This window comes from Sciurus carolinensis, chromosome 11, assembly GCF_902686445.1.
Source record: "Sciurus carolinensis chromosome 11, mSciCar1.2, whole genome shotgun sequence".
NCBI lineage: Eukaryota > Metazoa > Chordata > Mammalia > Rodentia > Sciuridae > Sciurus > Sciurus carolinensis.
Window position 1 is genome coordinate 68,140,842 of NC_062223.1, and position 71,172 is coordinate 68,212,013.

Here is a 71,172-nt window from a genome sequence, read left to right on the forward strand (position 1 = left end):
CTATTGAGTAAGAGTCTGTCTCAAAATAAAAAACAAAAGGGTTGGGGAAGGGGCTCAGTAGTAAAGTGCCTACCCCTGGGTTCAAACCCCAGTACAAACAACAAAACAAAAACAAAAACAAATCCTTTCTGTACTTGAGATTTTTAATTGGCTCTCCATTCCTCTGACCTATTTATCTTTTCCTGCTTTTGTACCATTCTGTTAGATTATGGTGGGTTTATAGTTTGTTTTATAATCTGATAATGCAAGTTCTCTTCTTTACATATGTTTTATTTATAAATTATTTCTTAACCAGTCTCATATACTTATTTTTTAAATGTGCTACAAATTATTTTTTTTTAAGTTTTAGAGTTTTTTTAAACTCAGAATTCTAATAAAATTGCATTAGATCTATATTTGAATTTTGAAAGGATTGGCTTCAAAAGACTTTTTCTGAAACATGATTGTCTTTCTATGTGTTCAAATCTTGTTATGTGATCTGATGGCTTTCTTCAAAGATCTTTCCACTTGTGATGGTTGCTGTTGTTGTTAAATTAATCCTGGGGTATTTTATAGTTTTATCACTGTTAAAAACTATTTCTTCATTTCCATTTTTCATATATAGTTGCATTTAGAAAAAGCACTACAGATTTCTATTAATCTTGTATTTAGTTACCTTCTGAAAATGGGACTGGGAATATAACACAGTGGCAGAGTACTTGCCTAGCAAGCGTGAGGCCCTGGGTGTGTTCATCAGCACCTCGGGGGGAAAAATAACACTGATAATGGGAATAGCTTCAGCATGTCATTATTTAGATATCTACAATCAGGCTTTGTTAAATAGTCAACAAATTTAAGTAGTTTTCTTCTATTTCTTGTTTGTTTAATATTTTACTAGCAATATATGCTGAATTTTACCAAATTATTTTCAACATGTTACTATAATCATATTTTGTTCCCTTTATTTGTTGATTCAGTGGTTAGTATAGATAGATTTCCTGGTGCTGAGTCATGTTCATAGTGTTGAAATAAACTCGCCTTTGTCATAGTGCATTATTATTTTGATCCCTTTTCCCATAACCAGTTAGTTAATATCTCTTTTATTTTGTTCCACATTATTGGTACATTATAGTTATACATAATGATGAAATCTGTTGTTACATATTCATACATGCACACAATAAAACAACATAATTTGGCCAACATCACTCCCCAGCAGTCAGTTCATATCTTACTTCAGATTTTGCACTCATAGTCAAACTGTTCAGAATTTTTTTCTTTCAAACTTCATTCTTTCTAAGTTTTGAGAAATAACTTTAAAATAAACCAGGGAATTTTTCAACTTTATCTCTGGTCTGGAATAGTTTAAGTAACATTAAAATTATGTTTTTAAAGTTTATATAAACCTTATTTTAATATAATCCATATCTTGATTTTTTTAAAAATTTAATTGTAATAAAATACTTATTGTAAAATTTCCATCTCAACCATTTTCAAGTGTACAGCTCAGTAGTATAAATAGATTCACATTGTTATGTACCCCTTTTCACCTACAAACTCTGATAGCCTATATCCATTGAACAACTCCAATTCCTCTCTCCTCCCAGTCTCTGGCAGCTGCCATTCTACTGTCTACGGATCTGAATACTCTAGGTACCCTACAGGTAGAGTCATACAATATTTGTCTCTCAGTGACTGGCTCATTTGTGAAAGGCTTATTTCACTTAACATCATGTCCACAAAGTCATCCATGCTGGGCATGTATCAGAAGTTCCTTCCTTTTTAAGTTTGAATAATATTCCATCATATAGATATACCACATTTTGTTTATGTGTTCAGCTCTCTATGGACACTTGGGTCACTTTCACCTTTTGCCTATTACAAATAACATAACTGAGAATGTGGGCATGTAAATATCTCTTTGAGAACTTTCTTTCAGTTCTTTTGGCTACATATCCAGAAGTGGAATTGCCAGAGCATATGGTACCTCATGATATGTTAATGGTGGAGTTTTAATTTCTTTTCAAATCTCTTACATTTATTGTCCTGTTCAGGATTTTGACTTCTATGCTCAGTTCTGGTAATTTTCTGTGTAGTTTGAAGTTATCCATTCCCTCTAGTTTTTCACATTTATTTTTATAAGTTTATACATATTAGTGTTAAAATTCTTTAACTTTTGCTGTATCTTGATATGCCTCTCTCTTTTAAACCTAATATTGTGGGGGTTTTGTGTTTGTTTGTTTGTTTGTTTTGGTACCAGGGATTGAACCCAGGGGTGCTTAACTAATACCAAGCTACATCCCAGCCTGTTTCTTATTTTCTTTTTTTATTTATTTTGAGACAGGGCCTCATCAAATTGCTTAGGGCCTCTCTGAGTTGCTGAGGATTTTCCTGCCTCAGCCTCTCTAGCCACTGGGATTCGAGGCGTGTGCCACTGCACCTGGCTTGCATTTTTGCTTTCTTTATTTTCTTAACCAGGTTTGCCTGGAAGGATTTTTCTATTTTGTTGGTCTGTTCAAAGAACCAGGTTTTGGTTATGTTTTTTTCCTTTTAATTATGATTTTTTTCTAACATTGTTTATTTTCTATTTTGTTATTTTCTAAATTTAACTTGGTTAATTTCCTTCTACTTTTTTGTGACTGTTGATTCTTTTTCTAATTTCTAAGATTGTATATCTTCAATCCTTTTTTTTTTTTTTTTTTAACAACCTTAAAGGCATTTTTTTCCTCTGAGTATGGCTGTGTCCCTTAAGTTCTGTGAGTATGCTGAATTCTCTTTTTCATTACTGGATGACCTGTAATTTCAGGTTTGATCTTATTTTTGATTCAGTAGTAATTTAAGAGTATATTTCTTAGTTTCCAAGCAGTTTATGCTTTTAGCCTTGAAATTAACTTTGTTTGACATTAATATTGCTGTTCCTACTCCCTCTCTGCTTGCATTTGCTTGGTATATTTTTGCCCATCCAATGCTTTATTTTCAGTCTTTTTTGTCACCTTGTTTTGGGAGTATTTCTTGTAAACAGCATTTGGCTGTATTTTATTTTTTAACTTAACTCAGACAATCTGTTTTGCGATAGCAAAATTCGCTCTCTTCACATTTAATGTAACATACTGATATATCAAGATCCATTGCAGCCAGGGAAGACTGGTGGTCCCAGTGGGTGCTGCTTCCTGTTATTGTCCTGGTCCATTCTTGCTCACACAGCCTTGCCCATCATGCTCATCAAGCAGCTAAGACAGGTTGGAACATGAGGATCATACAAGTGCCAAGTACCAGATCTCACACATTTATGATAATTAACCCCGAATTCTAATGCTCCACTTCTCCTTTCTAGGATCCTACTCTCCAAAAAGTTGTGAGACCTTTCTAGGAATGCTCACCTGTATAACTGAAGTACCTTCTGGACACCACTAAATTTTGCATTTTAGAGAGTAATTTTATAACAATCCCAGGGCTGAGGAGTAGGGTTGGGGGAATAGGTGCCTCCTATTTAATTTATTTAGAGCTGCTGCCTGATACTCCTGCCATCTTGCTTAAGCTGCTGCCAGTGCCACCAGGTTGCTAACCTAAGCTGCTCTTTTCCTTCCTGCCCCAGCAAGGTGACCACTTTAGCTTCTAGTGACCAGTTCTTTCAGAGAGATGGAGGGCTTCCAATGACCCAGTTTCTCATGTGCACAGCCTCCTCTTCTTAGAGTAGTGGTCAGGAGTAGGTCAGGCCCAACTTTGCTCCCTCCAAATTTCATGCCATGCTACACAGTCCAATCCACCCAGAAGATCTCCTTGCACCTATTGCCTCCCCCCTATCACAGATCCCTGTGGGAAACTCAGTAATTATGACAGGTCTATCCATGTCTCAGTCCCAGCTATGAACTCAGTTCAGTCTTTCACGAGGAGTTGAGGCCCCATATAAATGCACAGATGGGGTTGGGCATCTGTTGCAACACCTTACTGCTCCATGATGGTTAAGCTTTTTGAACTTTCTTTCTCTGTATCTCTTTAGGAAAACCAGGGAGCTGGTCTTTTAAGAGCCTCATAAAGTCTTTACCACAAGTGAGGGTGAGGGCAGGGAGACTGGGTGCTTACCCTTCGGGCTGGCTTCTCCAAGTGTGAACTGTGGCCAAGCAGAGATATCCAGTTGTGGTGCTATGCTACTCCATAAAGACACTTTGTACAAATTAGCAAAAGGTGCCTTCTCAGAGTGAGTACAGCTCGACAGGCTCATGACTTTGAGAGAGTACAGAGAGGACCAAATTTTAGACCTCACTTGCTCCAGGCCCTGGTACAAGTAACAGCTAACACCAATATGGGAAGTGGCCTTGCCTGGCTACCCAGAGAACTGAACAGAGTGAGCATGCAATTCCAAATATTGCTCCTCCAGAGGAAGTATGCTCCTGAGCTCTGCTCTCATAACACCTATGTGACATCCTGTGGGGGGAGGGGGTGTTTAGGAGTCTCTCTGAACCTCCAATTCTTAAATCGAAAGCCTAGGAAATCAGAGTTCCTTCCCCTACTCCTCAGATCCCATTTTCTCCAGGGAAACAGATCAGACTCTTGATACCCCATGTGTCCACCCGCTCCAGGGGAGAGCTGAATCCTGTCCCAGGGGCCCAGGCCTCAACAGACTAATCCATACACCACTCAGCAAACCTAACCTTCACATAAAGACACCCCACTTGGAGTATCACAGGGGAGCTGTTTCCTCAGAGGACTTTGAAAGGTAAGGGGGGCCCTCTATACAGAGTGAGGTAGAAACCTGCAGGTACATTCACTTACAGTACAGTAGCCCACAGTAGCAGGATTGTAAGAGAATGGAACTCTGTAGACATCAACTGAACTGGGTGAGAGTAGTGGTTGTAGCCAAGGCATCCCCAGATTACAGGAGACTGAATAGGATAAGTACTTATGACTTTTTGATTTTTTGAGCAGGGAAGGAACAAGATCAGATCTTGGTACCAGAGGGAATGACTCTAGGAGCTGTGTAGGATGTCGAGGAGGAGGATTTGCAAAACCTAGGCATGGCATATTTACTCTCAGTGCTTCCCAGCTAGTGGGAAACTAAGAGTAACCAATTTGGGAGATCATTCTGAAGAATTCTGAACATTCCCCTTTACTTCATTAAATCAAATATAATTCATGCAATCATTTTACAAACTTTTCCAGATAACTCTCTGGGTCCACGTGCAAGGGTGGAGAAGGACAGGAGGAGAGCTCTCTTCCCCCTGCCTTTTCTCCGCCCCTCAATCAGAATGTGTTTTGATAAGTGGGGGCTTGGGGACAGCAGAAGGGTGACTAACAGCGCCTCCCCCACCAATTAAATTTTTTAAAAAAGCTGCTATGGAAGGAGCGAATATTAGTTTCCTGATTTATAAAGCCAAATGGATTAAGCTCATTCATTGCCTGAGGAAACAAAAAGGAAATCTTCAATACCTCTATGCACATTGAGAACAGGAACAATACCAGTCTTTAGAAAGCAGAAACCTAATTTGGGGGAATCAATTACCCTCTGTGTCCCTGCCTCTGTGGGCTCTCTCACTAGCTCTCTCAATAGAGATTTTCTGGGAGGTAAAATGTGGAGAAATTGGTCAGGCATAAGCACACACTCTGTATAGCCTTGAGACAGGAAGTTGAGAATTGGGTGTAGAGTGGGTGGGGTTGGGAGGAATGTGCCTGGGTGTCAAGAATATGTGGAAATGAGGTGTAGGGGGCTTAGAGATAAAAGTAGAGAGTGGGAGCAGAATTGGGAGGGGCAGTTAGAGGGCAAGGAAAGCAGGGAGAGGAACCAGGGGTTTAGAACTGGACAGTGAGGTAAGGTGGTAATGGGGGAGGGGAGCAAAGTTCAATCAGTGCAGGAGCAGGTGATTGGAGAGCGGGTTGGATACTGTGGCTCCCGTGTCACCTATCTTCTCTTGAACTTACCTGGTTTCTCTTCTGTGGTCTGTACTTTCCACCCTTGGATCTGAGTATGCAGTGGACAATAGCTAGGCAGTAATGAGAAAAGGGAGGGGATGGAGTGCCTGTCACCGCAGCTGGCATCGCGTTCACAAAGTCTACACTCTTCGCAATCTCACATACATTCCTGTGCTGGGTCTCCAGCCTTGGTCCACAGTCCAGCCCAGAGCCACACCCAGCCAGGCGCACTCATACAATGCCTCACAATCACACACAGGGAGTCCCACACTCTGCACTGTCGCAGGCTGAAAACTGCACACTCTCGCCCGGAATCACACATGCCACCCTCCCCTCTCACACAGTGGCCCACCACCCCAAACAGTCCTCACTCTGGCATGTGGACATGCACACACTCACACACACACACACACACACACACACACACACAGTCCTTCACTCGCACACACTCTGGCTGTGCTTTTGTGTTTTGTCAGAATTAATGAGAAAAGTTCCCGTGCCCTGCGGGTAATTAGTGTCCTTGGAGTTAAATAAGCTAATGGCGGGCACCTCTGGCCCAAGCAATTATGTTTGTGTATTGAATAATTGATTCAAAGGGGGGAAGGGCCGCTAATCAGATCTGAGCATAATGAATTGATTTAATTAACAGGGGAATCTGAGGGGCCCTGGGAAACGCAGGTTGCACTCTGCTGAGGCGAGCGCAGCCGGCTCGGAGAAAACCCGCGCGCTGCAGCCGCCGCGGCTCCGCCTCTGCTCCGGCCGGGTCCGGGCAGCCGCTGCTCCCGCGGCTCCAGCGTCCGGGCCCTGTCGCCGCGCCCCCGCCCCCGCCCCCGCGCCGCGCCGCGCCGCGCCCTGGTTCCCTCCTCCCGAGCTCTTTGCCCGCGGGGCTGCGCTCCGAGCGCGGGTCGGTCCGCGCGGGTCGGGCGGCCGCGGCTGACGGGACGCGGAGCCGGCGCTGGGCCGGCAAGAGCCCCGCAAGGGGGCGGCGCGGGAGCCTGAGCCGAGCGCCCCTCTGCGTTTTCGGCGTGTGCCCGGCTGGAGCCGCCGGGGGACCATGGTGTTGGACCCTGAGGACGGTAGGTGCCCGACGCGTGGTGCCGGTGCTTGGGTCGCGTGGACACGCCGTGAGGGCGGCTGGCGGGCTCTGCCGTGACACCCCGCTCTGGGCGACAGCGTCTCCAGACCCTCCCGGGCCGCTTCAGGCGGGTTGGCTGCTCCCCGGAAGCTCAGCGACTGGATGTGTGCGCGGGTGTGCGTGTCCGGGGTGCCAGGCTCAGTCCCCGGTGTTCCTCACCAGGATTAGGAAGTCTCATCCGCCACCTGGAGCCCGCCAACCCCTCACACTCAGGCTGGTAACTTTCTCACCCACTCTTGCCGCCTTGCAGGCATCCTGAGCGCCTCTGCGACCCCAGCCGCGGGCTTCCCTACGGTGACTGCTGCCCGCCTATCTCTGGGCCTGAGTGTCTGCAAGTCCTCCTACTGCGGAAGTGTTCCCCGGGGGGATTCCCAGAGAACTCGAGGTTGAGGGGGGCAAACCATTATGATCCTGGGGTGCCTCAGGTCTGGGACTTAGTAGCTGCAGGAGTGTTAATATTGCCTCCGCCCCTGCAGGGCCGGGGAGGAAGCATGCCATCAGTTCACCCAGCCGGTGTTGGGAGGTGCCCTGCTGGCTTAGAGTAGGTGGATGAACCATATAGCTCACAATAGCAGGTTCATTCTGAGGCAGATCTGTCTTGAAGCTAATGAAGTTTGGGGTCCTCAAGGTCTTTCAGCTTCCAGATCCCTGGTGGTAATTTTGTATTAATAATCTTGTATTCCTTTTCTTAAAGAACCTCCACCCTGAACTGCAATCAACTTTGGGCCTCACAAAAATGATCAATCCCTGTATTAAACTGAAACTTTCCACTGCCAGTCTTTTGGTAGAACTCAAGGATCTGGCTGGCGGGTGGACCAGCCTCAGAAGCTGGCACAGTCCAATAATGCCTGAAAGAGAAAGTGGTGGCTCAGGAAGCTAGAAAATTTGCATTCCGGAGACAGCTGCTGGTCTGCAGGGAAAGGATCTGGCTGCCTGGATTTCCTTTCTGGCCCCATTAGCCCCTTGTCCCACCCTACCATATTCCCTATGGCTATCAACTGTTCTGGTTTGCCCAAGACTATCTCCTTTTGCAGCACTGGATATCCCCCAGTCCTAGGGCAAACCTGGACAGTGCGTCAGCCTACCCCTACAACTTTTTCAGGACTGATGTGCAGGGGTAAGACTTCTTTAAGAGGTAAGCTAGACTTCTTTTCTGAGATTTGGCTTAGGCCTCCACAAGGCCTAACAATTTATGACTACAGCTTCTCAGAAGGTCTGTCTGTGTCTGTAGAAACCAAATGAGGGAAAGTTTGCAGACTGTGCACTTCTTCAGGGTAGCTGGTTGCAAATTCCTGTCTATGGGCTGCTATTGTGTGATTCAGGGATAGAGCAGGGCATCTGAACTTGGCCAGCAGTTATCCTGATTACACTGCAAAGACTGTAGGTTCACTCTATTCTGTGAACTGTAGTGGCCACAGGGAAGGAACCCTTGTCACCCAGAATACCTCTCTAAGTGTTACTTGTAAGGTCAGGCTATAACCCCATCTTGGAGACAACGGCACTGTGTTGAGAGCAGGGCCCTCCAATTTAAACATCTGACAGCCTCCACTGTAGAGCTCTGGAGTATCTAGTATGCCTGGGCCCTCAGGCACCACGTCCTACTAGCCCCCACCCCCAAGGCAGGAACCTTTCCTCAGGACTTTTCAACCAGGCCATGGACAAACTGCTGGGACCTGCCCAGAAATTTGTATGCCAGCCAGTAGCACCCCCTTTCTCCTCAAAGTAACCTTGGGGACTTATCAATTGGCCTCCCCCTGCTGTCCCCAGAGGCATTTCAAAGGCATTTTGGAACACTCTTGGCATGTAGAAGTGAGAGTACATGCTCATCACCTGTGGAATGTGTTGGGTGAAAACTGCCTTTTCCAGCCCCAGGGGATGGAGGATTCCACTCCATTGTGGGTGTGTCCTTGGACCTGGAGGTTGCTAGGGTGGGGGTGTACATGGGGATGGGAGTTACCTGTGAGCTGAGGAGGAGGTTGCCCAATAAGTGAAGCTTCTATCTGACTCTCTTAACCCAGCAGGCCCTTTCCTAGCTGGGAGCTTAAGCCACCCAGACCTTTTGAGACTTTTTGGGCAGTTTTGTAACCCAGCTATGAAGGCCCCTCTCTGGGTCAGCTTGAAAGTGCCATGCTCACAGCTGGGGTGCAGAGAGAGCTGCTGTGGGCATAAGTAGCCCTCATACACAGCATCAATCTCCTGCTGACATGCCCTATCTCCTTCTGCAGCCCATTGCTCAGTACATGGAGACATGTGGTCCTGATTCCCCTAAGCGAGGCCAGCCATGTTGCTATTAACTGGGTACCTCTTTGGGTATTCTCCCAAAAGGCCCAGGCACAATTTGTGGACAGGAGAGTAGAAATGTGGCCCTAGTTGGTTGAGTCCTGGTTTGTGGGTCATGGCCAGACCCTAAAAGTGAGGAGAAGCATCCCTGGAGGTCAGGAGGAAGGCTGCAGTGTTTATGGAGTGAATGCCTTCAAGCAGCACAGGGGTTTCTGCAGCAAGAAGCTGCCTTTGCCAGGCCCTGCATTTGCTACAGTGTCTGGCCCCCAGCACAGGTCAGGGTTGGGGACTGACACCAAATGTGACAATGGCGAGTGGTGGTGAAGTCTCCCTCAGACCTTGTGGGCACAGCTTTGGTTGAAGTGGCAGGGGAGAGATCAAGCTTGTAGTCCTGGGGGACGGTGAGTCTGAGCAAAATGATATATTTAACATCAAATATACTCAAGGACTATTAGGATTAAGTATTCAAGATGAAGGGAGAAGTGAAACCCTCTGAGCCGTGGATGAGGCATCTCATTAGAAGCAGCCGCTCTTCTATTTCGTCAAAGCCTCACTTCCCTTCCTAGGAGAGAAGATGGACCGCAGCATCTCTACCAATTTGCCACCCTGTCAAGCACTGGGGTCTCTCAGGGTGGAAGGGGCAAGACCTAGCATCCAGGTCTCCTTTATACAAGATAATCCTCCCCATTGTTCAGAGTGCCACAGTTTACAAAGCACATTCACATGCATTATCTCATCTGATCCCCACAGTCTCCTTAGAGACAGGAAGAGTAAGTGTCCTACTTCATACACAGGGAAACTGAGGCCCAAGGGGAGAAACCAACTTACTATGGTCCATCATCATTAATTGGCAGAGATGAGATAGAATCCCATCTGGTGACCCTTTGGTACTCCAGAGACTTCAGCTTCCTTCTCTTTGCCTGGGTCTAGTCCTAAGAAGTGGCTGCCGAAACCAAATCCCCAGCACATATATATCTGGAGCCTTTTATTGCCCTGGAGGAAAAGCATTATTTTCACCTTCTCTGGAGCTCTGTACTGTTTGGGGGGTGAGGAAGCTCTTGGAATTTAAAAATAGGTGGCCTTCCAGGAGTATGCAGCCTGGGCACCAGCCCCAGGGCTCTGAGGAGAAGCAGGGTCCCGGAAAAGAGATGGACACTGTCTCCTTTTCTGCCTTATGAGTTACAGAGTAAAAATTGTCGCTTCCATAACAGCAGCAGGAGTCTTTATGTTGTTCACTGCTGTATCCTTAGTGCCTTAGACTAGTGCTTGGCACAAAGTACATGCTCAATAAATATTTGTGGAAGGAGAAAATATTCAGGGCCACACCATGCTTGATCAGAGAAGAGATGAGATAGGCTTCCCCACTCCATGGAATCAAGGTGTTCTTAGGAGCTGCTAGGGTCAAGGGTAGGCCATTAGACTCAGTGGGAGGTTTTGTGTCCCGCAGAGGGTGACTTTGCCAGACAATCCTGGAATCAGCCAGAACCCCCAGGCAGGGCTTGTAGAAAGGGAGGGGACGGGATCAGAGAAATATCCCTCCAGTGAAGAGAGAGAAATCGAGGCCCAGTGACTAGAAGTAACAGACCCAGGTCGTCCGCCAGTCTGACATCGGAGAACCGGACCCTGGGACCAGAGCGGAGCCACGCGCCGAGCTGGGGTCGAGAGGCCTCCAGGTGGCGCTGCGGAGCCGGGCAGCCGCGCGTCTCCACTCCCCATTAACCCGAGAGGGAGGGGGACCTCGCGAAATGTGTGCATTTATTCAGTAGCAGGAGTGCAAACCTCATACATTGAGGGAGAAAGGCAGCGGGAGACGGCCGCCGAGATTCCCCCATCTCTTTGAATATAATTTTAGATTGAGATTCAGATTAAATCCGAGGGGAAAACACTTTATGAGGCTGAAAGCTGTGTCGTTGCCAGAGCCAGGGTTATGAGCTATCAAATGCAATTACATTAAGACAGATTATACTGGGCAAATTGAGCCATTTAGAAGGTGAGAATCAAAGAAACGGCTCTGATCCTCTCTTCCCCCTTCTCTCTCCCTCTCCCTCTCTCTCTCTCTTTCTAAATTGCAGTTCGTAGTTCCTTGCAATTCTGAGGCACAAAAGTAGGTGAGACTGCTTTTGTATCTGCGAAGTGCTTCACTCCTGAATGTAATTCTAGCTGAGTGCAATCTAGGTTAAGAGCCGGACAAGCGGGTAATTAGAGCCCGCTCGCTACCCGAGGACCGGCCGCCCCGCCAAGCGCTACCCGAGTCGGCGCCCTTCTCCCGGCCGAGCCGAGCTGCGGCTGGACACGGAGCGCCCGAGATGATGGTGCTGGACAAGGAGGACGGTAGGTGGCGGGCGGGGGTCCCGACGCCCCCAACCCCCTCCCCCTCCCCCGCCGCGGCGCGCGGGAACATATGCAGGGGCATAGGCGCTCACTTGCTGAGCTCAGCCAAGATCGCGGAGCCGCAGCGTGCAACCGGCTTGGGCCGGGGTGGGACAGGGTGGGGTGAGCGAGCCCCGGGCCGCGCGCACCCCCACCCCCACCCCGGGATTCCGGCTGAGAGCTGCCGAGCTGTGCGCTGGCCGCGTGATGCGCGGTGGGGCCGCGTGGAGGCTCCGGCTGCCCTCGGATCTCCGCGCCGTGGCGGTTCGCGTTGAGCATTTGGTCTCTGCGGCTGCTCCTCTCACCGCAGCCATCACCCTTGCGCTGCCCGCGTAACCCGAGAGGCGCTGGGCGCAAAACAAATCAACGGCTTCGGGGAGAATCGGACTCCAGAGCGTGGGGCAAGCGGGAGGACGGCGCGAAAAGCCGGGTGCTTAGTACTCGAGGAGAAAACCGGTTGGGCCCTCCGGGGCACAGCTACGACGAGTGTGAGTCGGTGAGAAGGACACCTCCCGTGCTGGCCCACTATCTCTGCCCCAGAACGCGGAGGCGGGAGTTTGGCCCAGAGGAAGAATGTCCCGCCCAGGCCAGTAGCTTGCCTTTTGAGAGTGACATAGACCTTACTTGGTCAAGGGCCTCGGAGCATCTCCCAAGATCTCAGGGTCAAGAGGTCGAAACACAGGTGCCCTGTGGTTGCTGGAAGCCACCAGCAAGCAGGTTGCTTCATAAACCCGAAAGACTTACTGACTGGAGTGCCTTGCAGAAGGGTCATACATGGTTAGGGACCCCAATCCCCTTGAGGGTAAAACACAGTGTATGTCCTCTGACCTAACATAGGCCCCCAGGGTCTGGAGAGTGACCATATTCTGGTATCCTAGGCCCTTGTACCCTGTAGGTGAGGCTCATGTGGTTTTGTAGGGAGAAATGGACATGATTGTTGGCACCTGCACTGCTGCTGGCATCTGTCTTTGGTGCGAACCTGAAAAGGTGAGCTTGCTGGGAGTCGGCAGGCATCCCCTAGAGTGTTGTGACTGTCCTTCATTGGGCTATGCCCTCTGTTCACCCAGGCAGTGGTGTTATTGACATGATCTTTGTAAAGACTGGAAGTGACTTGTTCAAGGTCACACAGGATGTTCACTTTGACAGTACCACACTCTGATGCCTCAGTCTATCTATGCCTTGGGAAACATCTGAATTTGAGGTAGCATGTAGGGGAACCCTGGGGCTGGTAAGCCCATGAAGTCTGGTTCTTGGCATGCATGTAGAAAGAGGAAAGCAGGTGGGGGAACTAAATCCTTTTAGACTGATCGAAGCTTCATATCATCTCCACTCTTCTGAATTCACAGACTGCCTCCCCGTCACCGGCCCTAAACCTGGTGTGAACCATTAGAGGACTAGACTGGTGCCATTTTACGTAGAATGGAAAGGAGAAGGGGTCTGAGGTCAGGCCTGACAGGCAGGGGGAAGGCCTTGATTTGGCTCCTTTTGACACTAACCCTGTGTTACCTTGGATCAGTCATGTCCATCCCTAGACTTGTCTCTCTTGGTGAAAATGAAGGACTTGTAGAAGTCAGCACAGATGGTCCTTCCTCTTAGGGGGAGCATGTGGAAATCGGGATGCATCTTTAGCTGTGCTTGGCTCCACAGGTCTAAGCTAGGAATCCAGAAGACCAGACTTCTGTACCAGGGAGGCTTCAGGCCAGAGAGATTGGTCTCATGCCAACAAGATGGCACCCTCACCTCCACCCAGGGACTGGAGCTGAATGTCTGATCAGGTCCTTTAGAGTGCCTTGGGCTCTGATAATACTAAGAGTTTCAAATGAGCGCTGAGTGGGAATGGATCTCTAGAGCCTTCTGACTGCAGTGCACCTCAGAGTATGTATTTCCCCTAGTTCCTGCCAGAGCTGCAGAGGAGAGTTCAAGATGCCCCTCCACCTTCCACCTGTCCATTCTGAACAATATGGTGCCTGCTATTGTTCACTCTCTTGGACTGTGGGGTCTATTACAGCACAAGGAAGACAAGTGATTGGGGTCCTGAGCAACCACCAAATTCTTGTCCTTCCCAGCCTAAAACTGTCCTTATGAGCCTTTCTGCTCATAAAACTGTATTCCATTCCCCATTAGAGTCTGACCTTCCCCATTTCCAGGAAACCTTGAAGGTATACCTTCATTCCGGGAGGGAGAAAGTCTCTGGATTCACTCACTTGCCCCTCCACACCCACAGTCTAACTTCTTGTATACTTAAGCACTCCCAGCAGGTGGCCATCTGAGCTGGGTGGCTGCTTGGCTCTGTTGGTCCTAAGGAGTACGTTCCTTAGGGCTGTACCCAGCACCCTTTGTCTGGCTGCAGCAGGGACTCCAGGCTCCTATTAGCCACCCCCAAAGCCTTTTCTCCACCTGACAGCATCTTGTCAGGAGAGGCTGGGGCTCCACTGGTTGAAGTCAGGTCTGCCAGCTGCTGAGGACCAAAGCTTTTGCTCTGCTGGGCTGCAGGGCTTTCATGTTGTACTTCTGAAAGATAATAAAATATCAATCGTTTTGCCGTAGCAACGGGTTTAAGAGACTTTCTGAAGTATTGAATCGTCAGAAAAAAATTTTTTTTTTTTTGCTTTTAAGCACAGTGCATTATTAATAAAGTAATCCATTAGGTCGAGCAGTGAAGGGTCACCACAGAGACAGAAAGATCTGTTTTGCAAACGGTTAAACTTCGGGTTTTAAGATTAATTGCTTTCATTTGCGCTTGCTCTTGGCCTAGCTATCTCCACTTTACTGGAACTCAGGGTCCGGGCTTTCTAAACGTTGCTGGGTCTGACTGTCAGCGAAAGGGAGCTTGAGCTCCAACTTCCCAGGAGAAACAGCCTGTCTTCTCCTGGAACCTGCAGTTTGGGCTGGCACCAGAATGTGGGCCTTTACCAGGAGATTTGAAGTCCCAGGGGAGAAAAGGGAGGTACTGCACTGAACCCTGAGAATCAAATTAGGCCTCAGCTATTGAAGAAGAGGCCCTTGAGTAGGGACGGACAGAACAGTGACATCTTGAGCCATGGGGGCCTAGGGAAGAGAGGATGCTGAGGGCATCCAGCTGGGAATGCTGGCATGTTCCCAGGTGCATGCGGGAGAAGGGTAAGACTGGGTATAAATGGCCTCTGTAAAGGCTCAGCAGGATGGCTGGGTTGACCACAGGAAGCAGCAGGCAGATTGTGGAACTAAACACCAGACATGATTCCTGAAGCATTTTTAATAAGTAAAAATTGCTTAAGGAGAACGGAGCTGGGTTGAGGAGGACCAGACAGTGGAGTTGTCAATTGTTAATGACCTCTAGGAGCACAGCCACCACAGCTGACTTGGTTCGTCTAAGAGACAGGTGCTTGGCCACTGACCAACCCCTGTTCAGCCACCAGCAGGACCTCTGTGGGTATCCCATCACAGCCTGGACTATGGAGGGCCTCTCCTGACAGTGTGGCCTGGACCTCCCGGGCCCTAGAGATAGAGGTAGGGAATAGGCCCTGATGCTGTTCCATGCCAGACACCCCAGCCTGCTGGTAGGACAGAAAGGCAGAGCCCATCAGGCACTGCTGCCTGATGAGGGCTAGTAAAGGCCTAGTGAGGCTGGCAGAGTGAGGACTAGACCTGGTATTCGCTGGGTACCTAGAAGGAGGGAGTTGTCTCCATGTCTCCATTTGCAACTGCCACAACCAGTGCCAGCAGCAGCATCTCCTCACTGGTGGGAATGAGGTGTCAGAAATCTTGAGTGGCATATGCAGCTGCTGCTTCTTCCTGCCCAGACTCAGCCAGGCAGAGTCTGTAAAGATGGGTCTCCCCTACCCTCTTCTGAAGCTTTGGGTAAAGAGGTGCCTCTGTTCCCTGCACTTCCATTCATTTGCCCACACAGAGCACTAAAGGAGGGGGAGGACAGGGAAACAACATAAATTGGTCTGTCGTCCAGAATCCATGTCTCGCTAATGTACCCAGATTAACTCAACTGTAAATTGTCTCCTTGGATGGCAGTGTCTTGCTAAAAGTTTCCCATATGATTCATGATTTGGATTGCTTTTAACGGCTATTGGCTAAGCAAGCCGGTGACTGTACAAGGTGATGCAATTGGCATTAGCGAGGGGAGGCACGGGAGCGTGTAATGCAGTCAATACTGCATTAACTACTGATGCCCAATTACAGGGAGCAGGAGAGAGCCTTTCAGGAGCATTAGGACTGGGGAAGCTGAGATCACTGGCCGCTGCTTGCCTAAAAGCTTCACCCTTTGCATGCCAGGGCTCAGCACTGCCATGGCCACTCGCTTGGCCTCTGTGACTGTTGGAGCTGCTTTTCTCTCTTGCTATCTCTCTGAACATGTCCCACAAAGATGCTTTTAGCACATGGAAATGTGTAATTGCCTAGAGCTGGGGGCCTGCCTCTCATCCCTCCTGAGAATTGATTCCCTACCCTATCCTGTGTCCCAGAGTTAGACCAGGTGACTGTCATACCCTCTTCATTTAAGGTTCCTCTCATCAGTCCCATTAGTGAGCAGGATCTAGAGGAGCCTAGTTTGGTCTCTTGCCCTTGGAACAGACAGATGATTGCCAGTGAGCACTGGCACCTGACCCTCTGTGGTCATGGGCAGAGGAGACACAAGGTTCAGCCTCAGCTCAGCTAGGCTGCCAGCTCAAGGCTGCCCAAATTGGGAAATGACTGTAGTTGGATAGGCTGTGATGGAGCGACCTGAGGAAGCTGAGCAGGCAGTGACCTGAGCTTCACTGGGGTCCTGAGCAGATGTGGGTGCATAGAGTTAGGGGCCTCTTCCAGAGCTGCACCTCACAGGAGGCAGTGCTACTATTTTTACTTTACAGGAGGCCAGGGATATTTGGACTTACCTCTAGAGGCCATAAGCCTCCTGGAAAGCCCTGATATAAGGTCATTGAGAAGATTGGAAGGAATTGGGACAAAAGGTGGAGAAAGGGGTATAGGTGCCTCTGTGTGTCTTTAGACCTGCTGCTACCTCTACCTGCATGCTAAACTGTGCAGGTGCTGTGTCCACTGGCTTTGTGTTTCATGCTCACTCAACACTGAGTTTGCTTTCCCTCCATACTTCCTCACCTTTACCACAAGAACAGCCATATCTAACAAGTTTGTTATAAGGATTAAGTGAGATACTGTTCATGTACACCCTTGATCCACAGGAAGCCTCATAGCTGTGTGAAGCAATGTTGTTCCCTGATCAATTTCAGTATAATATGAAACAGTCCTGGGCCCAGTCCAGTGCCTTGTTCACTGATGAGCATTGGTTCCTCACTCTCCTTCCTCCAGTTCATCCATTATGGCAGACTGGCCTCATTTCTCAACACCCAAATCCTCGAGGCAGGTAGCATCAACAGAAAAGGCCTCCAAGATTACTCTTCACAAGTCCCTCCACTTATAGGGGGAAGATTGAGGCTAAAAGAGGGTAAGAGAGTTGCCCCAGGTTATGTGGCAGAGCCTAAGCATCTTCCTGAGTTCCATTCTCAGCTGTTATGCCTTCTGTCCTTGCCCCAAGGCATGATGAGACTGGGCGCTAGAAAACCTGATGACAGAGAACATCAGCTAGACTAGGATGGCATGCCTGGGTGTCTCATTCATAGCCTTAGCTAGCCTACTATCAACCCAGGGGATATAGTTGTGTCCTCAGATGTAAGTACTGATGGACACTTGTCTGCTTCAGGTCTTTCAGACTGGAGAAGTCCTAGAGGTGCATTTAGTGTGTAGACCATCCTGCCTGACTTCTAACCTTCCTGCCCCACCTTCAGGGAGTGAAGGATATTGAAGTAAGCTGAATATCCTCCTATCCCCAGACTTAGCTCTTCACAATGAGCTCAAATGAGATTTCCCAGCAGGTCCATATTCAGCACAGGACTACACCATGGAGTCAACTTGCATTGGCTTGCAGGAGATGCTTTTGTGAATCTCTTCCCATTTCTGAGTTCAATGATATCACATCATTAGCTTGAAATCAACCATGGTGGGACTATCTACACCATGGAAACAAATCAGGGCTTTTTCATGGAGAGCTGGTGGTTAAGCATTTCTCAGCACATCATTGGATTACATTCACCTGGGCTCTTTACCTACCAGTTATTGTTCCACTATCTCCATCCTTCCACCCTGCCCCCACCATCTCTCTCCTGGTGCTCATTACAGACTGAGCCAGCCTCTGCTACCCTGGCATTTTGCCTGAGACTGACTGCCACCTCTACCATCACCCTAAACTTTGCATGTCTAATATGTCCACAGTGTTGGTGATCCATGGAGACCCAACATTTGCCACTGCACCTTCGCTCCTGACATGTCCTGGATCCTTTAGTTGACCATACTCAGAGACACATCTACCTAGCAATAAGCTTATCTCTCATTGGTTGATGTGTGTTATTTTTGTATTCTAGCATGGGTACCCACAGTGGCTGATACAACTGGGGAATTAAAAACAAGTAGTGTGAGGTGTGGGCAGGTTGGACCAGATTACAGGAGTAAATGCCCAATGTGGAGGCCTTCTGGGTCAGTCATTAGCTCCTAGCTGCTGCCCTGTCCCCTGGAGATCACCAAGACTTTCCTGAGTGCCCTGATATCTTCAGGTGCAGTCTGCTAGCATGATTCAGAAGACCTGGGTTCTAATCCCAACTGAGTGTTATGTGACTTCAGACAACTTACTGGACCTCAGTGTTCTGATCTCTGTAATAGGAGCAATACCTAAGTGGCACCTACTGTCCATATACACACACTGTCCATGATACACCAAGAAACCTCTTGCCTGTGTGAATTGACATAAGCACAGTGTAATCTCTTTGGCTTCAACCTCTCTGTCTTCAGAGGTAATAAAAACAAAGTAGCTTTCATCTTATTGAACACTTACTTTTAAAATGAGGCATTGTGCTATGTATATGTATCAGTTATCTGTATCACCAATTACCCCAAATTCAGAGGTTCAAAATAATAAGGATTTATTTAGCTCAAAAACTATAGGTCAGTGATTTAGGCTAGGCTGGCCGAGTAGTTTTTCTGTTCTCAGCTTGGCTCACTCACACCTGAAGGGTGGAGGATGGCTGCTCAGTGGGATGCTGCATATCCCTCATCATTCAGCAGACTCATCTGGCCTGTTCTTGTGGCAGAGAGGGGTCCAGGAAGAGTGAAAGCACACAGGCTTCTTGAGGTCAAGATTTGGTGTGGGGAGGTTGTCACTTCTGCTGCATTCCATCAGCCCAAATAAATCACAAATCCAGCCTGAGGTCAAGCACTAGGGAAACAGATTCTACTCTTGAAGGCAGGAGGTGAGAAGTCATATTACAAAGGGCATGGATACTGGAAGTGATGGCGGTTGGGGCCATTTTTGTAGTCAATCTGCCATGCATCTTCCTTGTATGATCTCATTTAATACCCATGATGACCTTAGGAAGAAGCTACTATTATTGTTCTCATTTTATAGATGAGAAAACTATAGTACAAAGAGCTTGAGTAATTGGTACCAAACCCCATAGCCCTCCAGTGCTAGGCTGTCTAAGAACCCAGGGGGTGTGACTACAGAATTGTGTGCTCATTCTGTGTTCTTTGGTGGCTTTCTTTTCCCACAGTCAGACTTGGAATTGGCGAGAGGAGCACTGAGCGAGTAGAGGGAGTCTTCCAGAGGATGACCTGGGTGGGAGGGAACCTGTTGTGGGGGCAGATTGTCAGGGGACTACCTTTGGAGTCCTGCCCCATTTCTCTTAGGGCAAGCTGTGAGGGGACCAGATGACCAGCCTCTTCCAGCTTTTCCTCTCTGTCCTGCAAAGCCACTGGACAGACAGTTTGAAAGGGGGTGAAGCTTTGTGGTCAGCAGAGGTAACTTGAACCAAGCATATATGCAGATTTGACCTGGCAAGAATCAATTCATTGGTTCACCCCTTGCCTCAAAACGGGGTGGTAAGTGGGCTGGTGAGAGGCCTGTGTACATTCATAAACCAGCTGATTGAAAAGCAATATTTCAGATAAATACAAGCCAGCGATCTATCAGTGGTTGTAATAAAACCCAGGCTTCAGGCTGTGATTTTATTTTGAAATAATAAGAATTGCTTGATTCTTTTTACTTGAGTTACCATGGTAATTCCGGCGTGGAGCAGTGTTATATTGATTTAGAAAGTGGACAGTAATATTTCTTTTGTGTTATTCTGTTTCTAGGCCTTGATTTCTAATTTCCACTTGGAGATTACTTTTATAAATTTCTTAAGTCCTTCCACTTTTTTTTCCCCCTCTCACAGTATAATTTTCCTCTCATACGCCGCTATGTTCTGAGCTTATTGGTTTGCTCTTATTTTAAATTAAACTTGCTGGTTTCAAATATTGAAATGACATCTTTGTCTGTGTCTGTACTTTGGTTTAGCAAAATATTACAGTCTGACGCTTTCTGCTTAATAATTTAAGGGAGGCATTCTGTTGGCCCTCACTGGGTGCTGATAACTTATGACTCAACCAACGCAGACCTTAAACTCCTGACATTTTAATATTGTGTGGCGGGAGCGGCTGCCCCTCTGCTCTGAGTCTCAGTGGAGAGAAATCCATGTGGTACCCCAGAAGGGAGTTTTAATAATTCAATTTTGCTGGTTGGCACAATGACTTGATAGCGGGTGGGAGACCCACCCTCCCCAGATGAGTGGGAGCAATGCTGTCCTGGGCTCCTGTGGCCCACAGCTGCTGCCCTGTTCCATCCTACCCTCCCTCTCTCCTAGGTCTTTAAGAACCCCCATCCCTGATAACAGATTTTCTGGGAACAATTGGGTAGGGTTGCCTGTGGGTACCACAAGAGTATGTGAACTCTCTGCTTCTTGGTTTTCCTATTTGTTAAACGAGTGGGGCTAGCTGGGGTCTAATCCTTTCTCTGCTTAGTAATTCTAGTGAGTAGATTTTAATAGTCATTCTAGCTATAAAATTGGTATGATTGCAGCCACTGTTAAGGTCTGTTGAGACGATCAGGCAAAGGTCTGACAGTCTTGTGGATGGTTGGTACCATTCCCCTAACCTTCTAGGGTTTTGGTGAGAGACAAAGAGAAAGTAGAAGTGGATGTGCTTTGACAAGCTTGCTCTGCTCCCAGCCAGCCTGAGTTTCTGAGCTCTTAAGAAGGGACCCAGGGCTACCACCCCCTGAGGAGGTAGGTCATATACACCCTCTTCCCTAGTCTGCCCACTCAAAGTAGAAATCTGGGGTTTGGAGACAGGGTTGTGTCCTCTGGGTCCCTCTCCTCACAGCACTCCATAGCAAGGCCTGTGCTCTCCAAGGAAGCTCACAGCAATGCAGGTTGTGGGGCAGAGATCTGTCTGCAGGACCCCTCACCCCTGAAAGGCAAGAGGAAAGGTCTCTCCTATCCTAAGTGTGCAGGCTAATGTGGTGGTTTGTTAGCGATTAGTTATTGCTCTGAAACAGATTACTTCAAAACTTAGCAGCTTAATGCAACACACATTTATTCTCTCATTTCTGTGGGACAGGAACCTGGGGCAGCTTAACTGGGTCCTCAGAGTTTCTCACAGACTGTAATCAAGGTGTTGGACAGGGGCCACATTCTTGTCTCAAGATCCATGGGGAAGGAGCCACCTTCAAACTTACTTATCTGGCTGCTATCAGGATTTACTTCCTCATGGGCCGGGGGACTGAGGGCCTCAATTCCTTGTTGACTTCTGGCTGCCTTTTTCTCCATGCCATGTGTGACACTCCAGCATAGCAGCATGCTTCCTTAACACCATCAAGAGAGAGTGTCTGCTTACAAGAAGGAAGTCAGGCAGTCTTATAACCTCATCACAGAGGTGACATTCCATTATTTTTGGTGTTTTCTTCCTTGGGAGCAAGTCACTAGGTCTAGCCCACACTTAAGGAAGCTGGGTGCATTATACAAGGGCATGAATGCCAAAGATGGGGTTTTTGGGAACTGTCTTAACAACTGGCCCTCCATGAGAGGTCAGCCTCTGCAGTAACACCTCTGCTACAGGTGTTCAACAGGTCAGCTTCCCCTGGAGTCATCAGCTCTGACTAGGGAAGGCCACGTCACCAGTCAGCTCCAACCAAGGAGGCCACAGATGTCTCGTGATCTTTCATTTCATCTTCATAGCACCTTAGGAGCCTGGAAAGACAAATATTAGCTAGGCCCATTTTGCAGAGGAGTAGGCTGTACCCATGACACCTGCCTGGGTTGCCCCAGTAAGTTGGCATGTGACAGAGTTCAGAGGAACAAGGCCCCTGCCTGCTATGAACCTGGAAAGATGGTGAGAAGAACACTCCCAGGCGTTTCCTGGCCCTAGTGGTGAGAGGGGATAGTACTGATTGTGTGTGGACACACACACACACACACACACACACACACACACACACACAGGGGCACGCACACCTTCAGGTTGGAACTGGAGACTGCTGGGTTCCCTTTTTTAATATATGGTAAGTGTGCCAAGGCTAGTAGGGTCCTGTGGACCATCCATTCAGGGCCTCTCTTCTCCTTTAGTGGTTGATCACCAGACCCTTGGAGGAGGTGGGGGTGATCCTGGTGGGGGTGATCCTTTGTGACCCAGCCTACCACAATTGTTGACAGAGGGCCTCCCTTCCCCCTGCATATTTCTAGGAGAGGTGGAGTCAGGTCTGTGAGGAAACTGGGCAGAGGTGGCTTCCCCAGCTCCTCATGAGGGAGCGGGGTTTTTGTGGGCTGAAGCACTTTGTCAGCTGCCCAGGGAGCATGGGGCTGGAAGCAGAACCCTTGCAACCATGTCCTGGCACTATCACCACCTTGTAGTGTGTTCCTTCCCCTTGCTGCTGTTGGACAAGGAACCATGACTATAGGGCAAGAGGCCAGCAGGAAAGGGACCCTATGGAAGCTTCTTTTTCTTCCTTTGGTCTCCTGGGGTCAGGAGTCTCAGGTGAGAACATTTGTGCCTCCTCCCTGTCCCCAGCCTTCTACACTTGGTCTTGCCACATTTGAGTCCAGGTCAAAGGCCAATAGCCCCTGCTGTTTCCTGGTAGAGTAGAGTCTCAACTAGGAGACAGAGGCCAAGGAGTGGAAGTCACAACCCTGGGCTGAGAGCCCAAAGATCACTTCCATCCTTTCTTTTTTTTTTTTTTTTGTTCTTCCTGTGGTGCTGGGGATTGAACCCAGGGCCTTGTGCATGTGAGGCAAGCACTTCACTAACTGAGCTATATCCCTAGCCCAATACTTCCCTCCTTTTATGGCCAAGAAAACTGAGGCACCCAGAAGCTTCTGATTCCTGCTCAGCTCCCTGTGTCTGAGATACTTTCCGAGTAGAAAAGCCTGGGGCCCAACAGAAGCTGTGTGAAGCCCAGCCTGAGGCCCCATCTCTGCCTGTCAGTCAGAGGTTGACTGTTCCAGGCAGCTGTGTTCCCCTGTCAGAAGCCATTTCACATCTGTGAGGCATCATTCACATTCAGGAGCCTGGGAAGCAGTGGGCAGTGGGCAGGGCTCCCTGGGGCACTGGGTTCCAGCCTGGCATGCCACCCAAGCACAGAATGCAATGTTTTTACCTGCCTTTTGGCCCCAAGGATGTTTTCACACTTCTCTTTGATCTTCAGACTGCTTTATCAGATCAGTGCAAAAATGTGCCTTATACAATGAGAATAATATCTCATTAGTATTAGTAAGAATGCAAAAAAAAAAATCGAGGAAAAAATTAAAATCAGTTGAAATAATTAACACAAAGAAAACTGGCAACAGCTAAGACTGCACCTGGTAAAATATGCTATTGACTAAAAATTGACAGAAGAATCAAAGCTTCCCGACAAAATTTAGATCTGCAGAAGTTGGCTCCAGAAACATTTTCTGGTAGAAATAATTGCCACAAAAGAAATCTCAACAGCAGCAAAAGCCTAATTTATAAGATTTGACATGAGCCCAAACTGCTCATGAACCAAACAGTCACATAAAATTTTTAAAATCATTGATTCCAAAGAAAAGAGTCCTAATAAGTTAAAAACAGGGGTGGAGGTAGAAATGACTCAACACTATTGAAGAGGAAATTGATTAAGGAAATAAGTTGATTTAGTGAAGTTTATTAAGAACTATTTCTTATTTTAATTTTTTAATAGTTTTAGATAGACAGTATGCCTTTATTTTATTTGTTTATTTTTAATGCGGTGCTAAGGATGGAACCCAGTGCCTCACACATGCTAGGCAAGTGCTCTGCCCCTGAGCTATATAGTCCCAGCCCCAAGAACTATTTCTTGATGAAAAAACAGGGTTGGCATAATTGTAACCAAAATACGAGTGTCAGGGACCACCCTAGGTTCCTTCCTGACCTCCTTCATTTCCTTCTGCACTTGTATTCTAGACCTGAGTGGAGGGGGCCAGAAGGGGTCTGGATTGGTCTGGGTTCATCAGAGAGGAGGTAGTTGAAGAACTCCCAAGAGCACCAGCCAATAGTAGATGCTTAATAAATATTTGTTGAATTGTGAATAAATGAGTGAGTTAACAGGTAAAGGAGGTCAAAGGGGAAAAAAGAAAATAATAAGGATTCCTTTGTCCCAGAGAGAGAGAGAACAAGGAACCCTGAGTTGGTAGCCAGAGAGGTCAGTGGGGCTGGAGCTCAGAGTGTCCTCGAGATGGCTACAGTTATGGTCAGTGTTGGCAGGGTCACTCTGTGCACAGCTGTGCAGGCCATGGTTAGGAGTTGGAATTTTGTGGCTAAGGTCAATGGGAAGTCTTGGAAGGGTTTTAGGCAGAATCAAGACTCATGAACAGATTGGCATTTTATTAAGATCATTTGGGCTACTCTTTGGAAAATAAATTGGAAGTGATAAAACTAGAAGCCGGAAAAGTACACTATGTGTGGTGGGTCTTTCCTTTTCAGCTTTATGGGTGACTCCCCAGCTTTATGGGTGACCTCCTCCAGTTGACTGCCCCAGGCTCCTCCTGACCTTCCTTCAGTTTTCCTTCTGTACTCGCACTCGCTTATGGGTAAAGGGGAGAAATGCAGATTTGAAATCTTTAGAATTCTTTAAAAGAAACAACAGCTTCATGAGGGCATGACTAATTACTGCAGAGGTAGCCCGCTTTGGGCTTGGAAGGTAACAAGCACAGCTCTTTATCCTAGTCCTGCTCTGCTGTTCCTTGACTGTGAGATCTCAGGCAAGTGTTGATCTATCACCTACTACTGCATGATCCTGGTCAAATCACCTAACCTCTCTGAACCTCAGTTTCCTTATATATAAATTAGGGCCCAGCACATCCTCCCCGTCTCCTACCCTGAACTCAAATAAGAAGCAATGCTTTCATATGTCTTCTCAGCTGGACAGCATTGTGCTCACCTGAAGAATTGTTGGTGAGAACAGTGACTGTAGGAAGCAAGGGGTACTTGTGACATTTGTTCCTGCCTTCTCACCCCTGAGACATCCTAGGCTCCCCAGAACTTTGGAAATAAAATTGGAGAAGTTAGAAGTTAGTTCCTAAGATAATACTCCATGATGAATCTACGGAGACTCAAGAACCAACCTCATGCCTAGAAAATGGGCATGTGTCCCTTTACCTCAAGGTCCAGTTATCCCTCTCAAGTGATCAGAGTTGTCCTGTTCCATCTTGGGCTCTTTCCACATGCAAGAGACTTGGAGACTGACCTGATGGCCATGCTTCTCTCAGCATGACCCTGGTTATTCCCTAGATTTGGCGGATGAAGGTGTGGTGGGGTGTGCTCCCCCTGATGGCCTAGATACTCCATGTTTCTGAGAGTTACCCTCTGAGACTAGTCACAAAAGGGCACTGTCCCCAGCCTAGACACAGTGCTCTCTTCTTCCAAAAGTATCCTTAGCGCCTTCCTTGCAGGCCCCATGCCCTGGATCTGAGCTTGTACATGGTACAGGCTGGACCCACAGGTCCCTCTCCCAGCCTCCACTGTGACCCTGTTCACTGTGCACATGACATTGTGCACATGTCACTTGTGGTGCCCTACATAAGACAGGCTCACAGTCCTGAAAGAAGGACCTCTCTCCTGTGGGCAAGCCCATTCTACAGACAGGCCATAGTCCTTGAAGGATGCAGAAATTTCAACAAATTTGGAAAGATAACACAGTGGAAAGATGAATACAGTGGTAGAAGCAAAGGGATTGGAGAAGAGCACGGGATCCAGTAAGGTCTGAGTTCCCTGGGAAGCAGACCTGGAAAAGTGGGTGGAGTCAGATTTCTGCATGCAGAGGGAAGACTGGGAACAGGAAAGGAGAGAGGTACTCTGGAATCCTTGTCTCCCTATGGTTGACCAGAGCTTGGCCTTCCTGTGAGACCAGGACTCAATATTTTATGAATCAGTCTCTCCTGTTCTTAAGGAAATATTTATTTTATCATTGTTACATGACAACTTTATTGAGATGTAAATTGCATACCACAAAATTAACTTTTTAAAAACTGGGAAATCTAGTGGCTTTTAGTATATTTGTAGGGTTGTACAATCATCACCATTATCTAATTTGAGAACATTCTCATCACTTCAAAAAGAAACCCTGTACCCATTAGCAGTCACTTCCCAATCCTCCCTCCCTGGCAACCACTAATCTACTTTCTGTCTCTATGGATTCGCCTATTCTGGACATTTCATATAAATGGAATCACAATATGTGGTTTTTGTATCTGGCATCTTTACTAGCATAATATTTTCAGGGTTCATCCATGTTGCAACATATGCCAGTACTTTGTTACTTTTTATGGTCAAATAATATTCCTCTGTGTGTGTGTGTGTGTATGTGTATGTGTGTGTGTAATATTTTATCCATTTGTCAATCGATGGACATTTTAGTTGTTTCTGCGTTTTGGCAATCATGAATAATGCTGCTATGAACATTCATAAATGTAAAAGTTTTTGTGTAGGACTGTTTTTTCACTTCTCTTGGGCATATTCTTAGGAGTAGAATTGCTGGATCATATGAAAACTCTATGTTTAGGGATATTTGTTTTTAAATTTAAATGAACAGTGCAAGAGAATTTAGGAGAGAAACCATCCTTGGATGTCTGAGCTTCCAGAAGGGAAGTTACCTGGCAGCCTGGGCTTCTGAGGTTTGGTGGAAGCTGGGGTGAGTCCTTTCCTCTCTTGGCTTCAGTTTCCAGTCTGAGAAATGGGATTGATCCTGCTCTCTTCTCATCTCAAGGACTTTTAAAGTAAGTACTACTACCACAGCCTGTCAAGGATCACAAAGCATTCTGCTTTACCAGTTCCACTTCTGATCAGGAAGCCAAAGAGAAGCTAAAAGACTTGACCGAGTTTACCTTGTTCGTCAGTAGTGCAGCCTGAACTCAATCCCACACATATCAGCGTCCAAGTCCCTGCCTGAGATGTGTCTCAGGGAAAGACAAGGGCCTGCCTGAGCAGCTGCCATGTTCTGTGCTCCAACCTGAGGCCTGGGAAGTCAGGCCTCAGAAACGGCCAGGTGTGAGCTCTAAGGCAGGGTTCACTGTAGCAGGAGGAACAAGGACTTTGTAAAAGTCTTCTTTTTAGCTGTGAGACTTCAAATAAGTTGTTCTATCTCTCTGAGCCTCAGTTTCCCCATCCATATAATCAAAGCAATAATTATAATTAATAGCACTGGAACACGCATTTGATAAAAAATTGACATGAAATGACAGGCACACAGAAGACAAGAGGTAGAAGTTTCTAGACACACAAGAAGGGTTGAAGAGGGTTGTAGGGTTTTGTGTGACTATCAAGGAGAAGTGACTGGCTTCTGGGCTTGTCAGAGCAAGCTTTAAGGAGATCTCACTCGGAATGGCCAGGAAGGTGAGCAGGTGGAAGGTCCCCTGGGTGGTCCTAGAGTTTTCCAGCCTGGGGCTGTCAGAAAACAGGAGGGATTTGCAGGGAGCTAGAGTGACCTCTGTCTTAAGGAGCGCTTGTGGCTAGTCCTGCTGGTACCCCAATCTTTGCCCCCACCCTGCCTGCAGATGCCTGAGTGGGGGCTTGCATGACTGCCTCAGTTAGCCCAAGTGGTAATAAAACACTTTAAATTTATTGTGACATTTGGATTTAATTAAAAAGTACACACTTAGGGAAGTAGAACATAATGGGGAGAGAGGCAGGGTGGCTTTTCCCCTCCTTTCTTCCCCAAACTAATTAGCGTTGTATTTTAAATTGTTTATGTGCCGCTAATCATCGTAATAAATCATTTATACTGAAAAAGACACACTCGGCTGTGCCCGCCGCGCGGGTTCCGCTCGCCGGGCTCTATCGCGAACAAATTGATCTGGAAGTGAATTTATTAACCACTGGGGAAGAAATCATTAGTGCTTTCTCTAAACATTCCCCAGGTACGCTTTATTGCCGCAGTTTATGCTGTAACTAAAAGGAGCATTACCCAGGCCCACGTTGTAATTTCCTTGCAAAGCCAGCAGCCCTCTCCTGAGCTAGGGGGTGGGAGGGGTTGGGGAGTCCCAGCCTCCTCTCCCCTATGTTCTGAGGGCCCTAGCCTTCTTTCCCACTGCTCATTCCCTGTGAAGGCTTTGCAGGAACCAGGCCTTGGTGCCTGTCCTGTTGTCTGTCTCTCACCTGCAGAATGATTCTCATCATGTGGGTTTATGTTTCAGGACTGTGGCTGAGAGGTGGCCTGGGGTTTGGAGGTTTACTGGGGTCAAAGAAGCTTGTTATATATAGACTAGCTTCCCCACCAAGAGACTGGGAAGGCACCAGCTGTGGGCCAATCATAGGCTGTGAGGAACAAATGTGGCTTCCCAGGGACCCAAGCAGGATAGAGGTCTACAGCTTGAGCTGCCTGGAGCATCCTCTGTCAACCCAAGATTCAGAGACCTTCCTCTTTCAGACCCTGACGCCTTCTCCAGGGGTTGACTAGAGCATTCTATTCTGTCCATGTTCCCAGTGAGACCCTCTGCCCTGTGCCTCCCTGTGACCTCACAGGTCAGTGTCCAGGCATGGCTTGACAGATGACAGACAGTGCAGATGTCAGCTCCCTGACTACAGACACCACAAAGTGGCTAATACAGCCTGCGGCCATACCAGTAGCCACACTGGCCCTCTGACTCCCATGTGGGGGTTTCAGGCCCTTCTCTCTTCCCAGGGGCTGTGGGTTTTCTCTTGCCAGTTTTCTAAAAGAGAAACTCTCATGTGAATAAGGACCTTCTCCTGGAAACCCATTGCTGGTCTAGAATACAAATCTCTAATTGTCAGACTCCAAAACCCAGATTGTAAATGACTTAATTCATTGGTGCCCCAAGAACCTTCTCAAGCCAGGTTGTAGTCCATAGGGGACTTGTCTTTAGTTCTTCTCTTCAGGACTGCAACAGCCCCCAGGGTCTGCACAGGAAGCCCCAGGGCAGTGGGATCTCAGCAGAAAACCAAGGGGTTCCTACCCCTGCTGTCCTGGGGGCAGGGCAGATTCCCTACACCCCATGCCTCCCTCCTCTCACCCAGCCCAGTGACTAGCAGATGGCTCTGGCTGCACTGAGAAGGAAGCAGGACCCAGCAGTTGGCTAGGCCAAGCCTGCCTGGAGGGTCCCCTCTATGCGCCTGGAGAGCACATTTAAAAGTTTGAATTCAAAATTGATTTTGAAGGGCCCTAATCTCCGATCCCCGGGCGCTCACCGTGTGTCTGCAGCTCCTGCCAGACTCTCGTTTTCTGGTTCAGCGCGTTGGTGCTCACATCCCCGATGCTGTGAAATTGAGACTCGTCTGAGAGTCTGTGTCCTCCTCCTCCTCTGTGGAGATTGCAGGCCCCTTGGGAGCCCTGTTTCATTAGATGGGTGACGCGGGCTTCAAGGGTGCCCAGGGAGCACCTGAATTGCTGTCTGGAGATGCTTTCAGAAGCTTTCCCTCTGGTCCCCACAGCTGTGTAGCTCCAGGCAGCATCCTGCCAAGGAACTTGGGCCCTGGCTCCTGCAGTCCAGGATGGTGTGGGGGACAGGAGATCCAGACAGAAAAAAGCTTGGACCTGAGGTTTTTTAGTCACAAACTCCAGGACCCATTTCCTCCCACTGGCTCCCAGAGGCTCAAAACAGGACTTACAGGGAGTGAAGGAGGCTAGGTCTGTGTCTGGGAGGAGAGGAGCCCAGGTCAGAACTGCAGAGGAAAAGACTGACCGCTGGCCTTACATAAGACCTGCACTCAGTAGCTCTGCCTCTCCCTGAGGGCTGGATGGAGTATTCACAGGTGAAGTAGGCGTAGAGCAGAGGCCTCCTTCCCCATGGGTCTGCAGGGGCTGAAGGGCAGAAGTTTGCTATTCCTTTATGGAAGGGATAAAGAGTTTGCCTTTGTATGAGTGTTGTCATTTTGTAGCTGAAACCCCGGATGTGCCTCTTATAAGCCGTGGTTGACATTGCAGTAGGACCTAGGTGCTGAGGCAGTTGGATCTGCATATTTTGTTATAGCCCCAGGTGTCTTGGGATATGTGGCACAGGGACAACAACAAACCTGATCTAGGCCCCACTCTCTGGGGGAACCTGCCAATCTGAATCAGCCCACTCTGGCCAGCAAAACTCTCACCAATAATATCTAGATAGCTTCCACCCAGTCTCTTCATTCACTAATCAAACTGATATTTTAAAAGCAACTGCTGTGGGGTTCAACGCTGTGGACACAATGGTAGACAAGACAGACAAGGCCCTAGGAACAGGCCTTCACGGGACTTCTGTTTGTTGGAAAAGAAACTGATCACTTTTTCAGGAAGCACACTGAAGAAAAAAATAAAATAATTTTAATTTGTGATTAAAAACTCTGAAGGAAATGACCAGGGGTGGAGGGGATGAGGTGGGAGGAGCAGGTCATTTGAGGAAAAGAGGTAAAAAAGGCCTCTCTTGAGGAGACATTTAGGCCGAAGCTCCAGGAGGAGGAGTTGCCGACCCCTGGAGAAGTGGGGAAGATGTGTGCATGTTTGAAGACTCTGAGGCGGGAAGGAGATCCAGAGCATGGCTGGAGTTCAGTGTGACGGCGGAGGCAGGGCTTTGTAGGCTAGATGAAGAGGAGGGGTGTTATGCTCAAGCCCTGGAAGCTGTGGAAGGGTTCCATGCTGAGCAGTGACCTTCCCTGATTGTTTGGAGGGACTTCTCCCACTGATGAGTGAAGACTGGCTTGGGGACACTGATGAAGAAGGAGTTGTGGGCACTGGACTCCAGGAGGCTGCGGGGGGCTCTGCTGATAGTGTGGTGAAAGGTGACGGTGGCTCTGGAAATGGAAAGAAGGTGAGATGGGTGCAGAAGGTGGCAGGGGGAGAGGGTGAGGATGACGCTGAGTTTCTGCAGGAGCCTCTGGGTGGACGATGGTGTGGATACCAAGAAGGGAGGCCAGGGGTAAGGGCACAGAGGCCAGGGTTAAGGGAGGAAGTCAGGAATCCTCTTTTGGAAGTGTTGCTTTTGAGCTGAGGCTGTAGGCACACCCAAAGAACTGGAAGAGGACGTCTGCTTCCCTGCCGCTGATGACTATGCAGTGAACTTGAGCCTCATTCCAAGGGAGCACGTGCAGCCTCCCGTGTGATCCCAGGTGAACCTGCTCCAGACCCTCGCTCAGCCTGTCCTCTGGGCCTTCCTGCAAGTTCTCAGCTGGGTCCCCACTACAGTCTGAATGTTTATATCCCCCCAAATCCATATGTTAAAGCCTAATCTCCATGGTGATATCAGGAGGTAGAGCCCTGGGGAGGTGATTAGGTCAGAGGATGGATTCTCATGAATGGAATCAGTGTCCTTATAAGTGGGACCCCCGAGAGCTCCCTCATCCCTCCGTCATGTGAGACGACAGCTGCCTGTGAACCAGGAAGCAGGCCCTCAGCACTCAGTCTGTCAGTGCCTTGATTATGGGATTCCTGACCCCTGGAAAGTAAGATCTAAGTTTCTGTTGCTTGTAAGTCCCCCCATCTATAGTACTCTGTTATAGCAGCCCAAGAGGAATGTTTTAGTCAGCTCTTTTGCTGCTGCAACTCAAAGATCTGACCAGAACAATTTTAGGGGAGAAATAGTTTATTTGGGGGTCATGGTTTCAGAGGTCTCAGTCCATAGACTACAGACTTCCTTCGTTGGGGCTCGAGGTGAGGCAAGACATCATGGTAGAAGAGTGTGTCAGAGGGAAGCAGCTCACATGATGATCAGAAAGCAGAGAGAGATCTCCACTTGCCAGATACAAATGTATACCCCCAAAAGCCACACCCCCAATGCCCCACCTCCTCCAGCCACACCCCACCTGCCTTAAGTTACCACTGGACTAATCTCATCAGGTGATCAATTCACTGATTGGGTTAAAGCTCTCGTAACCCAATCATTTCTTCTCTGAGCCTTCTTGCATTGTCTCGCATGTGAGCTTTTGGGGGACACCTCACAAACGAACCATAACAAGGCTAAGACAGTCCACACTGGGTTATGCTGGGCTCAGCTTCCTTCCACGACAAGGCCTGTAAGTCATGAGTAGGAATACCTCAGCCCCTTCATCTCAGTATACTCCAAGGTCATGGCAGGTCCAGGCTTTAGGTGCAACATCGCTAAGGACAGGTTTGCCTCCACCAAAACACACTGCAAAAATACCTCCTGTTTCCTGTTCCTTCACAGGAAATGGCCCCTCCAGGGGTTCCCATCTGTTCAACCTGAGGCCTGTCCAGCCTCTGGGACCAGGCAACCTACCAGGCCATGAGGTATCCCTGTAAGGGGTGTTTCAGAGCCTTCTTTTGGCAGAGTCCAAATTGGGTCCAAGTGTAAATTCATTTTCCCATTGCTTAGGAAAAAGATGACAGTGCTGCCTCTGGTTGTAGGATGGAGCAGGAAGGGCACAGGGCACCTCCTGGCCAGCAGCATGTACTTCTGGCCCTGCTTAGACACTCCCAGGCCCCCCTGGGCAAGCTGCATCATTTCTCCAACCTCGGGGTCATGAAGAGCTGCGTTAACAAGTGTAAAGCTCCTGGCACATAGTAGCACTCAGCAAGGGGTGATGCAGTTTATTATCATCCAGTCAAATGTGAGGACGGTGGCTGCAGATGCCGGGGATGGGACTGGGCAGACCTCCCCTTAGGCCGCCCCCCCTGCAGTGGACTGGGGAGAGCAGGAGAAACTTTGCACTTTGGAGAAGGTGAGAATTTCTGTACTTCTTTAACCGTCTTCCTCTGTGCCAGGCCCCCTCCAGGACCCTCTGGGCTCCCTGTCTCCCCTCATTCATACACAAGGTCGTGGCTGTTGGTTAAGGCTCCCTCCCCTATTGCAGCTCTGGGTCTGGTAGCTCCCCGCCCCTCTGATAGCTGGGTCTCCTCCCAAGCATCGTGTGTCATCTCAAGGCTCCTCTGTCCCTCTCAAGACTGCAGTGCAAACATCTTGGCTCTGCTTTCTACATGACCTTCCTGCTGCCTTTCCAGCCCCAAGTCCTCTTAGTTTCCATCTCTTTGTCACCTTGCTGGCCACACCCAGAAACCCTTTAAGGGTCTCACAGCAGCCACAACTTTTTGAAGGACCAGCAGGTGAGCAGAGACAACCTGTGGCCCTCCTGCTCGCAGAACAGGGAGACGGTGCTCTGCAAGGACAGCCATCCCGCCTGATCGCAGCTCAGCGCTGCTCTAAGCACGCTCTACCCCCACCCTCAGCATCTTGCAGCATCCAGGCTGCACTGGAGAACCAGACTCTGCCTCCCCTTCACACTCACTGTGCAAGGAGGCAGGGGGCATACTTGAATGAGAACTGCAGCGTGAGGCCCAAGATTCCACTCTCACCCTGCAGCCTTTGAGCTGCGTGACCTTGGATGAGGGCCCCAACCTTTCTAGGCCTCTGTTTTCTCCTCTGTAAAATGGAGGTAATCACTTAGTGCCTCAGAGTTCATATGAGGATTCACAGAAAATAACTGAGCCCAGAAGCTGACCTAGGAACTTCTGAGTAGATAGTGGGTTTTATGACTAGGTATCCAAAGTTCTGTCTGAGAGGGTCTTCATCTAAGTACTATTTATAATTGAAGTATTACATGCATTAAAAAAACAAGTCTCAAATGTTCGGTTTAATGAGTTTTTGCACATGAGTACACCCACTTAAACAGTGGGTTTCGTCATGCCTCCTCTCAGCTGATAAATGCATTCCCCTTCCCTTCAAGTAAGCATTATTCTGATATCAGATCAGTCCTGCCTGTTTGACAGGTACATATAAATGGAACTATATAGTATGTACCTCTTGTGTCTGGTTTCTTTCATTCAACTCTATGCTGCCTGATTCATTCGGGAAGTGTGGGTTAATAATCTATTCTTTTTCATTGCCACATAGTATTCTATTTCATTAATATACCATAATTTATTATCTGTTTTGCTATGACAGGACATTCATATTGTCTTCATTTTGGAGCTATCATGACAAAAAACTATGAATATTCTTGTGCATCTGTTTTAGTGAACATAAGCTTCTCTCATTTCTGTTGGGCATATACCTAGGAATAGGACTCTTGGGCCATTATATATATATATATGGTTAGCTAATTGTTTTAAGCTACTGTGTCAAACACTATTATAACTATTCTGCGCTTATTTAATCTTCAAAATAACCTTTCGAAGTAGGTTGTTCTCATTTGTAGTTGAGTAAATTGAGGCAAAGTTAGGAAGTGACAGGCCAGAATTCAAGCTGAGGTCGTGTGTCTGCAGGGCCCGTGGTTCTTAAGTGTACACTACCTGCCTTTTCTGACTCCCCTGAAGGGCAGCACCAGAGTCAAAGGTGCCAGTCCCTCCACTGAGCAGACCACCATCCTGTGAGCCAAGTCCAGCCTCCCAGACTTTCCCCACCCCAGTGGTGAGCTGAAGGCCGTGGGACCCCCCACTTCCCTCCCTCATCTGACCTAGTAAACGCCGGCCTGTGAATGGGTGTGCAGAGGAGGCAGTAATAAGCGTGTGTGAGGTGGCTGTGGCCACGCGTTTCAACAGTTGTTCTCGTTGGCTTTTGATTCCAAATGAGTAGGAAATGCTATTAGTTCAGGCCTCGCCTGCCGCATGGCAAGACCCTGGGATAGGAGTGCAGCGAGACGAGAAATTGTGGAGATAAAACTGGTGTGAAATGGAGGCCTTCTCACAAGGCTGGATGTGTCCGTGCGAAATGAAGTTACTTCTGAGAAAACGAGATTTAAAGAGATTCTGCAGAATTAGATTACACTTTCAAATTTCCTTATTAAAGGGGATTGATGCCTGGGAGGGGCTGCTGGCAGGCCCTGTTGGTAGCCTGCTCTGCAGTTGCAGGTCTAGGTGTGACCCTGGGCAGGCAGAGGACCTTGCAGGTGGCAGGCACCCAAACCTCTCAAGCCTATTATCTCCACCCCTTGCAGCTGATTCTGGACAGTCTCTGAGGCTCTATGTGGGTCCACCTGGGTGAACTCAAGGGGTTCATGGTCTTCTATTTCCAGGCCTCTTGGGGGATTGTTCAAATCAGAGCTTGATTTTGAGCTGTGCTCCACTTTTTGGAACTGTAGTCTTAAAAGACAGTAAATATTCCCATGACAGCCCATGCAGGTGTGTGCATCCATGCCTAGGTATATATTTACATGAACACAACCACATGCATACATGTACACACCCATGCACATGCATGCTTAGAATGCATGGGTGTATATTTTGTGCAACTTACTGAGCATATAGTGTAGGCCAGCACTGGGCTGGGCACTGAAATAAAACTATAGTGAGGTGAAAAAACAGACACAGTTCTTCCTTGTGTGGTCCTTTTGTACCTGTGTGATCACACATACATGGGTGTTTGTGTGCTCTGTGCATGTGTCCTGTGGCTCTATGATCCACAACTGCATTCTTTCCTGTGTCTCCTAATCTCCATAAAGTCTCCTGTTTGAGTCTCTAAGCACCTCAGCATACAGCCTTGCCACTTAGCAGATGAGTCAAGTGACTGGCCCAGGAGACATACTGCCAGGGTTCAAATCCTAGCCGTCTTCTACTAACTGTGACCAGTTGGGGACCTCTCATGCCTCCTTGTTAAAATGGGAATAATCATGATACCTATTTCATAAGGCAGCTGTGAGCAAGGCCCTTGGAAGCTGAACAGTGGTGGGTACTCAGTCAGCATTATCTCCCTACAGATTACCCAGCCCAGGCTCCTCCCTGTCCTAGGGGCAGGCGGCATTGCTTGTGGTGAGGAAGGGGAGCCCCAGAACTGCAGTGAGCTCTGGGCAGGGCTTGCAGCTGAGTCTCCTCATTCCAGGCCAAGGAGATCTGGGCACTGGTATGGAACCAGGACTGAGGTACATGGAGGGATTATAAGCAATACTAAGGCTGTATCTGCCTGTGTCCCCAAGGGTCTTCCCAGAGCACCATAGGGACCTCCTGAGTTGCCCTCTGAGCTGCCACAGTCACCCCTTCCCACCTGAGTGATCACTAGAGCAGACTGCTGAATGTAGGGGGCTGACCTCCTGCACATACTTGCACTGACCACTGGACTGGCCTTTGGGTGGTGCCTGATTCTAACCAGTGCCTGTGTGACTTCAACCACTGTGGCACATCAGATCAGTTTATCACTCTGCAAAATAAATACCCCTCACTATTTTAAAGACCTTAGGTGGAGCTGCGACTGGGATTGTCCTCCCTGAGTGCTAAGTGGGCTAACTTTACTGCCAGGTTTGGTTAGTCCTAAGGATGTCACACATATTAACTCCTTTATAACTCATGGTTACTCTGTCACTACTCTCCTACCCATTTTACCAAAAAGGAGACTGAGGCACATGGTTAATTAAGGTCATCCAGGCAAAAGTATCAGACAGACCCAAATTGAGGAATATTTCATAAAATAACTGACCTGTATGGTTCAAAAGTACCTGTTTGAAGGTAAGGCATAGAAATTCTTCCATATTTAAGTAGACAACTGAATACAATGTGTGACCCAAAACTTTGCCATAAAAGATACCATTGGGCCAGGCATGGTGGTGCACACCAGTAATCCCAGCTACTCAGGAGTCTGAGACGGGAGGATCACAAACTCAAGGCCAGCCTCGGCAACTTAGCAAGACCCTGTCTCTAAATAAATAAAAAGTGTTAGGAGTGTAGCTCAGTGGTAGAGCACCCCTGGGTTCAATCCCCAGTACCAAAAACATGTTATTGGGAGAATTGTTAAAATCAGAATAAGGTTTATAGTTAGATAGGAATATTACTTGGATGATAATTTCCTGGGTTTGATTATTGTATTGTGGTTATGCAGAGTATTCACACACCTGAAGTATTAGGGGTACAGAGCTTCTCAGATGACTTGGGGGAAAATTTGAGGTAGAAAGAAAGAGGAAGATAAAGCAAATGTGATGAAAGTTTCACGTGTAGGGATTCGGGTGAAGGGCACACAGGAATTCTTTCTACTATTCTTGCAACTTTTCTGGAAGTTCGAAATTGTCATGATAAAAAAGCAGGAATAAAAAGTCAAGCAGGAATGGCACCTAGGCAGAGGGGGTGGCAGGTGCTGGTGCCAACCTCTGTGCTGTGGTGTCAGGGTGGGGACGACTTCTTGCCTCTCCACAGTCTATGTGGAAAGAGACTGTATGGCCCCATTTCCCAGAAAAGCAAATGGGTCTGCTCCAGGCCACCACTCTCTCAAGGTCTCAGCTTTTAGCCTGGGTCCTTGTTACTCTGACCTTCAGGGAAGGGAGGTCATGGGCAGGGCAAAGCCATTTCTTCCTGGAGCAGTGGCAAATGCAGACCCTGGGACAGAAGCAAACAAGATCCATTTGTGGGATGGAAAGGATAGCATTCCAGGATTCTGCCAGGAGTCAGTCCAGCAGTGCCAAGCAGGACACACTGGCATGTGGGAGGGTCCCCAGATGCCCAGTGGAGTCACGAGTGCTGGCCACAGTGGTCCCTGGCAGGGGAGCCACAGAACATGGCCTGGAGTGACCTGGAGCTGGGAGAAGTAGACACTCTGGTGGAAGACTGGCCTTGGAGGAGCTCACTGGTGGGCAGTGGAGGTAGGCCACAGCAACTAATGCCACTGGCCAAGCTGGAGGCAACACTAGGCCTGGGAGCCCACAGGCTTGGCCGTTGAAAAAGTCTGCATGCTGGGCCTAAGGGGCAGCCTGGGCTGTGCTAGGTGGGTAGGTGTTGCCAAGGCCTGGGGTCTGCCCTGGCGGGAAGCTCTGGAAGTCCATGTAAAGAGGTCTTCTCTCCTGACTGGAGCAAGAATGCAGGTGAGGCAGAATGACCTCTGGCAGTCCCTCCCCATCACCCAGGCTGTCTGGCTTTGTCCCAGACTGAGGGTAAGTGTCTGGCAGCTGATGAGTCAGACCAGGAGGCTGTCCCTAAAGCCCAGCTGCCTCCCTCCAGCTGCCCTGCCACCACCCCACCCTGGTAGAAGTAGGGGTTGGAGTTTGGCCTGTCTCCCCTTAAATGTTGTTCCCCTATACCCTGAAATTCAGGGGTGACACACGGGCCCAGTGAACTGGTTATTTTGCTGAACGTGATGTGTGCGCCTGAGTGTGTGCCCAGGCGTGTGTGTCGGCACAACATCATCCATTGTAAAAATATCGGTGTTTTCATGGGTGAGTAGTAATTACTGGGTAATGCTTTAAAACCTTTCCTGAAGGAGCGCAAAGCTGTTTTTTTCTGAAGTCAGGAGTACATTAAAAGGATTACCATGTAGATTTGATTTTTAGATAACACTAAAATGGATCCCAAATGGACTTCAGCAAAGGGATGCTATCTCCTTAATGGAAAGTGCATGGCCTGAGGCTCAGCTTCCAGAGCCAGGCAGGGAGGGAGGGAGGGAAGAGGGGTCTGCAGGGGGCAGGCTGGCCCGCTGGGTGGGGGGCTGGGGAAGCAGGGCAGGGAGTGAGAGCCTGGACCCTCTGGGGAGCATCCCCCTCCATTTGGGGAGCCAGAGACTGAAGATGCCCCCTGACAAAGATTTTTTACCTTCCTGGGGCAGGTAGGCAGTTCAGTGGGGCAGTCACCATGTGGTGTCCCCTAAGGACAGAAGGAAGACTCCCTTGTCTGGTGTGACTCCCAGAGCTCTTCCATCCTCAGTGGGAAACAGGATTATTTCCGTTTTCCTTACTGGGAAAGCAAGGGAACTAAGGCCCAGGAAGACCAGACACCTGCTCGGGACTGCCTGACCAGAAGCTGCAGATAAGGAGTCCAGTCCAGGTCCATCCAAGGATACACTCTGGGGCCAGCTTCTCCCAGGACCTCAGGCCTTTCCAAGCAGATAAATCTCAAGGGTCTCTAGTTGCTCTGGCCTTGGGACACTTTGAAAGAAGCCACACAGCTTCTATTAGATTTCTGCAGTGCCTTGGAAATCAGAGTTCAGCACACCGCAGGAGGGGTGCCCACACTTAATAGATAACCTGTATGTGGCAGGCCTGCCTAGGCACCGGCCAGGAGAGAAGGAACCAAGGGCAGCTTATGTGATGCTCCTCAGGAATTCCTTGTGCTCCTCTAGATGCCATGTCCCACTGGTATTGGGATGACAGCTGACCCTGCTGGCTCTGCAGCCAGGCATGCTGGAGCCTGACCTTGCAAGGCCAGTCTGCCCAGAGAAAAGAGGGAGTGGGAGAGATTATTCTAGTGTTTGGGTCTCCACTGGCCCCCTTCATTTGGGGGTACACTTCAGTGGGCTAGGGTATCCCCTGAGTGTGAATACAGACACCCACCTGCCAATAATCACACAAATAAAGAACCCTGGAAGGGGTTCCAGGTGAACAAGGAGGACATCAGTCTTATAGGTGCTTAAGATAGATATCAGAGTTAGTATTTATATGCAGAGCTGTGCTGGCTGGGTTCTCCCTCTCTAAGCTAGGGACAAGAGTCTCACTCTTGGAGCCCTAGGCCTTCCCTAAATCCTGCTATTTTAACCTCTCCCTTATTTTCCTATACCTTATCCATCCCTGTAGGCAAGGCCCAGGAGCCTCACGGAACCCTCAGCTCTTAGGGGACTTGCTCTATGGGCTCCTCAAGAGCTCTGTGACAGGGATAGACTGGGCCCTACCAGAGGAGATACAGGCAGGCCTGAGGACAGCATCATCCTGAGCCCCATCACTCTCTCAGACCAATTAACCTTTAGAGTTGCATTAAGGAAATTAAGCAGCAAACTTCCCAGCTAACAGATGGGCCCTGGGGGCACTAGAGAAGGGAGGAGAGAGAAGCCTGTGGTGCCTCCTCCCTGCCTTCACCTGCTCGCTGCTCCTGCAGCAGGCCTGGCTCCCTCCCTGCAGAGAAGGTTGCTTCCAGCCCAGGGGCCAAACCCTTCTCCTACAGATGTCTGAGGATACGGCTGGGCTAAGAAAGAATGTAAGAAAGGGAAATAAGGTTCAGGGCCAGCTTGATGGCCCTCTAACCATCTGGGCCTCAGTTTTCCCATCTGTAGAAGAAGAGCATTTGACTGGAAAAACTGAGGGCACTTCTAATTGACATCTGTGGATGCTGAGACTGAGACCCCTTGGTGGCTGACTGTCCCCTGAAGCCTGAGGAAAGCCATACCTGAAGAGGGAAAGGAAAAGAAGGGAATTGGCCTAGCAGCTTGACCCCAGGTGGGGGCAAATATGGGGTCAGGAATCAGAGTGATAACGATGGGATAGGAGCTGGACTCTTGCCCTGAAGAGAGCAGTGGTCCCTTGGAAAGGATGAGGCCAGTAGGAGGGTAGACTTCAGGCCTTGGAAAGGTGGGGAGTCAGGCAGAGGCCGTTCTTTCAACTCCTCCATTCAGCCGTGCCTTGGTCTGGGAAGGAACCTGCCTCTACCCGATCCCTGCTTTCAAGAGGGGTCAATTCTCAGTCAATTCTCACAGGCATCTGGCCCTGCAAAGTCATAGGCCAGGTTCCTGAGAACCCCTACATTTCCCTCCCTGCCTTCAAGGATCCAGAGACTCCGAATCTCCCTCTCAGGCCAGGGCAGGTAGATATTTGATTCTGACTGAAGCATTCCTGAGGAGTGTCCCAGGAGTCTCTCATGTTAGACAACATTTTGTCTTTGCTGTGATCAAAATACCTGACAAAAGCAACTCAGAGGAGGAAGTTTATTTTGAACTCACAGTTTCAGAGGTTCAGTTCATGGTTGACCAACTCCATTGCTCTGGGGCCAAGATGAGGCAGAACATCATGGTGGAAGGGTATGGTGGAGGAAAGTGCTCAGTTCATGGTAGCTAGGAAGCAAACAGTAAGAGAGAAGCTAGGGACAAGATATAGTCCCCAAGGACATGCCTCCAGTGACCAACTTATTCCAACCATGCCCATCTGCCTATAGTTGCCACCTATTCAAATTATTAATCCACCAAGTAGATTGATCCACTGATGAGGTTACAGCTCTCACAATCCAATCTTTTCACGTCTGAACATTGCTACATTGCCTAACACATGAGCTGTTTGGGAAGCATTTTAATAACACTCACCTTCTTCCTGATACTTACACAGTTCTGCACTTGTGGACCAACAGGCTTAGCCTGACTAGGTTCACATTGTCCATTACATGGATGAGTCGGCAAGAAAGATCTGAGAATCCTAGAAGACTCTTTTCTTAGGCCTGTGGCTGAAAATTCATGAGGTGGTGACTGTGTGAGGAGGGCTTCCAGCCTATTTGGATCACATTGCATGGGGGACACTGGCCAGGAAAAGGAGGAGTGGCTCAGTGAGGCCAGAATGGGGGTTGTGTGCCCTGGAATGGAGCAGACTTGGGTTGTGACATTGCTGCTCACAGCCTCTTCACAGGGCCAGGGAGCAGGACAGGCCATGCTGCTCCTAGGGTAGGACCCAGAACCAGAAGAGGCAGTTACTACAGAGAAAGTAGAAAGTAAGGGCTCCTGGGAGCCCCAGGTCTAGCAGAAGCAGCAGAGAGAAGCAGCAAACTGCCCATTCCCAGAAGAGGAATGTGTCCTGAGACCCAGACCCACAAGCCAGTCCTGCGTTCATCTGTTTGTTTTGTTTTTTTTTTTTTGGTCAATCCACAGGTGTGCCGATGCTCTCCGTCCAGCCCAAAGGGAAGCAGAAGGGCTGTGCAGGCTGTAACCGTAAGATCAAGGACCGCTACCTGCTGAAGGCACTGGACAAGTACTGGCACGAAGACTGCCTCAAGTGTGCCTGCTGTGACTGCCGCCTGGGCGAGGTGGGCTCCACCCTCTACACCAAGGCCAATCTCATCCTGTGCCGTCGTGACTACCTGAGGTGGGCCCCGCCGCCCAGCCTCCCCAGCCCCGTCCTGCTCAGAAAGCCCATCTTTCCAGGCCAGCATGACCTGCCCCCTGCTCTGGCTGCAGCACCCCCTGTGCACAGCCCAATTCTTTACTCTCTCACCCCTAACCCCTGCATCCCCTAGATGCCCAAGGAGCCCCCTAAGAGTAGGCCCATCTTTAACTCCTTGGACTCAGGGCCCAGCTTGGTCCAGGCAGGCATTTGTAGCAACTTCCCAAGGACACCAACCTGGCTCCAGCCCTTGCCAGGTGTTTCTGACACACCTCTTCTTGGAATCTGGGAGGGGACACCTCAGAGGGGTTTTTAAGGAGCAGGTGGGGAAGCTCAGGCTTGCCTGGGCCTTCCTTTCTGATGGAGTCTCCTGCCCATCTCTCTTCCAGTGCCCAACTCCCTCCCTTCCCAGGTGGTGCTTGGGGTTAGGTATCCCATCTGCCTTAGAGCCTGGCAGGTAGCCTTGCATACCCTAGGACAAGAACTGCTAATGCTGGAGCTTAAAGACCTGGGTTTGAACCAGCTCTGAACCTTTGGCTTCTAACCTTCTGGGGTGATGGGGGTTCAGTGTATCTCCCTGTGAAGTGGTGAAAAGAATCCTTCCCTGCCTTGCATTCCTCAGAGCTCTAACACCTGCTCCCCAAATCTGGATCTCATGCCCTAGAGCTGCATCCCCCAATTAACCCTCCCTCAGGCCATTTATGACATCAGCAAGGCTGGAAGGAGGCCACAAAACAGGGGCCTTGGCGGAGACCCAGCACCTGCATTTGGCTCTGTCACAAGCTGCTGGATGGTGGCCGGGCCTCGTAGGGAAGGAAGGCCCATCGCATTAATTAACAGGTTGGGACAAAGTCTGTGGGGCTCCCTCTACTAAAGTCAGGGCAAGTTGGAACAGGGTGGGGTTATCAGTGGAAGCTCCCCTACTTCCTTGTCTGTACTTTTTCTTCTAACTCCTGCCTTTTGCAGGAGTTTTAAAAGGCGATGCAATGAAACAGGATCTGTGGCTTAGGGCTCTTGGCTGGGGCTAGAGTGAAGAGGCTGAGGACAGGAGGAGGGGTAAAGGATGCTCCTGGGACTCACCCCTTGGGGACCTAGAAAGGGCCTTCAAGTCTGGAGCAGCTGAACCTATCGTGTCAGGGAGAGGTGGAAGGCCATCTGAAGAACTTTAGAGGAAGGACCAAGGAGCATGATGGGCTTGTCAGGAGAGCCAAGGAACCCATGACATTCTTGGCACTGACAGCTACTAGGGGCTGAAGGATTTTCTTCCTGTACTCTAGAACGACATGGAATGACTTTTGGGGCCAGGTAGGCCAGTGGGCCAGAGTAGGGGTGTGACTTTCTTGAGCTGCTCAGCCAAAGTTATGGCTGTCCAGGGCCTGCTCCTCTGCAGCAACTGCTCTTTGGGTTGGTGGCAGGAAAGGCCCCTGTTGGCAGGAAAATGCCGTGACCCAGCCTTTGTCTGCCTTTATCTGAGCCACCAGGCAGCTCAAGCTGATGAATAATGGAGCCAAGCTCGTCTGCAGGCGCTGAGCTTGAGCTGGACAAATCGGGGATTAGAGGGGCCTCCTGCTTGCTTTTCAGCCCCCTTGCCTCACCTGGGGCTTGCTCTGCCTGTATGCAGAAGAGAAGCAAGGAGCTTGGTTGGCTCAGACCATTGGAGCATCCAGCCAGGGACTGGCCTGCCTGGGGAGGAAGTGAGGTTCCTCTCCCTAGAGCTCTGCAGCCAGCAGTTGAGGAGAGGTGCCAGCCTTGAAGAGGCCATTGTGCCACATGCCCTTGGAACTTCTTCTGGGCATCAGTTCTGTTCGAGATGAATCTTTGGAAGGAATCATCTGGTTCAGCATCCCTGTTTTACAGAAGTATAAACTGAGGTTCAAAGAGGAAAAGGGAGACTTGGGCAAGTAACACAATGAGTTCACCACAGGAAAAGGATTTAATCAAGCACTATAATTTTAAAGGTGGGGAGGCTGCATCATGCAGTGGCATAGAGAACCTCACTCGCCCCAGAACCAGAACATGTGACCTTGGCAAGTTGTTTATTCCCCTAGGGCTGCTTTTGCTGCTGCTTCCTTATCCTTTTTTTTTTTTTAATTATTTTATTTTTATTTTTTTGGTACCAGGAATTAAATCCAGGGGCACTTAATCACTGAGTGACATCCCCAGCCCTTTTTATTTTTATTTTGAGACAGGGTCTTGCTAAATTGCTTAAGTTGCTGAGGCTGGCTTTGAACTTGTGATCCACCTGCCTCACAGGCTGCTTTCCCAGCTGCTGAGATTATAAGCATGTACCACTGCACCGGCTCATTTTTCTTATCTTCAAAGTGGAGGTTAATACAAGTATCCACCTTGCAAGTTTGCTGTCAGGATCAAATGAGGTCATCTTTGTGAGCTCTTAGAGTGGTACCTGACCCATGGAAACCCCACCAGGTGTTTGCCAAATGAGTTGTGACTAAGAGTTTATAACAACCCCAGGAGAAGTGTATTTTGGTCTTAGTTTGACAGTTGAGGTAAACAAGGCTCAGAGAAGCTCAGAAGGACTCAGTGACTTGCCTAAGGACACAAACCCTTGATGGGCAGACTGCCTCTTAAACTCAGGCTTGTGTGAGTCTGGAGCCTTTGCTTAGAGACCAACCTAATGTTCTCCTGCTGGCCCAAGGTGCTTGATGGACCCTAGTGGGAACCTGGGAGGGGTCTTGGGATGGGTAGTAACAGTCTATCTCCATCCCCCTACACAGCCTTCCTGGGGCAGGGGGAGGATGCCAATTCCCTGAAGCCTGATCTCTTGGCAAGATCTAGATGATGACATAAGTTCTTTTACCCCCTATCCCAGGCAAGCTGTGCCCCCAGGCTGGGAGTGGCTCTGGTGGAAGCAGTTTCCCTGTCCCCCAGCTCCCAGGCAGGCTCCTGAGTCCTCTGTGCTCTTCCTCTGGCAGGCTGTTCGGCACCACAGGAAACTGTGCCGCTTGCAGCAAGTTGATCCCAGCCTTCGAAATGGTAATGCGGGCCCGGGACAATGTGTATCACCTGGACTGCTTTGCCTGCCAACTCTGCAACCAGAGGTGAGTGCTGGACCTGTAGCTGACCCAACCCACTCCCAGACCTGAGGCTGAGGCCTGCTGGGTGGGCCGGGAATGTTGTAGAGGTAGGCATGCAAATGTGGGTTCTGTGCATGTTGTGTGGCTTAGTATGCATGTTGTTGTGAACACACATATGTGTGTGTGTTTTATGTATGCCTAAGTTTTGAAGCTTTGCAGTCATATGTGCATACCCCAATACTAGGTGTGCACATGTGGCACATTTCTGTGCAAATGTATGCATGAGTTTACTGTACATACATACTCTGCATGTCTATGTCCGTGTACATTGGGTTATGTACATGTAATTAACATGCATGTGTACATGTGTTTTTTAATGCCCATGTGCAAGGAGTGTGTGTGTGCTATGTGTACATAGGTGAGTATGCCTGTGAATGTGTTTTAAATGTACATATATAAGGGTATGTGCATACTGTATTCTTATGTGTAACTATATGCTAGTGTATGTACAATCTAGTCCTGCAGGGACTGTCCACTCATTCCTGATCCCACTCCTGTGGATCTGGTTCCAGCCCTGCTGCTTTTGTGATCTTTTGGGCCCTACTCAGTGCCCCATCCCTTGGGAAGCCCTGGGTACTTAAGGAGCTGGAACCCTTCAGCCCTGAAAGAAGCCTAGCACCAGAAAGCAGGCCCTCTTCTCAGGAAGTCCCAGGTCAGGTAGAACTCATTAAGTATTCCCAGAGGGTGAGGGACCTGCAGGGAACTCTTCTGGACTGGAGGCTCTGACTGGACCCACCACTAGGAGGAGTTGGTGAAGTTATATCGCCACCTGGTGGTTTGACTGGGATCTGCTGGGACTGGGCCTGTGACCCTGGGGCTCAATAAAGACCTCACCCACCCTGGGGACATCTTTGAGTTAAGTACTGGGATTCCCCCAATACTTCTAAAGGACTAGGGATTCAAAGCACGGCCTCCCTTGGTAGGAGAAGAAATGATGGAACAGAGAATGTCCTAGAAGGATGCTCCAGGTACCTACAGATTCTATTTAGAGGAAGCATGCCCTCAACTAAGTCATCCTCCTAAGGTGGGGAGGGGCAACGGAAGATAGAAAAATCAACTATTTTATCTGCCCCCGTCCTTTCCTATCTCCATCTCTCCACCTCTCTCTTCTCTGTGTTTTTCTTTCTTTGGGTTCTCTCTCCCCCTCTCTGGAACTGGGATAAATTCTGTATCTTTCCCTTCTCTTTGCCCCGATACATAGGAGACCTGATGGTAGGAGACCTTTGGTCCCCACTTGACTTGTCCGTCTGTCCTGCATCCAAGACTGTAGGACCGGCTAACAGTAATTAATGAAACCTGCTGTGGGATTTTTGCAATGCCCTATGCAAAGTTCAAGGAGCAAACATATTCCAGGACCCCACCTCCCACATGCCCTGCCTCCTGGGTCAGGCTGGGTCCTGCCACTCACCAGGATCCCTCCCATGGCTTTTCTCTTTCTTGCTTGGATTTTCTAGATTTTGCGTGGGAGACAAATTCTTCCTGAAGAACAACATGATCTTGTGTCAGATGGACTATGAGGAGGGGCAGCTCAATGGCACCTTTGAATCCCAGGTTCAGTAACGCCCAGCGCCTGGCCTCCAGGCCCATCTGTCTGTCTGCCTGTCTGCCACCCGCCTGGCAGGCCGGCCGTCAAGCCACTCTGCCAGCAGGGGCTGGCCAGCCACTGTCCTGCCGACATAGAACTTCTCCATCCTCAATGGGAGGGTGGCACTTCCTCCGCTGCTGCCACCTGTCTGTGTGTGACCCCTTCTGGGGCTGGGGCTGGGCCTGTACAGTCTGTCTTCTGTATATAAATGGGAACATTTATTTTATGAGAAATGTAATGCAATTTTATTACTGGCGTGGATTAAACTTATGAATGTTTCCGGGGATGTTACTCTGCGTTGTTCACATGACTGACACAAACCTGGTTTCCCCTCCTCTCCCCCTTGGGTAGGCCATGGAGCAGGGAGTGGACCCTCCAGCATGTGCTCTTGCCCAGCAAGGGGGTTGGCCTTAGGTGGAAGAAACTGGAAGAAATAAATCAGTTCCCCCACCCCCAGCCACAGGCAAAAACTGTGAAGAACCCTCTGATGAAAAAGTATACACCCTGGGTCTAAGTAGGCCCCTAAGAAGAAGGGCAAGATGACCCTGTGTTCCTGTGGTCTATCCCCCACTGAGGCCCTAGAGAGACAGCCCATATGGAGACCTAGCTCTGATTTGCTCCACAGTAGGACCTTCCAGACAGGACTTCCTAAAACCCCTCTTCTCTTTCAGGAGAGCAGACAGTGTTTGTTGACTTGAGCCTGACCTGGGGTCTTACTTTTTGCTCCTCTGGGTGAGTGAGACTCCTGTTTCCCTCCAACTTGACCCATGCTGACTGGAGACAGTCAGTCAGAAACCTTGATCTACTCTGTCTCAACCCCATGCTGAGTGGGCTGACAGAGAAAATCAGACCCAGGCTGAATCATAGATGGGACACAGTCCCTCACCTCTGAGGAGCTTGCTGTGGGACTGGAAAGCAAAAACCAGAGATGGAGAAAGCCAGGAAAACAAAGCACATCATGGTAAGGACAGAACACTATAGGGAGACCTGGGACAGACCAGTTCTCTCCAGCAGACACAGAGACTCTAGAGAGTCAGACGCAGACGAGCCAAAGGACACACGGTCAGATACAGGTGCCAGCAAGGCAGGGAGACAGGCCAGCCAGCAGGCACTCAGCCCAGGCCAGAAGACAGCCAGGCCTGCAACAGAAAGGCAGACACCAGGGTGTTTTCCACCTTCCTGGCTGAGCTGGGCTCACTCTGGACAGCAGGGACACCACCATGGGGCCAAGCACAGAGCCCAGAACTGAAAAGGTAACATATCACTGGGAAGTATTAAAAAGAAAATTTCTAGTGCCTGGACAGGGAAAACCGTATGGATGGGCTCCCCACCCACTGTCAGACCACATGCTCTCTTTTTCAGCCTGACCACAGCCCAAAGCTCAGGGTTAATACAGCCAGACTGTGGCTTAAAGCTCTGCCTGCTCCTGGGCAGGGAACTGGTTGGGCTGGGCTGCACCCTCACAGCACCCTGCTCCCAAGCCTGCTCTTCCACTTTGAAATGGGAGGATAGCTTGGCTCTCATGGGTGCTTGGAAAGCTATGATTCTGTGGCCAGTTGGGAAGGAATGTCTAGGACCAGGGATCTTGGGGTAGAAGTTCTTAACTTTGGGAGCATCCACCTTCTGTGAAGGAGCTGCACCCATGTACGTGCAAGAGAAGAGAGCAAGGAGCCAATCTGGCCACAGTGGGTGTTTTTGTGACATGAGTTTGATGTGGCTGTGGGACTAGGGAATTACCATATGTGGTGATGTGAGATTGTGAATGAGTTTGAGCACATAGAGACATGGAGGACTGGAGTTCACAATGAGGTGTTTTCTTGCTCTAGTTGGAAGAACAAATTATTTCCCTGGATTATAGTAAAAGCCAGACCATTCCTGGGCCCTCAGGTCTAGGGTGGCCATGCTTACCGCAAGGCCCTAACTTCTTACTTAAGAGTTTGCTGCAGATAAAGTTGTAACACAAGTTAATTACATGGTTATGGAGAGATAACGGAGCCACTCGAATGCAGTTTCTGGGCAATTACAATTGTTTCCAACAGAGTTACCATATTGCAGCCATGAAATAACATGTCATTTTGCAGTAATTATGTAATTAACTTGTCTCACCACTCCAGGTTGCACAACAATTAATTCACTCACAATGAGATAGACTCAAAATCAGGCAGGCAGGGTTTGAAAGCCCCCAGGAACAGAGCTGGTCTTCTAAGAAGACCCTAGCCCCACTTTGCCCATCTCAGACCCCGTTGGGGAGCTTTTAACTGCTCAACATGATGACATGGAACATGCCAAGCCCAGCATCATGGACCCAGTTGTTGCAGTTTCTCCACCCTCACCCAGGAAATGGGGATGATCTGCTTCCTAGTCCAGCCACGTGGCCCAGATCTACACTGTGCAGTGTTGCACTTACATGAGCTGAGGTCACCATCCTGGACACTGTGAAGTCCTGACTGGGAAACTCCTCACCAGAAAGTTCTAGATCAATCCACAGATGCTTTGAAGAAGAAGCCACATAAGCCTTGCATCAACAGGTCTGCAACTAATAGGAAGGCAGGGGATGGGGGAAAGAAGAGACCATACTCTCTCTGTAGCAGGTTCAACCATGGCAGGGCTGCAATAGCTACTGGAGTCTGGAGATTATGTACCCAGAAAGGATTCACAGCTTTTAAGGGTAACCTGGAAAAAGCCTGGTCCTCATCCCCAGACACAGCTAAGGGAAATTCGGTTGTTTAGAGCATGAATTGTCCTGGACTGGTTCTCTTTGGGACATCATTCTACCATGGAGGCTTAGGGGGAAGAGAGAGGAAGAACTGAGTGTGAACTATGAGAAGCTGTACATGGGTGGTGGGGATGTGGACAGGCATTGCACTGCAGCTGTACACATAGTCCCTCTTCACACAAATAGCCCATGGGACCCCATCTCCTCTCCCTACCCTCCTTGGTGGCCTGGTATCAGAGATATACCATAACAGGGCACCTGAGCCCCATGGAATATGGTACCTGCTGTGTCCTCAGTCCTTGGTCTAAAGCTGGACCACATAGTCCTTGTTTGGAAAGAAGTTCAATTCCATTTTTTTATTAGAACTTAATGGTTACACCTAGTAGTTTATCCCAACAAACTCAGTCATGCATGGGAATCTATATCAGTTCAGGATGACACCTTTCCCCTCCCTCTTTTCCCTCCCTCCTCCCACCCTCCCCTTCTCCTTCCTCTCCTCTACTAGGCTTCCTTTCATTCATCTGTTACTTTGTATTTGATTGGTGCTTTATGTAATCTTATCCTTCCCTCCCGCTATCCTTTATTTTACTGGAGCTTCCACATATGAGAGAAAATATTCTACCTTTGAGTTTCTGAGTTTGGCTATCAATTCCAATTTGATATTACTTTAGAGCCCATGATGAAACCTCACATGAATCCTGTCTCCTCCTCGGCCTGGTCCCAGAAATCTTGCCCTACATCATGAGATATGCAGAGGCTCTAGGAAGAATCCACATGACATTCCTGCCTGGGAGATCTCATCTCTACAAAGACAATTGCTCTCTCCCTTAATGCTGTCAGAGATCATTCATGGACAGGGTACTTAGATCTGGCACTGAGTAATCCTCAACAACACCCAACTGGGGTGCCAAGTGAAGTAGGGGTGCCAGCCTATTCTACCAGAACTTAATAACATCTCTGATGCTGCCACCATGTCAAACTTTCAGAACACAAGTATCTCCAACACTGACATACTCTCCCATTCATCAAATAATGTTTTACATCAAACTTATTTCTCCCTGTAAAAACTTTTGCCACCAGCATCTCCTTAGAGATGGGACATCACTTGATGGAGCTCCTTGTAACTAGGTTAGACCCTTATGACCCTCCCTCCAGGGATTCAGAGGCAGACCTAGGAAGGAGGAAGACAGCTGCTGTTCAGAGCAGTCTTCAGGGATGCCAAAAGAGGTGAGGAGGAGGAGGGGTTGGGCCATGCCTTGATAGGCTCAGGGAAGTGGAAACTCTCAGCTCAAGAGAAAGAAATCGATCTTTAAAACTCACTTCCAATGGAGTAGTTGGGGATAGACTTGCATTCAGATAGTTTGAACTCTCCCAAAAATTTTTGATTCTGGACACCATCTGTCTCCTTCATGAGAACTGGTGGAAACCTTCTATGCTGCTGGTGTTCTCCAAAACATGAGTGTCTTTGTTTCTCCAGACTCCAGGCTGCACACCTACCTGAGGCTCCCAGTGGCTGCTGTCCAGACCCTGATTCTCTTTCATGTGTTCTGGGCCCAGGACAAACATCCTGGTCTCCAGCTGTCCCACTTACCCTGGGCTTTGCAGAGCTTGTGGCCTTTGAAAGGAAAGTTTGGGCTCTTTAAGGGTTCCAAAATTCTTTGACTGCTCATGACACTTGGGTTGGGATTTGCACATGGACAGTGCTCAGAGCCATAGCTGATTCATGGTGGGCCCCAGACATGTAGCTGCCACTGGGGCTATTCCCATGACACAAGCAGCATTAGACTGCTGGTCTGATCCTGGCCCCACTTCCAAGACTGCCCCTGGGTCCCTCTGGCAGGAGGCCTGACTCACGATAGCAACCTCTGGCCTCACCACTGCAGGCTGTACATGGCACCTGCATGCTCTCTGCAGAGAGACAGTGGACCCCAGAGCCATGGGGAATTCCAACCCAGAATAACATTTGAAAAAACTGAGGTTCAAAGCACTGTATTAGTAACAAAATCTGGATTTGAACTTCGAATTCCATGCAGTTAACTTGCAAGTGAAACTGCCTCCTGAGGCAGCCCGAGACAATAGAAGGATCTGGGAATCCAGAAGTAGATTTTACTCCTAATGAAGCTATCAGAAGGAAACTCTTGTTTCCTTCTACAACCCACACCCCACACACCCCACTGAGAGCTTGGTTCTTGGGTGGGGAGGATCCTGGGACATTTCTGTCCCTCATTGCATGTCTCAAGCATGTTACCAAGCCTGGTTTGTGTTGGATAGGAGAAGTAGTGCAGGCAGTGTGCCCAATCTCTGGGCTGGAAGTTTGTCAGTGAGGTGGGTCCCAGTGCCGCAGCATCATTCATTCAGTTGGAAGCCAGTTCATCAGTCAGTCAACAGAGGAATCAGGTGCCTGCCACATGGCAGGCATGGTGCTGGGTGCTGAGGAGTGAAAACACCGGTGAGCAAGGCGTACAGGGCCTTGGTGGTTTATAGTCTAGTGGGAGAGAAAGACAATAAACAGATAGATAATAACAAGGTAAAGACTGCTGCAGGTAGGGAGTGACTGGAGGGAAGACTATTTAGAGTGGACAGGGATGAGACAAATGAACTGACTCACTTTGGGGAAATTGAGGCCCAGAGAGGAAGTAAAGGTCAGGGCCACAGTGGAGGCAGTCAGATTGGGGACCTAGTCTCCTGGTCCAGGGTTCTTCTTCCTGCATCCTGTGCCTTGCATTCCAGTCTAGGATCCTGCTTGAGCACACAGTGGATGGAGAAGAGGAAGCTCCACTCATTCCTGACACCTGCTCAGGGCTTCTCTCCCTTTGTTTTACAGGTTAATAAGAAATATTATTCCTTAAATGCCAAGAAATTAGGTTTGGGTTCTTGGCTGCTGTCACCAATCTTCCTGCCCCATAATGCCACCAACTAGGGACACATTGGCTAGATCTATGGTTTCTGGGGATTCTCCTGAGGATTCTAGTGTGATTGTTCTGAGCACTTGGAATTACTGACCTCCACAGAAGATGTATCCAGAAAGCAGGTTTCTCTGCAGACTCTGCATGACTAGCTTTCTAGGGAAAAAGACAATTTGCTATAAAAGCAGGAATTTGCAATGCCCAGAGGGCCACAGGACATTGAGAGCTGGCAGGACCACCCTTGCCTGTCAGCTTGGATGGTTTGTTCTGATAGGGGAGGAGTTCTGAGTTGAAGCTCAGCCTCTAGGTTCTTATTGAACCTTCTTGGTTTCTGGGGTCCAGAAGTGGATTGAAGCTGCTGGGTTTCTTTTAGCTGCACCTCACAGGCTGAGATGTCCTGGCTCCTGTCTGCTCCTGTCCATATCAATGACATGCTGCGGTAGGTGTCCCCTGGAAGGAAGGGTGTGTTTTCTTCCCCCTTGAATGTTCCTGCCCTGCTTCACCTGGGCTTTCATGGAGAGCTGTGGGTTTTCAAATTCAACTCAAGGTGACAGTAGGCCCCTCATTTCTGGTCTGGGGTCACTGCACTACCCTCCACTCCTAGCATCTCTCTTCCAGTGAAGGAGAGAGGCAGAATTTGCACAAAGTAGAGTTGGGGTGGTCTCTAGTTCCATGGGACTCAGGAGGACGTGAATTCTTTCTCTAAGTTCCCTTGAGCTGACTGCCCCTCTGCCTATGGCTCAGCTGGCCCTAGTCTGTCCTTTGCCCACCCCCACATGGCTTCTTATTTAAGGCCTATTTGGAAGCTAATCCTTGTGTTCATTAAATGACCCCCTTCTTTGCCCTCTGCTTTGATTAGAGACAAGAGAGCTAATTACCAGCCCCTGTGAGCCCCAATACAGGCCATTTAGAGTTGACGCAGTCCTTGAAATGATTTAAAAATCCCATTTCCTTACAATGAAATGGGCTACCCTTCCCTCCTCATTAAGGCTAATTACTAAACACTTCCCTTCTCAGGGTCCAGGGACCTTGCTCTTACCCTGCACCCAGCCCAACCTTAGGCAGTGGCTGCCCACAGAACTTTCTCAGGCAGCAAGAGACTCTTCCCCCTCTGGGTAGACACCCCGTGAAGTCAGGATGACTGAGGCTGCAGGAGATTGGCAGGATGGCTCAGGCTGGCAGGTCAGATGAAGAGGTGCTGAGACAGAAGATCTGAACTGGGGCAGGCAGGAGAGCCTCTGAGGTCTTTCAGCTGCCAAACTACTCCTCCCACGTCCAATATTTGAACTTGCTGGGTTGAGGGGGAACCAATCAGGGCTGCTGGGCTTCCTGGAGCTCTCCATGGTCCTGAAGTTTCTTGAACGGAGACTTTTGGCTCATGAGCTAATAATGCTCAGAATGAAAGGGGTGGTGGAAAGCACCTCCTGGGATTACGGGGTGCCCTTTCCCTAGAAAACAGGAGCTCACTACCACCAGAGCAGCCCAAGTCTACAAAGGGAGGCCCCTGCCCAGGTGCTTCTGACTGCAGAAAATGAGGCTGACACAGTCTCTTATTGTGACATTTGTCTTTTCCTCCTCTGTTCCCTGCCTGGGATCAGAAAAGTGGATAACTAAAATTAAAAAAAAAAAAAAATCAGACTGTACATTCTTAATTTAAGTCTATATTTAAATTAGGTTCATAACAATTTTTTTTCTTCAACTTAGGGACTCTAACCTAGGCTTTGGACTCCATCTGTCTCTGCTCTCTCTGATTTCATTGAGGACTGGGCTAGCTACATAGTCCTCAAGGCCCCTCCCCCTCCCACATTTCCCATTACTCCCCTTCCAAGGGACAATTGGTGTGAGCTGACCCTTTATACCTTCTTCTGAGGCTCACCAGCAGATTATGAACATCAATGTGTAGCTCATAACTGAGGCTTTTGGAGGGAAAATATGAGAAAAAATCAGCATGATTGGCTCTTTTGGAGACATCAAAGCCTCCCCAGTGTAAGATCTGGGCCAAGAAAGGATCAGACTCAACCTTCTACCACTGTTTTTGTCTCTGGTGACCCTCAACACAGCAGCCCCTTCCTACACTCCACCAGTCCTGTACGCCTTCAAGCTTCGCCTTCTGATACTTGTAAGGAAGTGTCTGGGAAAGGATAAGAACTCCATGCAGAGGAAGGTGACCAATTCCAGAGTCTCAAATAGATAGAGGTTCCAGGCTCCTGATCCACTCTGGGTGATGACCAGCCCCCTTGGCCACCACTTCAACTCTAAACACATTACACTTCACAACATCCCCTCTTCTGTTTCAACCAGCCAGATTACAGACTACCACCCTCCCCTACCTCAGAGGCCTTCCTTCATATTTCTAGCTACTCTTTGTGGAAGAAGCAGCTTCATATCTGCCTCTTCTCAGATATTTTCTGCCACATGAGCCATCACCTCATCATAATTCTCCCAATAAAATTCCCATCTATCCACTCCCACTATGTACTGCTTGTATTAATGGTCTATGCCTAAGGTACAACAGAGCAGATTCCATGTCATAAGAAGTAGAACTGACTTCTGTTCTCTCCTGTGCACCATCTACCTACAGTACAGCCTATTTTATTTTCTTACCTGTAAAGTGGAAAAGCAGCTCTGAGCAGTTTAGTGAGCAAGGCAAAAAAAAAAAGTGTGGATGATTTAATTCATCCACCCATCTATTTATTTATCCATCCTTCCTTTAATCCCACCTTCCATCCTCCTATCTATCCAATGTACATTGAGTGTCTAATGTAGTGTGAGGCAAAGGAGATGCAAAAGACAGATGAAACAAAGACCCCTGCCCTCAAGAAATATCACAGAGAATAGGAGAGTCAGGAGCTAGCCTGTTTAAAAATCATAACTCAATGTGGTCAGTGTCATGTTGGAGCTCTGAACAGAGGTTCAGAAAGAAGGATAGATGGGGACTCAAAGCCCAGGAGAAGGGAAAGTTTCTGAAGAAGGAATATTTGAACCACTTCAAACATAGGAAGATGAGCACATCCAGCAGTGGGTAAAGACACAGAAGTGGGAAGAGTGGGCTTGGTTGGAAGTTGGTCCAGGCATGGTGTGCCTGCAACACACAACACAGAGGCCTTGGAGGACGGTTGCAAGGCTGCTGGCAGGGGCTCTTGTGCCAGGCTAGGGAGATGAGCCTTTATCCTCAAGGCAACAGGGAAATGTCAAAGCTTTGTAAGTGGAACAAGGACAAGATCAGATCTGAACTTTTTAAGACATCACTCTGGGGTGACATAAAGGGCAAATCAGAGGGAGCAGATGCCAGGGGTGGGGACAGGGCAGACAGCAGGGGTGAGGATACCTGCAGCTTCTATTGTTCATGTGAAAAATGAGTTTTGCACAACTTCCTCTTCATAAGCTCTGGTCAGACTTTTTTGTTTTCATGTCTGTTGAAAAACATGTACTAGAACACTTTTGGGGCTACAAAGGTCAAATGCTCCCATCTAACTAGTGCCTCCTAGATCCACTTTTTCCTTTTCAGAAAACACAGCCTTCCAGATCTCTTCTCTTCTCACGAACTTCTATCCACTCTCTGCTCCTAAGGCATCTTCAATCACAGAGAATAAAATGGCTAAAGGAAAGCTATTTATATTGGGCAAATAATTTCTTATGAGATGAAATGAACTGAGGCCATCTCTTCAGCGCCCCCAATACCAGGGCAATTTGGGCTCATTGAGGAATGAATTGAGAATGATGCCAGTATTTCCAAGTGGCCCAGATGGTGGCATTTTTTGTTAATGAGGTGTCCAACTGCAATAAAAACTTGGTCATAAATAAGGCAAATATTTAGCACAATAATTCCATGTGATAATTACTGAAGAGAAATAAAAACCAGGTAACTAGGATTATGAATTCCTCTGATAAGAATCAGGTTTGTAGCAGTGGTGAATTTCTGTTAGGCAAATTCAGGAGGATGGAGGTATCCATGCCTAGTGAGAGGCAGAACCAGAGCATAGTCATGTACATCTAGGAACAAGGGAGCATCTCCCTGAGACACCCTCTGGTGGACATTCGAGTGACTCTGCACCTGTATTCTGCAGATCTGTCTAAAAAGGATGCCCGGAACCTACTATTGGTGGAGGGATAGAAGGTATTCAAGTTACCCTAATCAGACTAAAGACTAGTATTCTATGACTAGAGGAGAAGTTTTCTGTCTTCCTGAAATTGAGAAGGATTTGTTTGATGTACAGGGATGCACCATTGTTTTGGGCATAAATATTTACTATTGTTATATCTTCCTGATTTATGGTTCCCTTAAGCAGTATGAAATGTCCTTCTTTATCCCTTCTGACTAACTTTGGCTTGAAGTCCACTTTATCTGATATAAGGATGGAAACCCCCACTTTTTTACTGAGTCCATGTGCGTGGTAGGTTTTTTCCCATCCTTTCACCTTTAGTCTGTGGATGTCTTTTTCTATGAGATGAGTCTCTTGCAGGCAGCATATTGTTGGGTCTTTCTTTTTAATCCATTCTGCCAGTCTATGTCTTTTGATTGATGAGTTTAAGCCATTAACATTCAGGGTTATTATTGTGATATGATTTGTATTCCCAGTCATTTGGCTTATTTTTGGTTTTTAAGTTGGCTTGGTTTCTCCTTTGAGTGGTTTTTCTCTAAGGTAGTTCCTCCCTTTGCTGACCTCCATTGTTGTTTTCCATTTCCTCCTCATGGAATATTTTGTTGAGAACATTCTGTAGCGCAGGCTTTCTATTTATAAATTCTTTTAACTTTTGTTTATCATGGAAGGATTTTATTTCATCTTCAAATCTGAAGGTTAGTTTTGCTGGGTATAGGATTCTTGGTTGGCAACCATGTTCTTTCAGAGCTTGAAATACGTTGTTCCAAGTCCTTCTAGCTTTTAGAGTCTGGGTTGAGAAGTCAGCTGCTATCCGTATTGGTTTCCCCCTTATGTAATCTGATGCTTTTTTCTCACGGCCTTCAAAATCCTATCTTTATTTTGAATGTTAGGCATTTTCATTGTAATGTGCCTTGGTGTGGATCTGTTGTGATTTTGTGCATTTGGTGTTCTGTAAGCCTCTTGTATTTGATTTTCCATTTCATTCTTCAGGTTTGGGAAATTTTCTGATATTATTTCATTGAATAGGTTGTTCATTCCTTTGGTTTGTATCTCTGTGCCTTCCTCAATCCCGATCATTCTTAAATTTGGTCTTTTCATGATGTCCCACAGTTCTTGGAGATTCTGTTCATGATTTCTTACCATCTCCTCTGTTTGGGCAACTTTATTTTCAAGATTAAATATTTTGTCTTTATTGTCTGAGGTTCTGTCTTCCAAGTGGTCTAGTCTTTTGGTGATGCTTTCCATTGAGTTTTTTTATTTGGTTTATTGTTTCCTTCATTTCAAGGATTTCCATTTGGTTTTTTTTTTTTTTTTTTTTTTTTTTTGAGAATCTCTCTCTTTGTTGAAATGATCTTTTGCTTCCTGAAGTTGCTCTTTCAGCTTATTGGTATTATCATTCATTGCCTGCATTTGCTCTCTTGTCTCATCCTTTGCTTCGCAAATCATCTTAATCATGTATAATCTGAAGTCCTTTTCTGACATTTCTTCTAACATACTGTCATTGGATTCTATTAATATAGAATCTAGATTTGTTTGGATCATTTTCTTCCCTGTTTTTTCATGTTGTTCATGTATCTTCCTCTCTAGCAATACAGATCTGGGGTATTGCAGATTTCCCCCTATAGGTTTATAGTGGTCCTATAGGTTTCCAAAACCCTTTCTTTAAGGGGAGATCAATATTTCAGACACTATGCAATCCTAGACCAAATAGCCCCTATGAGGACATTAACAAAATTGTCATAATAAACAGAATGAGTTCAAATATTATCTTCAGTAAAACAAACAGATTTGCAATAAGGTCTGCAGTTTCAAATGGAGGACAAAGAGGATGCAGAGGGATGTAGAATGTGTCTGTTAATGGGGTAAGAAAAGAATATACAGAAGTTCTAGATAATAGAAAGGGTGAGAGTGTAATCAGAAGAAATTGGATGTTAGCATGCAAAAAAGGGAGAAAAGACTCTGAGGGAATAGGTAAACAAAAGGAAAAGAGAACAAGAAAAGTAAAGAAATAAAAACTTAAACTTTTTCAATAAGGAGAAAAAAGAAAATCTACAGTATAACAGTCATATAGTAATGAAACCTCCCAGTCTTCAGCAACCTGATGCATGAGAGGTACCTGACAATGAGCTTCAAGCCTCCAGCAGGCGTCTCAGGATGGGTTTTGCCCCACCTAAAGATAGGAGCTCCGGCTTCCAGGATTATCCAAGATGGCTGCTCTGGCTTCAAAACGTGTTGGCAAATGGGGAGCTGCAGCTCAGGGTGTGGCCATGGTCAGTAGGAGGTCCTGGAGGCGGGATGCGGTTGGTCAGGAAGGGGTCCCGGAGGTTGGGTGTGTTTGGTGTGGTTGTGGGATCCTGGAGGCCGGTTGCAATCAGTCAGTCTGGGGTCCTGGTGATAGGGTGCAGTCAGTTGGTCTAGGGATCCTGGTGGCAGGAAGCAGTCAGTCAATGTGAGGGCCCCGGAGGCAGGGAGTGATTGGTCGGGCTGAGGGATCCTGCAGGTACTGTAACAGTGAACTTCCAGGCAACAGCAGGCAGCTGGTGCTCCACTGGCGGTTGGTGATGAGTTTGCTGACTGTTGACAGACGATCGGGAGGTGAACCTCGTGCGTTGGGTGATGGATAGGTGTAAGGCAGGCAATGGACAGGCAAGAGGCAGGCAAATGGTGGATGATAGGCACCTGACAGTGAGCAATCAAGAAACAGATATCCTCTGCTTGAAACCGGAGTTACGGAGCAACAAGGAACGCAGCCTTCCTCTAGTCCACCATCTTGGATTCCCTTCTGTCTTCCTTTCTGAATAAAAATAAGGAAACAGGTAGTTCTGTATGCTCCTGATGGCCATGTATGACCAAAAAGGAAGACAGTTTTACAATCAAGATTACACCAATGAAGGGAGAATGGAGGAATGAAAAAACCTAGGTCCTTGGTGATTCGATTAAGCTACTTGTTACACACACTTGGGGCCCAACCCACCTCAAAATGCCTCTATGTTTTAGGTTCTTTGACTCAGAGGTTTCTATTACCTGCTGCACAAAGCATCTTTACTAGTATACCCTACAACGGACTCCAAAGGTGAGGTCTTTTGCCCCTTGTTGTGGTACAATTTTATGACTGCATAAAATGCCATGCCCTGGTCTTTCCAATTCCCTGGGTTGATTTGGGGTATTTAGTTGAAGGTTTCAATAGAATAATTGCTTACACCCATTGGAGTTGAGCATGTGTAAAACCTGGGGGAAATGTGTATGATGGCACTTAGAGAAAGGGACAGGACCTTCTCCTCCTTCAGATACCTTTGGACATCACTACCCAGAAGGGGTTTCAGACCACAGACAGCTCCCCTTGTCCTGAGAGCCCAAGGACAATTTTCCTGATTTTTCCTTTCAAGAGAATAGTATTAGAGTTTTATGTACTCACCTCACCTGAGAACCAAAAAGGAGAGGTTTGTACTACAGGTAAAGAGTGAATGTTCTCTCCAAATCCAGCCCTGTATTCATTCCCATCTACTCTGGCATTCTTACTCACTTCCAGACCCTATTGCTTGAGGAGAGGAGTCATGCACAGGCAGGCAGCAACTGGGACCACAGCCCAGATGAGACCCCTGCACAGTGCAACAGGGGACCAACTGACAGGCAGGCAAAAACCAGAATCTTCCTTTCCTCGGGGCTGAAGCATCAGTCAGGAGAAGCTCTCCAAAGCAGGTCCTGAGGTAGTGGACGCAGTTCAGCCTGCCTTGGCTCCAAGGCATGGCGTGGCCAGGACTGCAGGAACATCACAACTGATCTCCCTTTCTTCCCCTGTTTTGGATGCATGAAAGGGACTCTAATGCCCCATTCTGGCTGCTTTGATGTCCAGCCTGGCCCACTGAAAAGCCCTTTCCCTGGCAATATTCTTTATCTTTCCTCTGAGACTCTTTCCCTATCTTTTCTTCCTCTCTCCCCCCCGCCCCGCTCCCTTTTAATCTCTCTCTCTCTCTTTGAGCATTTCTCCCCTCTTTTTCCATGTCTCCTTGCTTTGTAGCACAGATATTTTTCCTCAGTAAAATCTGAGTCATCTTTAAAATGGCTCAGCTCAGTGGAGAGCCTGTCACAGTACCTTTGCTGGCCCAAGCCAGAGGCTGCTCATCCCACACTCTTAGAAAGAACATGAGTCTTCTGCCTTCTGGTACTTGGATGCTAGTAGGTGGTCCTGCCTACAGGAGAAATGGGAGCCTATCTCTGTGACATGGGGTGGGGGCTCCCCCACATCCCAGAATATCCCCCAATCCATCTGCCTGGAGTCCCAAACTCTACCATTTTTAGTCAAGCCATGGGGAGGCCAGACTCCCTTTCACCAGCTCCCTCATGTGAAACTCACAATTTTCCTCTGAGGGGCCCCAGTTATCAGAGCTCCCAGGGAGCCTTGGAAGAATGTGATCTTCCATATATGTAAGATTTTTCTAAGTTTCATGCTTTGTCTTGAAAGATCACTTGCATCTTTGTATATCAGTTGATAATGTATCTTTTTAAAAGTAAGCTTTTTATTGAAATATGACATAAACAAAAGTGGTCTAGTCATAATAGAGCACAATAGATTTTCTAAGTGAGCATACCTATATCACCAGCCCCTAGACAAAGAAAAAGAATTTTTCCAGTATCCCAGAAGTTCCCAGTGTCCACTTCCAGGCCCTACCTATCCAAGGTAACAACCATCCTGCCAGTCCATAATGCATGCCTCTCAAAATACATATTTCGAGTTCCTGTCTACTTAGTTAAACTGCTGATTGAAGAAGCCCATGCTTATCCTGTGGCATTGACAAACTCCTACATACTCCTGGGTACTCCAGTTAGGGCAGCACAGACCCTATTCTTGTTCAATCCTTCCAACAATTTTACAGAGTAAGGATGATCATTGTTATTATTATCACCATTCTTTTGTTGAGGAATGGACATTCAGAGAGATGTTGACTTGCCCAAGTCCCCTAAACCTGTGAGTCATAAATCATGGATTTAAGACTCCCGCCAGGACCTTTGAAGTTCTGTCAGTGGTGGCACTCTCAGGGAAGAGATTTGCTCACTGGAGTCTAGATTGTTCCATCTAAGGAAACTGCTGAGAGCCTTGAGAACATCTGACAGGGAGGGCAGGGTTTAAATGATACTGACTTCAGGAACTTGGCCAAGGGAATGACAACAGGACTCCAGCTTGCCCAACTAGAGTGACCAGTGGCCAGGGAGTGCTCTCTCCAGAGAACCAGGCTCCCAATTCTTTGTCCTCTGAACCAGTTATGACCATTGGCTTCCCACATCCATGACCAAACACTCCTGTGACTCTTCCCTGGAGGCAGGGAATAGGCCATGGTCTGGCCTCCTTGGAGTGCTGAGTGACCTTGGGCAGTTCTCCCCTTTCTGAGCACCAACTATTTTGTAAGTGTGAAACTTGTAGGAAAGTCCCTCAAGATCCAAGGTGTGGCTCATGGACCCCAGAGAGGCCAGCAAGAGGCATCCTGCTTATGCTGGAGGGTCCTGACTGGACCATGTGAATAAAATAGCAGGCCAGATCTATACCAGCTCCCTGACCTCTTGACTGGAGGCCTCCTTTTCTTATTAACCCCAGCGGGAAGGTCACAGTTGTCAGTTCACTAGGATCAGAGAAGGGATCCCTGGCCAGATTCTAGGGAAAGCTACACCTTTTATACCTTGGGGATAATCTGAAAAAAAATTCTTTTAAAATTCAGAGGATTGGAGATGGTGGTCTTTTTAGCTGTTTTTTTTTTGTTTTTTTTTTTTTTTTTTTTTTTTTTTAACATGGGGTCTAACGTTTTGGAGAGGGGGAGATGTTGTGAACAATTGTGACCCCTTGCTAAGAACCTTATTGCCAACCCAGGATGCATTAACAGAAGGTAGGGGCTAAACTGTGGAAGGTGACAGGCTCACTCTGCTCTCTCCTGGCTGGACTAGGAGACTTCCTTCTGGAGGAAGGTCTAGGACAGCAAAGACCTCAAAGGAGGCACAATGGTAGCAGCTGAACTTGTTTTCCCTGCCAGAGTGCCGCATCAGGGGCCTGGCATTGCACACTGGAGCAGAGCCGTCAAGAGTGGGTGCTCTGGTGTTTGTCAAAGTTGGTTTTAGGGTCCAGTACTGTTACTTTCCCCAACGACCTTGTATCTGTTAACTTCTTACATCTGTGCTTCAAAATCCTCCCTACCTCACAGGGATAGTAGGAAGACTACATGAGGTGATGCAGGACAACTACCCAGTACTGCATGTGGCACATAGTAGTTTCTCAGCTAATATCAACTGACTTGGTGGTAGTGAGCTTCCCAATCCATTAGAGTTGGGGAGCCAACACTAAGGGCCACCACCAGCTTTTAAATAGAATTTTGACATCCCTTCTATAACTTTTTAAATTGACAGATAAAATTGTATGTATTTACTGTATACAACATAATGTTTTGCACTATATATACATTGTGGAAGGGCTAAATCTAGTTAATTTATATATGTGTTACTTCATGTGGTTTCTTCTGTAACTTTTGCACCTGGTTGGGATGCTCATGATAGTCTGTCCATTTGTCTGCTAGACTTTATTGTGACCTGGAGGAAAAGAAAGGGATGTATAGGGTGGTCCTAGCCAGTGCCTGCAGAGAAAGACTCAAGAACTCCTTTCTGACTCATCTTCTTGCTCAGAAAAGTCCTCGGAATTCCTCTTTCTGAGCAGAAACAGCAGGATAGGGACAGGGAGCGGGGCAGGAAGAGGTGGCTTAATAAAAAATCCCAATAAAGCTCTGCAGCCCCTGGTGGCCTGGGGCAGGTCCTGGGCACAAGCTTTCTTTAGATCCGCCCACCAGGGGGCCCTGACTAATATTCCTGGAGCCTCTGTCTGCCCCTGGCTTCATTACCTATGCGGAAGGGGCCAAGAAGGTCCATCAGGGCTCCCCTATGCTGCCTGAGAATATTGCCAAGTCGCCCACACCAGCCCCACCCCAGCATACATACCCTCCCCTCCAGACCCTCTGCAGAGGAATGGGTTTGATTCAATCAGTCATTTGCCTGTGGGACCATCTGGGTCAACTTATTATGGGGAGATGCCAGCATCAGTGAGTCGGGCAACCCTGATGTGAAATTTGGAGCAAAGACTTATTAAAGAGTAGCAGAGAGGTGCTGGGATGAGAGTTCTGTTCCCCTAGAACAGAACAGAGCAGTCAGACCCAAGGTAGGCTCCAGAAGGGAATGGTGAGGTAGATAGGGGCAGGCACCCAGGTGGAGCCCCCGGTATGGCTCCTCCTCTGGCAGTTCTGAGCTGGCCTCCTCCATGGGGAGCTCTGAGCAAGACAAGCTCAGGCCTTGTTCCTCCTACCTACCCCCTAATAGAAAGCACAATGCTATAAGGATTTGGGTTGAGAGAAGCTAAGTCCAGCCAGTTTGAAGACAACCAGACAAAGGGCTGGTGCAGGACCACCCAGAGTGCCTCGGTCCTCAGCTGCCTACAAAAGGCAGGAAAAAGGAGTGTGGACTTTGCAGTTGAGCTTAAGAAACAAACCTGTGAAACAGAGACAGTCCCCCTGCTCCCCCTCCTCTAGCATTAGCAGGAGGAGCTGAAAACATTTGTTCAGAGAGAGGGTGGGGGGAGAAAACCCTAAGTGCTTCTGCTTCCTTTTTTTTGCCAAATCATGCAGAAGATGCTGGCAGCTGCAAAGATTCAATTATGCACAATGCGAAAAATCATTTACAAAAATAATGGCACTCGAAAAAAATGGCCTCTCCAGAAATGGCGTGGAACAATAAATCCGTTAATTAGCTAATTAATATTCAATTGGGGTCAGTGGGCTTAATAGAACCTTTCTTGGAGACCCAAGAAATTCTAAACTGCCGCGAGGCGCCTGCCCACTGCCATTATCTCAGGCAAGCAGGCCCTTATCGGGCTGCCAGCTGTCCCCGAACAATGCGGGCCCTTATCAGCTGGGGCAGCAGCCCTGGCCGCTCACTCCGGCTGCCTCCACCCAGAGGAGCACGCAGCCTCTTGGTAATTGATATATGGCACAGCTTTGTCTGAGGCTGTTTGCTCTGCTGGTATTTAAGGCAGTGCGGGCCCCCTGATTGATTGCCATTGGCCAGATTTCTGCCGTCAGTGACAACCTGTCAATGAGGGATCAGCCAATGGCAGTGGCTAACACTCTTCATGCCCCAGCCATCTGGGCCAGGCCAGAGCCCAACATGCAGCAACATGGCCTACTGGGTTTGGCCTAAATTTTGTTGCCATCCTAAATGGGAACCTAAGCCCTATCGACTAGGTTTTTGGGTGGGCGGCCAACAGCCTTTGCTTTGCTTTGATCACTGTTCAGTCTTTCTCTCAGGAAAACAAGAGGTTGGCCCAGACCCTTGCTACTCTAAGTATGGTCCATGAACTTATGGAATCTCTTGCCTAAGAGCTTGGTACAAATACTGAGATCTCCTGAATCTAAGCCTGTAGGGATGGGGTCCAGGAGTCTGTTTTATCCAGCTCTCCCGAAGACTTTCATACTGAAGTTTGAGAAGCTGTTGAAAAGATCAGGGTTTCCACTCTTCACTGTGTCTCAGAATCACGTGGGTGTGGAGGTGATGGTAGTGGGGGGTGAAAATTAAATACACACGTTCCCAGGCCCTGCAGTGTAGGCTCACTTTTCTTTAGTCATGGAGTGTGTGTCCTGAGCACTGGTAGGCACAGGACACTCTGGGAACAATAGGATAGCCAGCCAAGAGGCAGGGAAGCAGGCTGACCTGGTCATGCCCATGGGGGGCCTGTCCAGTGTGGAATGAGGTTGCACATGACCAACAGTTGAGACAAGCTATACAGGGCTGTGCCTCCAGAAATCCACTGGGAGCCAGGATATGTTTCCATAGAAACAATGGTCCCCACAGGAGGGTGCCTTTCCAGGCCAGTCCCCAGATACTGTGAGACCCATAGTAGAGCTGAGTTTCAGCACATCCACTTCACAGGAGGGGGGTCCTAGGATCAGAAAGGCAGGAGAAGGAAGTAGAAACTCAGGGAAGAAGAAGGTGAAAGGGGCTTATTTTCTCTGACTCAAAGCATAGGATAAGGATTTGGCTACTTTCAGAGTGGGATGTTTCTTCAGAGTCCCAAATTCCTGTGGTGCCCTATTTTCTGCCTTCACCCCATTAGCCCATTCTCTTCAGTGCACCCTCCCAGGCCTGCCTTCTCTGGAGGGGCTCAGAGTCTCACAGCTCTGTCTTTTCCTTACCTTCCCCCAACCAAGACCCACACATCCAGAGCCGTAGGCACTAGGGGACCTGCTCGGTGGTGTCTCTTTATGTGAAGAGCAAGTCTGATCAGTCTGATCACTAAGGCAGAAGAGATCTGGATTTCAAGGTAGCCTAGGGTGAGGTGTGAAGGGACAATACACCCTGCTCTCACTCTACCTTCTCTCAGCTACTGTGTGTGAGCTAGACCAGCACTAGGAACAAGGAGGCCTCAAAGTAAGGGCCAAATACCAAGGATAACTCAACTCAGCCTCAGTGGTCCTTATCAACATAGTGGGGGAGGAGTCTGCAAATAGCAGAACTTAGTGAAAGAACTCAGGACCATGCTCCTAAATCCAGGCCAGGTGCAAGGATCTGGGTATTAACAGGCGACACGACTCAGTCATAGGATCTTTGGGGAAATGGTGGGGTAAAACTGGCCTAAGCAAAGGACAGCTCTAAGCTTAGGAAGATGGTTTTCTGGACAGGGCCTTCAACCCCAAAATAATTAGAATAAAGTTATCAGTCCTGTGACACTGAGACCAGAATGAAGGGCTAGAGCTGCTGAAATTCTTTTCCACTTCCTGGGCACATCCCAAAGGTGGCTGGTCATCTGATCTGTTCCTTTGTCTCTAATGGGAACCAGCCTCACAGGTTTAATGGGCTTTTCCTCCTGGGTCATTTTCTCTTTAGGAATAGGGACCTGCATGGGAAGACCAACAGGCACTTCTAGATTTGCCACAGGCTTCAGGGGAGGCTCAGCTGCATGCTCTGACTGTATGGGCTCCCAGAGTCAACAGCAGTCAGAACCAGGAGGAGCATAGCTGATGCTTGTGGCCCCAACCAAAAGATCCTTTCATCTGTGCCCTCCCTGAGGCTCTTGGTGTATCATGAGGCTGTTGAAGAATATCAAAGGCAAGAATCCATCAGTCATTGCTCTGCCAGGTTCAATGACTGCCATTCAGATGTGTTAAATTCTAATAAGAAATATAGCCTTCTGTTCAGTAAGCACACTATTGACTTGAAAACCCGTGGGTGAGCTCAGGCCCTGACCTAGCAAGTGAGCAATTAGCTTTGAAGTTGTCCAGGCACCAAAAACATTCTCTTCTTTCTCCCACATATGCTCAGGCATATGACTTTAGCCCTCGTGGGGCTCCTTGGTTGCTCACAGAGCAAGTCTGCTCCTTTGGACAATTTGGGTTCAGCCCATCTCACTGAATCTTGAAAGAGGAAGCCAAAATTGCTCTCCTCTGGGGTAGAGTCTTGAGCCCAGTGCCTTTGGGGAGTGAATGTGCAATCCACATCATGGAAACTGCCCTGCACAAGCAGATGCAAGTGCCAGACACCCTTGTCTTCTTTCCCCAGGTCAGATCTGTGTTGGTTGTTTCAGGAGGTTCCCCCAGCCAGTTGTTGGTGGGAAGTAGTTAGGCAGTGACAGAACGTGGCTATGGAGAGAGAGTTGTGGGGAGACTCAGAGATAGATTAAGGAGAGAAGCAGAGAGAGGCCTCTAGAGAGCTGGCAGGCTTGCTGAGAGACAGAGAGCGCCAATCCCTGCTTGGATTATCTGGGACTCTCCTTTGGCTGCCACAGAGACAGTCTATACCCACAACACCTGTTTCCAGGATGGGAGTGCTGGTGGGTTGGGACCCTGCAGGTTTTCTTGATTCCAAATCCCTCCCATGACCTTGAGTATCTGGTTTCCCAAGAGCCCTCTTCCTCTATCTGGGAGAGAGCTGAGCTTACTCCCAATTCACTTTGCTGCTTATCCTCAAAACAGAAGACTATTGGAGCCCTCAGACAATGTCCACCCCAGTTTTATGGATGAGGAAACTGAGATTCAGGGTGCAAAGGCTGCCCTAGTACACACTATAAACATTGGGGTCAGGAGCTGAGCCAGGACAATCCAGGGACAGCTCTCTCTCTTTTACCTTTAGCTCTCTACCTACTGCACCCCTCCCTCACTCACCCAACTGTCTGCTTTGCGGGGGTGTACAAGCCCTAACACCAGGGGAAAGAAAGTTTCTGCTAACCTGAAAACAAGCCACAGGAGCAGGAGGCCCTGAGTGCGCCTGCGGAGTTTGGAGCTCCTTCAACTTCACGACTAATTGCAGAGAGGCGGTGGGCGGGCTCTTGGCAAGCGATTAGCTGTCCCACTGCATGAATAATTTGCATAGAAAATGCTTTATTTTGGCAATCTATTAAAGGGCCCACAGTGCTGTGGCTTATCTCAGTCTCACAGCAAGGAGAAGGCTTGGCTATCTCGTTAAGTTCTGTTGATGCATAACAATTTGAAATGGGCACAAGCTAGTATGACATTTAAAGATGCCTTCACTTAATTATATTACACAAACATGGGGTTGTTTATCCTTGGGAATAAAGTCTTTTTGAAGTCAAAGTTGGCATGTGCATAAAGGAGGGCATTTTAACTGATTTTTCAAGAGGGGGCCTCCTCACTTCAAACTTGGGGGGTTGCATTTCCTTAGGGCCTTGTAACACAGAGGGTTCTATGGCTGAGATGCAGACTTTGAGATTGGTTCTCTAGTTCTTCTTCTTTGAGGGTGGCCTACCGTTTGGCCCTTAATACAGTCTTGTGGATAGAAAAGCTTATTAGAGCAAGGAAAAGAGAGAATTGCTGTGTGACCTTGGGTGAGCCCCTCCCCTTCTCTGAGCATCCATTGCCTCTTGTGCAACATGTGGGCAGGGCTTTCCTTCTCTGCAATGATTGACACACCACAGTGTATTTTTACTTTCTCTTTGCTACTCTTCACATTGACTGTAAATAAAAATGCAGACCATTTGTTAAGACCCCATCGGGCTATATCTAAAGACGGATATGTGATGGAGAACGGAGATGAGGAAAAATAGGAAAGGGTTTGCAGCCACAGCAGGGTTGATACGTTTCTAATTTGCCAAGTCCGAAGGCCCCAGGACCGGCAGAGCTAGCAGCCTTGCCTCGATTCCTTTAAAACTAGGAATTAGGTTCTGATTGGAGAAAATAATTGAGTTTGATGGGCATTGGGGAAATCCATGAAGGCTTGAGAAACCTGCCTTACTCACTAGGTGTTCATGGAAACGTGGACTGATTGCCAGCTAGCTCTTCACCTCTGAGTGTTGGAGCAGAGACCCAGTGCTGCTGTGGGAGGAGCTCTGGACCCAGGTTCTGAGGGGCTGGTTTCTGGAAGGACAGAGCCTTTGATGTCTTCAGTGAAGTACCCACTGAAGGTTCATTCAACAGAAGACATTGTGAGAAGAAAGGTTTTGTCCCAGTTCCTGGCTTCCACGTTCCAAGCTCCCCTAAATTCAAACTTTCTGGAAAACATAATCTGATTCTACCTCCCAGACCCTTCCTGTCCCTCTAGGACTAGGTATGTTCTTTCCTCAGTTGAGAGGCAACATGGTCCTGCTTCTTCTGCTTCCTAGCACTTCATTTATATATATGACTCTTTGTGTGTGTGTGTGTGTGTGTGTGTGTGTAAGAGAGAGACAGAGAGAGATTAATAGATTCATAGATACATTACCTGTTATTAATAACAGAGATAATTTCCACTCCATTATAATTTTCTATAGATAAAACTCTTAAAATAATTGAAAGAATATGAATTAGCATTAATAGCTAACTTTATTTTTGAATGATGTGAATAAGACTACTTTGGATGAGACCTAAAGAAATACCAACTCCTAGACACAATTATGTAGCTCTCTGGCTAGTCTATAACTGTTATTGATCACTGACATGATTGTCCTGTAGTCTTGAGTAAAATTAATCCACTGGGTATGTTAACCTTGAGTCAAAACCTTCCTGGTGAAGGACTTAAAATCAGCATACTATAGTGATCCAACCACATCAGTGTTTATAGTAGCTCAATTTACAATAGCTAGGCTGTGGAGCCAACCTAGGTACCCTTCAACAGATGAATGGTACATGCACACAATGGAATATTACTCAACCATAAAGAAGAATTAAATTATGGCCTTTTTCAATAAATGAATGGAACTGGGGACTATCATGATAAGTGAAATAAGCTAATCCAAAACACCAAAGGCCAAATGTTCTCTCTGATATGTTGATGCTGATTCACAATATGTGGTGGGGAGGGAGGAGTGGAGGTTCATGGGAGTAGACGGGAGGGAGTGGGAGGAGGGGAGGGGAGATGAGAATGGGAAAGACAGTAGAATGAATTGGACATAAGTTTCCTATGTTCATATATGAATATACAATGTGTAACTCCACATCATGTACAACCTCAAAAATGGGAAGTTATACTCCATGTATATATGATATGTCAAAATATATTCTACTGTCATGTGTGGCTAAAAAGAAAAAATAAAAAAAAAATTTTTTTTAAAAACCCTTCCTGGTGGCACTAGAAAGAGCTTCCTATCCAAATGTTAGCACAAGACAAATAGTCAAGGTAAGAGAACTCACTGTTAGGCTTGTATCATCTAAATAACAGGCAAAGGTACTACCTACTAAGCAGTTTGTTTTGCACCAAACACTATGCTAAGGACTTTGGAAGGTTAAACTATATGACATTGATGTTTTTGTGGTTCACAAATGACTGCATGGTAGCAATTTGATATGATTCAACCTAACCTCATACTAGTTATTTCTTTTTCCATATTACAAATTAAGAAAATGAGGCACAGAGATATTTAACCACTTATCCAAATTCCAGAGCAAGTGAATAGAGCCATATTTTGAAGACCGAGCTCTAACTCCATAGGCATACAGCCCTGATACTTATCATTAGTATGTTCTGGTAAGTATTTCACCTGTTTCAGTGAACATGGTTAAACTGAGCCTGATACATGATTTGTGCTCAATTAACATTTATTAAATAAATGGATTAATAGAGAAATATTCTCTAACATCAGAATGGTATGCAGGAACACACAAACTGGATAATGCAAGGCCTTGGAATAGATCTGGTGGCTTCTCACATTATCTTCTTCTAATCTGACCCCTTTTACCATGTTCATTCCTAGAGTTACATATGGAGATAGATAAGTCTGGAGGAGTGCAGGGGTGAAAGGAGATAGATCCAGGGTTTACATGGATGTCAAGACAGATCACCAGGACAGGGGGGGTGGTCATTTGGAGGAGCAGAAGAAGGTAGAAGAGAGTAAGCAGGTCAGTCATGTCATGAGTCACTGTTGGTAGGCTAGGAGAGGTAAATCCTTCCTGGATCTGAGGTTTATATCCACATGCTCATCCAGTGCAGCAGAAAATAGGTTGTAAAATGCCCATTAACATCAAAGAGTCCTTGTAATACAACCATCATTTCTGAGCACTTAGAATCTTTGCTCTCTGATTCTCAGGTTTGTTCTCTGGGCTCAGGTCAAATCTGCCCTCTCATACTCACCTAAACCCCCAGTTTCTTCTCTTCCCTTCACAATGCCCTAAAAAACCCTTAATGGTGCCCATAGGACTAAGATAGGACATCCTCAGTAGCCAGCTGTGGAAGGAGAAAAGGCATGGTGTACACTCCAAAGAGCACCCATGATCTCATTCATGGTACGAATCAGTGAGCTGGACTGTAATTACATAAACATGTAAGTTATTGGTCAAACATAACTAAGAAATTGAAAACTATAAAATTACATGTAGATGCACAATTAAAGCTGCCCTTTTAAGTGAATTCCAGCAATCAGATATGGATGCAGTTATCATAATTGTTGCTTGGAGTTTTGCATCAATTGGTACTTCCAAAAGGAAATGATAGGTAAGCAGATGCTCATGCTGTGAATCTGCCTCTCTTCAGGTAGCCAGACACACTGCACCTGTTAATGATAATAGCGGTCCCCAGTAATAGGAGGACAGAAGGGGAAGTCTATGAATT

At 47.9% G+C, this 71,172-nt stretch overlaps 1 protein-coding gene across 3 annotated transcripts; it reads left to right on the forward strand.

Moving 5' to 3' along the window:
- The first annotated feature begins 6,641 nt into the window (after positions 1–6,641).
- Positions 6,642–46,673, forward strand: Lmo1 (LIM domain only 1). 3 transcript variants are annotated; one of them, XM_047517471.1, is made up of 5 exons: positions 6,647–6,962; positions 11,374–11,632; positions 41,482–41,695; positions 44,647–44,772; positions 46,263–46,673. In XM_047517471.1, the coding sequence occupies exons 2-5, from the start codon at positions 11,608–11,610 to the stop codon at positions 46,366–46,368; spliced, it is 471 nt and encodes a 156-aa protein (XP_047373427.1). In that variant the 5' UTR covers positions 6,647–6,962; positions 11,374–11,607; the 3' UTR covers positions 46,369–46,673. The 3 variants fall into 3 exon arrangements, with proteins under 3 accessions (XP_047373429.1, XP_047373427.1, XP_047373428.1); XM_047517472.1 differs by lacking the exon at positions 6,647–6,962 and adding an exon at positions 8,138–8,156; XM_047517473.1 differs by lacking the exon at positions 11,374–11,632 and having other exon boundaries at positions 6,642–6,962.
- The last annotated feature ends 24,499 nt before the right edge of the window (positions 46,674–71,172 follow it).

Excerpts from the sequence above, each read along its gene's own strand:
- Lmo1 (XM_047517471.1), top strand. The coding sequence starts at position 11,608 with ATGATGGTGCTGGACAAGGAGGACG. Across the intron at positions 41,696-44,646 it reads TGCCGTCGTGACTACCTGAG|GCTGTTCGGCACCACAGGAA; the intron begins GTGGGCCCCGCC and ends TTCCTCTGGCAG. Across the intron at positions 44,773-46,262 it reads TGCCAACTCTGCAACCAGAG|ATTTTGCGTGGGAGACAAAT; the intron begins GTGAGTGCTGGA and ends TGGATTTTCTAG.